Genomic DNA, 72089 nt, shown 5'->3' on the forward strand with positions numbered 1-72089 from the left:
GCAGCCCTGTATGATCTCCTAACCAGGCACTCTGCCATGATGCAAAAATTTCGCGTTTGGTCAGTTTTACAGCGTCTCTTCGAGATATGGGGTAGGTAATCAGATCACTTGAAAGCCGTCCTTCGTTAGCAAGTGAGTCCGCTATTGTGTTGCCAGTGATTCCTATAAGGCTCGGAATCCAGCAAAAAGTAATGTTGTTAATATGGGGTATAGTGTCTATTGTCTGTATGTGTGGGTCTTTTAAATGTCCTTGTTCTATTGCAGTCAGTACGCTGGCACTATCTGTGAATATAGCATTAGGTATTTCCGAGTTATAGTTTTCTTCTGCTGCTATTTGTATTCCAATCGCCTCAGCTGAAAATATAGATGTGTGGTCTGGGAGCTTGATAGCACATTTTCTGTTCGCGGAGTATATGCCACATTCTGCTAAGTTTGCACAGATAGAGCCGTCGTTGTATATTTTATGGTGCTTGGAAAATTTTTGGTTTATATGTTCTACAGTGGTTTGGTAAGTTTGTTGGCTGTTTAGTCTATTTAGTTTAAAAATAGTCAAATCTATATTGGGTGGATTTCTAAACCAAGGACGATCAGACGCGCGAGAAAGGCTGATGATGTCAGGTAGGGTACAATTGGTGACGTTTTTGTACAACCCCTTGGCCCTTTCTACAAGAGAAGCACACTCCATGTCTTTTTCTAAATTTCTTAGCACTGTTCCTACCAATCGGAGTGTTACTACGTGTATAAATGGAAGCATGCCGCTTTCGCAAATCAGTGATTTTAAAGGGCTTGTAACAAAAGCACCTGTCGCGCATCTTATCGCCGCATGGTATATGGGGGAGATTGTTTTGTCTAACCTGTACAGTTCTAAACTCAAGAGTTCTATTCCAAATAAGATTTTTGGAACAATCCAGCAGTTTACTAAACGTAACATTATAGTTCGGGATGCTCTTACTTTATAAGATCCTAGCATTCTAAGCACGTTTATATAAGATTTGGTAGATGATTTCATATTTTTAAAATGTGCGGTGAATGATAGTTTAGAGTCCAAGGTAATTCCTAAAATTTTTGCTGTTGTGACATTTGGGATAGCCGTTTTTTCTATGGTTATGAGCTTTAAATTTTTGGAATGTGCCAATACGAAGTATTTTGTATTTTTCTGGTGCTATTTGGAATCCTGTAGTTTTGCACCAATTACTGAGATTTTTCATGCAGATTTGCAGATTTTTCCTGGTTTGACTGGATGATGATGTTGACGAAATTAATATAATATCGTCAGCGTAAATTAATGGTGTTATGTTGTGTGGGAGGAAAGAGAACACAGATTCGATGCTTATTAGGAATAATGTAGGGGAAAGGATAGCACCTTGCGGGACTCCGTTAGCTAATGATCTAGTCTGGGATTGGATATTACCAATGCTCACAGCAAATGTACGGTTCTCTAAAAAATTCTGAATAAATATAGGGAGATTTCCTTTGAAACCCCAACGGTCAAGTTGTTGAATTATGCCATGTCGCCATGTTAAATCATAAGCTTTGGCGAGGTCGATAATAGCGAGATCTATGTATTTATTATTGTCCCTCATTGTTGTTAAAATGTTCTCTAGCTGAGCAAAATATGTTTCCGTACCGTGACCGCACCGGAATGCATGTTGGTTTTTGTGAAGGAGATTCCTTGTTTCTAATTCGAGACAAAGTCTTCTATTTACCATTCGTTCTAGGATTTTTGATATGCAGTTCAGTAATGAGATTGGTCGGTAACTATCTACTTTAAAGGGGGATTTGTGTGGTTTGAGAATGGGGATAATGTAGCTATTTTTCCAATGGTCCGGAATTTTTCCCGAATTCCATATAGTATTATATATTTTTAGAAGATATTGTAGTGCACTATGGGGGAGGTGTTGAAGTAGAGGATAACCCATCTTATCTGGGGCAGCTGATTTGCCTTTACATTTTTTTATATTGGAGTTCATTAATACTGAAGGGTATATTGTAATTTTTAATTGAAGATGTAATAAATAACGGTTAATTTTTTTCAGCATTTTTTTTGTGAGCTAGGAAAGACTTGGAATAGCTATTATCAGATGAAATCGATTGAAAGTGATCGGCGAAATTTTCTGCTATTAAGGGAGGGTCACTGATAGGATTTTGGGGATTAAGCAGGGTAGGGAAATTTGTGTGGGATTTTTTACCATTTAATATGTTTGTTCGTCGCCACATTTCCTTAGAGGATATGGACGGGTCGAATTCCTGTACAAACTTTTCCCAGCTTTCTTGTTTAGCTTTCGCTATTGCTGTTCTAGCAAGTTTGTTTGCTTCTTTGTATTTTTGTATTAAGTCAGAACGATTGAGGTCAGTATAATAAGTTTTTGGAGGTTTTCTAAGCTGTTTTAGGTATTTTCTTCTGACCTTTATAGCTTCAGCTATTTCTTTATTCCACCAAGGAACGTATTTTTTTGGAATAGTCCCGTTGGTTCGAGGTATACTTCGATAAGCAGCTTCAAGAATCAGTTCTTTGAGTCGCGACTCATTAACTGTTAGCATATTCCATGCGAAGCTATTTAGGATTCGTTGATATTCTGACCAGTGCGACTCTTCATACTTCCATCGAGGGCGGAAAGAGGGATGGTTAGAAATTGGGTTAAAGAGGCTATGGTTTATTATTAGAGGGAAATGATCACTTCCGAAAAGATCCTTCTCTGATGTGATGTTGAAATTTGCTCGTAAATAAGTGATTTTCTAATCAATCGCTATTTCAAAGTCCTCATTGGATCAGAACTATTTTTTTTTTTTTGCTCGATTAGAACGGCTTGGCCGTATCAAGACTTATTTTACCACGTAGCCGGATAGTCAGTCCTTGCTACGGGGGAACGGTCCGGATGGGATTTGAACCCGGTCCGGCCGTGTGGACTGGCGCCGTTTATCACATGCACCTCCAGACCGCCCCCACCGTGGCAACGTATACATGTCGATTAAGCTGGTCCGTTGAATGGAGAATGGTATCTCGTGGTCGTGGATACATTTTCATTGCCGGAGATTTTACAAACCAGCAGCACCACGTCTATAGCCACGATTGCATCATTACGTAATCTTTTTGCCCGGTTTGGTATGCCGATCACGCTTGTATCTGACAATGGTCCTCAATTTACTAGAGATGAGTTTGATTCCTCTTGCAGGCAGAATGGAATCACGCATGCTAGGACCGCTCCTGACCATCCTCAGTCGAACGGACAAGCTGAGAGGTTTGTGGATACGTTAAAGCGAACCATCCGGAAGATTACGGCAGATGGGTACTCGGTGAAGGAGGCGCTCGACCTGTTTTTACAAACCTACCGGTCAACCCCAAACGTACAGGTAGAGGGATCGAAGTCGCCGGCGGAAATCATGTTAGGCAGGCAGCCGAGAACGACGCTGCATTTGTTGCTGCCACCGCCTGTTATAGCTGAAGCCGCCTTAGAAAACCCAGATGGCAAATTTTGTCCAGGAGACGCGGTTTTCACAAAGCAGTACTCACTGAGTGGTTGGAAATGGATTTCGGGCAACGTAGTCAAACAAATAGGAAGAGTAATGTACCTTATCCGTAAGGCAGATGGAAGATCGTCTCGGCGACATATTCACCAGATACGTAAACGAATTGACCAAACACCACATGATCTTCTTAGAGCAGAGTTAAATCATTTACCGCTAGACGTTTGGAATTTGGTTCCAGCACAAGTAAGTACTGACACACCTGACACGCCAGTGTTACCCGTACCATCGAGAGCTCTGACACTCGTGCAGCAAGAAAACCCCCTTCCGAGAGAGGGATCCAGTGGTTCTACGCGAAACCAGAATCCGATACACGAGCCGCGACGTTCTTCTAGGAACAGAAGACTACCGAGTCGGAGATGTTGTGATGGCAGTAATCGATTCCCCTGTGATATGACCTGGTCACTCACACCGTTATGTAAGAGAGTGCGTACGATGGCGTTCATCTGCGAGTTCACAGGGGTCACAGCCGGCGAGTTCTAATCACCGATCAAGAGCTGAATGAGACATTGAGGAAGTACTTCGCTTAAGAGGAAAGTGCCGTAACCTCGTACAATCAGTTTCTACCGGAACCTTAACACCTAGTTAGAGCTAGTGCAATCCTCGAAAGTACGACAACCGAAATGAACGGTCGTTATAGAACAGGCTTGTTGTGGAAGAGTGATGAGGTTAGTTTTCCGAACAGCAAACCGATGGCGCGACTGCGCGCTTTGGACAGGATGTTAGAGAAGGATCCGGATCTAAAAGAAAAAGTACACGATCAGATGCGAACGTACATTATGTTAAGGTATGCGTGCAAAGCAAATCAGTCGGAGCTAGACTCTGTGCACCATGAACGAGTCTGGTACTTACCGTTAAACGTCGTCGGTCATCCGCGAAAAACGGAATAAGAAGCATTTAGTTTGGGACGCAACACACAAAGTGGATGGAATATGGCTACTGATAGGACCAAATTTGCTGGTGCAGCTACCTACGATATTGTGTAATTTTCGTCAGAGGAAGGTGGCCTTCGGGGGAGACATAGAGAAGATGTTTCATCAAATTAGCATCAGAAAAAAGAACACCCATGCACAAAGATTCCTCATTAGATTCGAAAAGGACAGTCCACCCGAAGTTTACATAATGGACTCGGCTACTTTCGGAGCCTCCTGGCCGAGGAGGAAAAGCATCCACGCATGCTTGGGATAATCTGGAACCCGGTGACCGACGTGCCCAAATTCTCTGCGAGCTGGCATGAAGAGCTGAAACCATACGTCATTGGAACAACTTACTGCGCACATACGGCCATTCTGTAAAGTAGGAGTAGACTACTTTGGCCCGATAGACGACGTAAATGCAAGACGAAACGAGAAACGTTACGTAGCAGTTTTTACCTGTATGGTGACGAATGGTGTGTAGCGTCAAGGAGCTCTAGATGTTGGGAGGAAACTAAACGACGAGATTTTACTAACTGCACTAGCTAAAACAGAACACCTCATCAACTCCCGCCCCCTTACCTACATGCCTCAGACATCATCGAACGTCGAAGCGAGCACACCCAACCACTTCCTCCTAGGTAGCTCCTGCAGTAAGAAAGATCTTCTACGACATAGCCCCGACCTTGCCGAAACGCTTAGAAGCAGCTATAAAAGAGCCACCGCCCTGACCGAAACCATGTGGGATCGGTGGTTAAAAGAATAGCTCCCGGCAGTCAACATCAGATCTAAGTGGCGCGGAGATGCAGCGAATTTGAATGTTGGCGATTTGGTGTTGTGCTATTGTGCGAACGGCGCAGGGAAAGCAACTAAAAAGACCAGTAGTTAAGTTAGCCGTGCTGAAGGTAGAGCTGTGATAGTTGTAATTGCAAACGATAGGTACCACCGCGAAAACGTGTATAGATACTGTAAATCTTAACCTGCACAGGATTTACGGGCTGGAGTGCTGACACGTTCGCCATGCGGACCTGTTGACAGTCTAATGTTTGGTCTGTGTTTGATCGTTTTGATCGAGGTGAGTATCATGATCCGGGAGAAGTGCGACTACCATACGCTAGGTGGCGCTCATCATATCTGGCCTGTTCACGGTCGAGCACGTCGCGTAGACATGGCCTGGTCGCCAATCCGTTTCCAGGAAACTCGGTCCAGTGCTGCAGTCCTCCATCCACGGCTGCATCCGATCTCCGACAGGTTTGACTCCACCTGATCCAGCCAACGAGCTCGCTGTGCTCCTCTCCGCCTCGTGCCGAACGGATCGTTGACGAGCACCTTCCTGGTGGGGCATGAGTCCGGCATCCTCATCACGTGCCCCAGCCATCGTATCCTTCCGGCTTTGACCACCGTCAGGATATCTGCACCGCCAAACAGCTCAGCTAGCTCGTGGTTCATTCTCCTTCTCCACACGCCCTGCTCGCACACACCGCCAAAGATAGTCCTTAGCACCCGCCGTTCGAAAATAGCGAGTGCATTGGCATCCTCCGTTAGCAGAGTCCAGGACTCGTACCCGTAGAGGACTACCGGACGTATCAGTGTGCGATATATCGTGCATTTCGTGTGTTGCTGGAGCCTTCTGGATCGCAGGAGTTTGTGGAGCCCGTAGTAGGCACGATTTCCCTGAACAATGCGCCTTCGGATTTCGCTGCTCATGTTGTTGTCCGAAGTTACGATCGTACCAAGGTAGCAGAACTCCTCTACCACCTTGAGATCTCTGTGAGTATCTCAACTGATACTCTGCTCCCGAGTCGGGCTCTATCACGGTCAGAGCCTCCGGCAAGCAGGTACTTTGTCTTCGTCGCATTGATCCTCAATCCAATTCTGTTGGCCTCGCGTTTCAGTCGGGTGTACGCGTCGCACACCGCCGCAGATGTCCGTCCGGTGATGTCGATGTCATCCGCGAAGACGAGAAATTGGAGAGAACGGACGAAAATCGTGCCCCGGATGTCGAAGCCCGCGATTCGCATGACACCTTCCAGAGCGATGTTAAACAGCAAACAGGAGAGTCCGACCCCGGTGAGATTCGAATGATTCCGACAGCATGTTCGAAACTCTCATCATGCACTGCACCCCATCCATCGTGGCCTTCAACAGCCGTACCAGCTTCCCAGGGAATCCGTACTGCTGCATGGTGTTCCATAGTTCGGTCCGATCTATGGTATCGTAGGCCGCCTTAAAGTCAATGAACAGGTGGTGCGTAGGGATCTGATGCTCTCGGCACTTCTGGAGCATCTGCCGTAGAGTAAAGATTTGGTCGGTGGTCAATTTGTCTCCAACAAATCCAGCTTGGTAGCTTCCGACGAAATCTGTGGCAAGGGGCGCAAGTCTGCAGAAGAGTATTCGGGACAGGATCTTGTAGGCAGCATTCAGGGCTGTGATGGCTCGGAAGTTAGCACAGTCCAGTCTGTCGCCCTTTTTGTACACTGGGTGTATGACACCCAGCTTCCACTCGTCCGGTAGTTCTTCCTGGTCCCAAATTCTTACGATCAGCCGATGCATAAGCGCGGCAAGCCTCTCCGGGCCCATCTTGAACAACTCTGCCACCAGCCCATCGCTGCCAGCTGACTTGTTACGTTTCAGCTGTTTGATGGCACTGATGACTTCGTCCAAGGATGGCGGGGGCACTTCGTCATCCTGCTGGCTGTCGGAATACTGCTCTCCTCTGCTTCCTGCAGACGTCTCTCCTGCATCTGCTCCGTTCAGGTGCCTGTCGAAGTAGCACTTCCACCTGTCGATCACCTCTCGCTCGTCCGACAGGATATCTCCCTCCTCGTTGCGGCACATAGCGGTTATGGGAGTAAAACCGCCTCGTGCCGCATTCAGCATCCTGTAGAACTTACGAGTTTCCCCCGACTGGGATAGCTGATGCATCAGTTGCTCATCCGACTCTTCGAAGCTGCGCTTCTTGTCCTGGAAGAGTCGGGTCTGCTGCCTTCTCAGTCGTCTGTAGTCTTCCACATTCTGCCTGGTCTCGCGCTGGAGCATGCGAGTACGCGCTGCGTTCTTCTCGGATAGTGCTCGCCTGCACTCATCATCAAACCATTCCTTCCTCCGGTTACGTGTTACGCGGCCAATAGTTCGATCGGCCGTGCTGCTGATGGCTTGTTCCATCATACGCCAATGGTCATTGAGGGTCATCGCCTCGAAGGTTGTGTCCTCCGGCAACGCTTCCCCAAGCGTGGTCGCGAAGTCCCTCGCCACATCAGCTTGCCGCAACCGATCTATGTTGAGCCTCGGGGTGGGCTGATAGCGCAGCTTATTGACTGCGCACAGTTTCTGGCGCAACTTAACCATAACTAGGAAATGATCTGAGTCGACGTTTGCTCCCCTGTACGTACGTACGTCGATAATGTCCGAGAAGTGCCTTCCATCGATGAGAACGTGGTCAATCTGGGAATATGTCTGTTGTGGTGATCTCCAGGTGTAGCTGAAGCGTGGTGCGTGCTGGAAGAAGGTGCTGCGAATGGTCATGTGCTTGTAGGAGGCGAAGTTTATTAGGCGGAGCCCATTGTCGTTTGTCAGCTGGTGGGCGCTGAAACTACCTATCATGGGTTTGTATGCCTCCTCCCGTCCGACCTGAGCGTTAAAGTCTCCGATGACGATCTTGACGTCGTGTTGTGGGCAACGGTCGTACTCCCTCTCCAGCTGCGTATAAAATAGCTCCTTATCGTCATCGGTGCTTCCAAGGTGCGGACTATGCACGTTAATAATGCTCAGGTTGAAGAACCTTCCACGAACCCTCAACCTGCACATCCGTTCGTTGATCGGCCACCAACCGATTACCCTCTTTCGCATCGCACCTATGACCAGGAACGCTGTACCGAGTTCATGCTTTTCACCACCGCTCTGGTAGATCATGCAATCACTGCGGTAGGGGCGCTCCATAACTCCTTTCCAGCACACCTCCTGAAGTGGTACTATACCGAAGCCGCGGGCCCTCACCTCGTCCGAAAGAATGCGGGTACTTCCGGGTGCTGTGAGGGATCTGCAGGTCCATGTCCCGAGTTTCCAATCGTTGTCCTTGTTTCGGTGCGTGGGTCTGTATCTGTTAGTCCGATTCGAAATGTCTTGGTTGTCTTTCGTTGCGTTGGTATTGGGGGTGGCTTGCAAGGCCTCTCCCCCAACCCCCTGTCTCGTCGGAGGGCCTACGCATCCTAGCTGTTTAAAGTCCCGTAGGGTGCCAGGACAGAAGGGACATCCAGCCGCCCCTAACATGGAGAACAAACGCTGGCTGCCCCCCTCCGCTCAATTTAGCCATATACCCCATCTTCCCAAGGGGTTGGGTTTCCCCGTATACCCAAGCTCAGATATTTGGAGAGATATGTTACCATTCTGTACAACGGTGACGTATTGAGTCACAGTAGGGTATGGAGTGCCTATATTATCCTTCTAGAGGCTTCGGATCCATACCCATATCAGTGCGGTATTGCTACATACACTGACAACAGAATGCTAGGTGGCGCTAATCATGTGTAAAAACGCTTAAGATCAAAGTCAAGGATAGAAAAGGATACAGAGCGAGAGAAATATACCTACACGCTGGTCATCGAGCGCGTATGTTGTAACGCAACGTAGTAACCAAGTGAACACGAGGACAGGGAGACAATTGTTTAACTCACGCGAAAGTTCGGTGCTAGGAATCTGCTAAATAAAAAAAATTGTTACAAATTAACATCCACTATGTGTTATTTTATTTGTCAACAAAGTGAGTGCGCCAGTTACAAGCTGCGTACAACAAAGTGAATATGAATATTTTACCACGCTTCATGGCAGACGAGACGGCTAAAGTCTGAAACACGACCCCCCCCCCACTCACGGTCACTCATCTGCGTGTCAATTTTTCGTACAGGGTGGTTCGGAGACTATGCAATGTGGCCTGAATTTGATTTTTTTTACAATTACTATTAAATTGTAAGGAGGTTTTCGCATAGTGAAAAGTGATTTATTCATCGAGGAACCAAGTTCCATACGCTGTTTGTGAAACCGTAAAATTTTCGGCTAAAGTCTGAAACACGACCCCCCCCACTCACGGCACTCATTTTTGACGTACAGGATGGTTCCGTGGTTTTGCACCGTGGTACGCATCCGTAATGGTGATGGTTGCGTACTTTGTTTATTATTGTCGTTCAAAATGCATGTAACGGACAAGCGATCGGGTCCGCAGGTTCAGTTTAGCAAATGCTAATAAACGATATTTCACGTTGCGCATGTGCCGCTTTCTTTTGTGTTCGTTTATTCTCGACTACTAGATATAGAATGAATCAGCGGGAATGTGCTACGGACTGCAAAAAGTGAATTATTTTTTATAATTACAAATGCATTTAAGGGATGCATTACTTTTCGCGTTAGTGAAAAGTAATTTTAAAAATTCGTTGTGCCATTGTTCCCTTGCAGCGCAGGTCGTGTTCAACATATTTTCAATCATTTTATGCGTATCTTTGATTACCATGCTATCCGGTAAGTTAATTTACATTCTATATTCTATTATTCTATATATACTATCAAGTCTGAGGAGGAGTGCTTATAATTTTTATTATTTATATTTTTTTCACTCGAATATGCGAACTACAATGAATTGTTTTCAGTTTATCTATTTGCTCATCTTTATTATTACTCACATCATTTATGGGTGGACCGAAATCGTTAGGTCACGCATTTAAATATCATCCGGTGCCACGCCAAGGTTCGACAGTGCATCTGGTTCAGTCGATTCGGATTCCACCTGGCTCGGTGCCTTGTTTTTTAAAAGATATTTTCTTTTCATGTACGTAAATGATGACACTTATTTCCTACTCACTGCATTCTTCTCTCTTTGGTGTTGATAATTACTTTCTGTTCACAAACGCCCCGTAACTGTTCTGTCTGTCCTTCATTTAGCACAATGCAAACTTCAATGCGTTGAAGGCTAAGTAAATGATAAACTTATATCGAATACAAGTATCATTCCGAATAATAAAACCGCGTGTTTCTGTTACCATGATCAAAGATTTCGCACTAAATAGTCTTTTCTCTTGTTGGCTTAACGACCCTCCAGATAATGCCGGCCATTTTTGGCTTGCTAGTAGATTCATTAATACCACGTAGCCGGATAGTCAGTCTTTGCTACGATCCTGATGGGATTTGATACGCTGTTGGCACCATCCTTTTTTTGTTACTTCATTAGGATGCAACTGAATGCATACTGCAGTCAGCATGCAACGCAAGCAACAGGAAGAGAGTAGTTTACTTATATGACGCTGCAACCGTATCGTATTCGAACCCTGCTGAAGAAGTTTCGTTTTTTTAGATGTATGTTTACGTTTCTCATCGAACTAGTACAGATCTGATTAATATTATAACTAATTAAATGATACATCAAATCCTACGGCGCTACGGATGAAGGATGATCAATATCGACAAGCATGCTGAACAGTTTCAGTGCTAAAGGATCGAACACGTCATGACCGCGACATCGAAGGGGGGATGTGGATCAAATAGAGCAAAGATCGAATGATATGCACTAACTTCTCAGTGATGTGCTCATGGGGATCAAACGCTACGATGCTGTATCTTTCTGCTATCATTGCCATTTGCTCATTGTACATTTGTTGGTCAAACAAAATACGAATTCGTGGCCAGTTAAAACAATTATGGCATAGTATCGAAACCATCAGTGCGCATCGATTTTGTGCTCGCGATAATGGCATTTAATTGTTGGCTACACCTAAACCAGTGAACAAACACAGTTTCGAATAATTTTCCGCGATTCTTGCATACTGCTGTTACGCTCTTCTTGAATGTTTCATCTTTAAAGCCACTTTGGTTAATAAGTGCAACGGTGCATTTTGCTGATTTAACGACAATTTGATCACCGGTTTGTTTCGATTTGAAAAAGTGACAATTGTCTGTGAATGAAATACAATGAGCGAAAGCGAGAGGTTCGTGAGGTCTATTAGGCTATCTCTTTTGTTTAAGGTTGCATCCATCATAAATAACACCACATTACGCAACCTAATTTTTCAAAACCAAAACAAGTTGATGTGCAAACAAACACGAAGAATTGCATTTTATTATTAGTCTTTTAACCCATCCCAGAAACAGTTTAACAAAAAGGAGAATTATTCGCAAAGCCAACTGACGTCCTTCCAGAAAACGGATGGCGAATCTGATAACAGCTCCTTCGCTTTCGTGCATTTATAGAATGCCATCGAGATCCAGCATATGTAACGATGCAACATTTGCTCCGTTCACTTCGTGGTGGATACTTCCGGGCCTGCAGCATAATCCACCAATCCGTGATCCTGCTTGATCCTCTAGGAAGTGATATTTTGATTCGGCCATCAGCTGTATAAACGCCACGAGCGTTTTCCACCAGTGATAACCAGTGAAACAGTGAAAGTTCAGTGCAGTATAATTGGCTCACGTTTTGCCTCAATCCGTTATCCTGCTTGATCCGTGTATCAGTTCCTCGAGGAAGTGATATATCGCCTCGATCGTTTCCGGCTATGCAGCGCCACCGTCCTCATAAGTAGAACAACGGTAAGAGTTCTTTTTTTTTTTTTTTTTTTTTTTTTTTTTTGTTAACGGGGAGGGAACCTTCAAAAGGTACCCACCTCGAAGGGCGGCTTGCGGCTACAAACCAATCCCTCCGAGATGGGTTATGTGGGATTCATCGTGACGCTGGGCCCGAGAAGCGGACCCGGCAGCCGATGGGACCCTAACTAAACCACTCCTCGACCTGATCCGAACCCTGCCGATGCGCTTGATGTGCGTAGTACTCCATGCAGGAACGTTTGTGCGATGCACCCATCCTGTTGACGCGCTGCTGCTTTCCAATGCTGCTACTGCGTCATCCGTCCTAGTTGTCTCAGCTGCTGCTGCTGCTTCGTGCCTTCCTTCCGCTGCTGCTGCTTAATTCCGCCCGTCCGTAGCCGCTACTTCCGGTGGAGTCTAGCTCCTGCTGCTGCTCTGGTTACTCGTTGCTGCTGCTGCTGCTTCCGTTGTCGTCATCCTTTGGTGCGGTTACGGCGGTAGCTGTTGCTGTCCCGTTTGTTCCGTGTTCCGCCGGCGTTGTTGTCGTCTCCGTCTGGCCGTAGGTGGACTTTCCTCATTCCATCTCACTTGGAGGTTTCTGAAGATGGTCCTTGCGGCGGTCCGGACTGCTTCCCATGTGTTGCTGTTGGCACACATTTCCGCTGCAAGATTTTCTATCGTCAAGCGGGTGTGGCTCTGCTGCTGCATCTCGTGTTGGGTTCGAGCAAACCGTGGACAGTGGAACATTACGTGGTCGACATCTTCCACTTGGTGTTCACACACCGGGCAGTTTGGCGAGCCGTCGAGGATGCCTTTTTCGACGAAGTAGCTCCGGAGAAACCCATGCCCTGTAAAGAGTTGAGAGAGATAGAAATCAATTTCTCCGTGCTTACGATTTACCCAGGACATAATGTCCGGGATAATTCTCCTCGTCTTCATCCCCGGCGATCTCGGCTGCCCCGCTCCGGCTGTCCATTGTTGTTGCCAGCGTCCCATGGTCTCTTCCCTTTGCCGCTTTCGTATGTCTGGTCCTGGACTTCCCCTCGCTACCTTTTCGTCGTGGCAGCGGATGTCTTCCTCTAGGAGAAGGACTAACGGGATAGTGCTTGCGACCACGCAAGCGGCATCGTAGGAGACCGTTTGGAAGGCACTGGCCACTCGAAGAACTCCTGTGCGGTGCGTCCTCTGAACCGTGGTCCGGTGAACGTCCTTCTGAAGAAGCGTCCGTCCCCACGATGGTGCCGCGTAACGGACATTTTTATTCCCAACGTTAACCAAGGGTCTCCTTCTGCTGCTTTTTGGGCCACACTTATTCGGCATCAGAGCGGTCAAGACATTCGTGATACGTGATGCCTTGCTGCAAACCTTCTCCAAATGCCGACCGTGGTGCTGTTTGCGGCAGAGCTCGACCCCCAGGTACTTGAGCGATTCAGTGGATACGATCGTGTGTCCCCCCGCACGTAGTTGACCTACCTGCGGGTTGTGATGAGTGCAGAAGATCATGTAGCCGGTCTTTTGATGGGCCAGCTTCAATCCCACTCCATCCATCCAACGCTCGATCGTCTCCAGATTCCTCGTAGCAAGGTTGCTGATTTCCTGCGGGTCCCTCCCTATAAGGGTGAACGCCACATCATCAGCAAACCCTATAATGTCCGCACGCTTTCCGAACAGCTCCAAACGAAGAAGGTCATCGTACATAACATTCCACAGTGTTGGCCCTAGGACCGAACCCTGCGGGACACCTGCCGATACTGATAACGAGACCATTCCTTCATCCGTTTCGTAGTGGAGCGTGCGATTCGTGAAGTAGTTCCGCAGCAACGCCTGGAGGTACGGTGGCGTGTTCCTTCGCTGCAGAGCTGCTCCGATCGCTGTCCAGTTGGCCGTGTTGAAGGCGTTCTTCACGTCGATTGTCACCATCGCACACAGTCGATCGCCCCTGCGCTTCTTGTCGAGCGCAACCCTTCCGTTGGCAATCACCCTGTTGATGGCATCCATGGTTGAGCGTCCTTTCCTGAATCCGTATTGGGCATCAGCGAGACCGCCCGTTGCATCCAGATGCTCCGTAAGTCTGCGCTGTATGAGTCGCTCCAATACTTTTCCCAGAACACTCAGCAGGCAGATTGGCCGGTACGACGATGATTCTCCGGGTGGTTTCCCGGCCTTCGAGAACAGCACTAGCCGTTGCCTCTTCCATTCGACGGGGAAGTGGCCGGAATCGATGTAATGCTGGAACGTTCTCATGAAGACGCGTGGAAACGCCGTCATCGCCGCAATCAAGGCCACGTTCGGAATGTTGTCGTCTCCTGGGGCACGCTGGGGATTGAGCGATTTTGCAATGCTCACCAGCTCGTCCTCGGTAACGGCATCCCGTGCCGTGTCCTCGTCCGTCAATCCTGTTGCCGTGGGCCATTCCATGGGCGGTTGCACCGGAAAAAGTTCGCCGACGATGTGCTGCAGCTTGGCTGGATCCCGTTCCATCGGTACTCGGGCTCCTTGCCACATCTGCCTCCGGATTTTGTAGCCTGGCCCGAATCCGTGGGGCCCCAGCTGTTCCGGAAGTTGATCGCCCTGCTCCTTCTTGCTCCGCTTGACCGCTTGCTCCAGTGCTGCTCTCGCTGCTGTGTACGCCGGACGGCGATCCTGTCGCTGCTCTTCCGTTCGGGCTCGCCTGAGTCTTCTCCGCATCCCGATGTAAGTGCGACGTAACTGGGAAATCTCGTTATTCCACCAGTACACCGATCGTCGTCCTCCCCGTGCTGCTGGCAATCTCGGCATCGTCGCGTCGCAGGCAGTTGACATTGCCTGCGTCAACTCGTCCGCCAAGAGGGTGCGGTTGTAGATGTCCAGTGACCCCAAAATTTCAACGAACAAGTCCTTGTTGAAATACCGGGTTGCCCATCTGCTCTCCGAAGCCTGCTGTGCACTGTGTCCCTGGTTACGCTGCGTCGTCGTCCTCCCGACCGCAAACTTGATGGTATTGTGGTCACTTGGATTTTCGTCGCAGACTCGCCAGTTATTTTCCCCCAGAAGAGACGAGCTGCAGAAGGAAACGTCGATAATGGAACTACGGCCACTGTTGTTGCTCCAGGTTGGCCGGTTGCCCCGGTTCAACAAGACTAGCTCAAGTGATGCCATAGCATCCATCACCACTGCTCCCCTATGAACTCGTTCTCCATCGTTGTGTCTGCGTTCCATCCCCCACGCTCCTGACCAGGCGTTGACGTCCCCGCCGATCACGGTGTCCCGATTCCGCGGAATCACCGACGCAATTTCGGTCCATTTGCGTCGATAATCCTCCACTGACAAATCGGACCCCACAGGAGGTAGATACACGGAGCAGAAAACGATACCACGCATTTCGACCACGACGAAGTAATCCCACCGATTCTCGATTATGCGTTGGATAGGGTATCTTCCTGTCGATACTGCTGCAACTCTGCCCGTCGGATCCGCGACCCAGTTACCGTTGTTCTCCGGAATCCGATATGGATCGGCGATCAACACTATGTCGCAGCCTTCGTTCCGAGCAGTCTGCATCAGCATGTCCTGGGCCAGCTGGCTGTGATTAAGGTTCTGTTGAAGGACATTAATCATGACGAGGCCGGTTTTTTACCCCTTCTCCTACTTGGCGGCAGTTGCGCTGTCCGAACGAGTGCCCGATTGCTTCCGGGCCCTTGCAGACGAGGCATTTCCGTTCCTTGGTGCACGGTCCTGAGTGCTTAGTCTCCGCACATCGATGACACTTGCTTGACCGATCCTTCCCACGGCAGTGAGTGGCAATGTGGCCAAACTCGTAGCACCGATAGCATTGGCGCTTCACCTCAACCTTCTTGAACCGGCAGCACTGGCTGAATCCGACAACATGCTGTTTTAGTAGCACGTCGTCCGTTACTGCCACCTCTGGGCATCCGAAAAATGCGACCAGCGTTCCGTAATTGGATTTAACGGTACTGATCTGGTCCGCGTAGATCGTAACTCCCAGGGCTGTGCTTAGGTCCGTTGCAATTTCCTCGTTGGTGCAGCTTGGTGGAATGTTCGTGCAGGTGAGGCGAGTTGTGGGGGTCCGTGGTCGGGCTTTCGCTTTGCCCTCCAGTGCTTCGGACACTTTCCGCCACATCTCAAGCGTCTCGTCGTGGCTCTTGCAGGACAGTTCCAGAAGAATATTCCCCTGGAAATTCATCCTTACACGCTCCACTTTCTGCCGATCATCCCCCAGCTTTTCCTTGAGGATGCGCATCATCTCGTCCTGTGTTGTGTTGTTCGTTGTTTCCAACTCCAACGCATCTGGGACGCGATGCGCGCGCTGCTTCGGTTGTTTTGGTTGTTGCTGATGCTCCGGTTGCTGCCGCTGCTGATGCTGGTTCGCGTCAAGCGCCACTGTTTCCTGCTTCCGCTGCTTCCTCCGTGCCCGTCGCTTGGCCTGTTTGCTCAGAACTTTTGTCCATTCGGGTGCCGGTTCTTGAGACTTGTCCTGGTCCTGTCTGTTGCCCGTAGTCTTGCTCTTGTTTTGTCTGCGTTTGCGTTTCTTTGTCTTTTTGGCTGTCTGTGTGTCTGTGTGTTTATCTGTTATGTTGCTTGTCTCATCGTTTGAGAGGGTCAAGGGTGTGTCCGTGGTCGTGGGGATGTCTGTTTCAGAGTTTTGTGTGGTTTCGGTCTTTTTGTTTGTTTGTGTTTTGGTGTTTGTGTCTTTTGGTGTTTTTGCCATTTTGTTTGTGTGGGTCGAGGGGTTGTTTGTTTGGGTGTCCTGTGTGTTTGTTGGTTTGTCTGTTTGTGTGGTGTCTTTGCTGTTTGGGTTGTCTGATATTTGGTTTATCTGTGTTTGTGCTTGTGTTTGTTCCTGTGTCCACTGTTTTACAGCGTTCAACTTAAGCAGAAGCTTGTTGTTGGCCTCCAAGATCAATTCCGTCGTGTGCATCAGCTCTTCCACCTCCTCTTTGGTCGGACCGGGAGACAGCTGATTTCTGGGAGACTGGGGTGCAGGCTGGGCCTCCACGAGTGAAGACCTGGCCACTTCACCTACATTACCCGTGGACTGCCGCTCAACCGGTGTCACAATGAGTTCCGGTAGTTCGTCCACTGCACGTGGCGGTGATTCGGGAACGTCCGTCATTGTTGTTTTGTCTTGATTTCCCGTCTTTTTTTTGTCGTCTGTATCGGCAATCAAATTCAAGGTAGTCCTGAATTTGAGTGCCCAGTCTTTTGGCATAGTGGGGAGTCCTTTTGTCTTCTGTCCGTCCCGTATGTCACGGATTAAGCCAGTCAGTATCGCCATTGCCCGCTCTAAATCATTCGCGGGACTGTTGCCAACGGGGTACCGTTCCAGGAAGTCCTCCAAGCTGCGCCCAGCCGTAGATGTAACCAGTGGTCCAGCACTCCCCTCGATGACCGGCTGCAACGTCGACCGCTTTGCCAGGCCCAGTCCAACCTTCGAAGTGCTTTTCAAAGGTGCGGAAGCTTCCGCTGATGGAAGGGTTGGCACGGCCGGCGAGGAGCCTAGTGTCATCCGGCGAGTGAGTAGGGCCTCTTGTCTGGTTGACATCAACGGGGTCGCCGTGCTTAGGGAGGCCCGTCCTCTGGAGGTCACCCGGGCCGGTCCCGAGAGTCGCTTGGGCGATGCGGTCAGTTGCGACCTGGAGGTACTGCGCGTCATTGGGGCCATAGTGGAAGCAGATGAAGTTTTTTACCTGGAAATATAAGAGCAGAGGGAAAGTGTAGTATTGCCTTTTTTGGAGGATATGGATAAAAGTGAAAGGTTTTTCCCTGGAAGAGAAGAGAGGAAGGAGAGTGTAGTATTGTTTAATTGGGTAGGAGGGGTTCTATCTGAAATTATAAGAACAGAGGGAAAGTGTAGTGTTGCTTTTTTTTTTTGGGGGAGGAGGGTTGAATTAAGAGGTTTTTCCTGAAATAAAAGAGAAGAAGGAGAGTGTAGTATTGTTAATAATGGGGGGGGGGGTAGGTTAAGCAATTTTCTGGAAATATAAGAAGAGAGGGAGAGTGTAGTATTGTTTGATAGAGGGGAGGAATTTAAGGATTTTTTATGAATAAGAAAAGAATTAGCACTGATAAGAGATAGAGAAGAGGAAAAGTGTAGTATTGTTAACAAGTGGAAGGGGATTTGGTAAATTAGTTATGAGGGGATGAGGATTTTGGCTGAAAATATAAGAGAGGAGGAGAGTGTAGTATTGCCTTGTGGGTTTAACGGATATATGGGATGGGTGTGAGAATTTTGACTGTAAGAAAATAGGAGAATTAGAGCTGCAATTGTAGTAAAAGAAGGAGAGTGTAGTCTTGTTTATAATGTGGGGGGGGGGGGAGATTATAAATTAATAGTATTATTTAATTTGTGCTAAACGTGAGAGAGAAAAAATGTTGTGGATATGCAGAAGAAAATATATATAAATAGTAGTATTTTCGGATTTGGTAGGTTTAGGTCGTAAATCGAAACTGGTTTAATATTCGGAAATTTTAATTCTAGAGTGTACAGTAGGGTATTTTGAAGGGGATTTGGATTTGTCTACGGAAACCTAATATATTGTTATTTATTTATTAGAATACTTTGAGTGAAGATTGATTATTTCCAGGGAGAAAATTATTCAGGGATTAGTTTTTATGTTGATGTGATGGTAAAAGAATTAATAAGTTAAGGCTTAATTTAGGAGATATTGTGTCGGAACGGAACTCCTAGTTTGAGATTTAAATGAATGAATTAGTAAGTGAACTAATTGTTGGGTGAGTGGTGAGTTGGTTATTTGGGTGTAAGAGAGAGAAGTGACGGATGGGAGCTACGGATGGGAGAATAAGCAAGGGATGCTAGTTGATGGGGTTTTTTCCGTTACGGGTAGGAGGTAGCAAGTGTGTACGTGGGAATAAACTACCGAGCGGGAAGAAAACTACCTTGCGCATGGAAAGGGGGTTTAGTGCGTACAGTTGATACGGTAAGAGTTCGGTGCGGCATATTTGGCTCGGTCATATACATCGGGTAGCTGTTCACGGTCAGGTGATGCATTACACCACTTACTTACAGGTAATATGATGTGCGATAGTAGAAAGAACAGAATTGTAATGGATCATATACCCTAATCACTACATTATGATTTTCAGTTCAGCAGTTTCCACCTGGCTGCATCGATGAAAAACTCCGGCCAGGAAATGAGAAGGGAGCAGACAATGAGACAACATCCCTGCTAGAGACAGAAGTAGCGGAAAAATCTTATCAACATCGTGTAAGTTCGAATAACGTATGTTGCAGCAGTGAGATAGAACAGTTAGATGAACGGTACGTTGTTTCTCTTACAGGCACATCCTGGATCACAGGATGCTTTTCCGTGCAAACACACGATCACTGGATACTATTCCCTACACTCTGCAGACACGTATGCAGGATCAGCATTCTGGTTATTGGCAACATCATCAACGAAAATCCGAATTAGTGTTAGGGTACGGCAATTGTGCGACAATATCCGAACCGCGGACGATTTCGCGATTAGATTAACTTTAGACGTAAGGTTTTAAAGGTTTACTTAAGAGAAAACCAAGCGTAGGGCGTGCCGTGCAAACATTGGCTCTTGAATTTTTCGAAACTCTTCAGACATGGTCGCAAGTTTCTTTCGGAAGAACACCTCGGAGAAAACCAAGTAGAGTGAAGCGAGCCAATATCCGTTTTTAAAATCTATCATTATCCCAAACCAAAAACCAACGACGAAATCGATTCTTAAGTGGTGCGTGTGTAAAAGATGATTGTGCGGAAGAATCTTTATTACAAAATATCTTCCTGATTGTACGCCCTTAATTACAGGATAACACCATACTAAAATGAAACCTGCAATGAATTCTTAGACCGATGGTGGTATGGGATCGAGCACGATACAAAACGCCTAGACAGGATGGTGGTTTGCTCTGGGACACGCTAGCAATTCTAACCACTCTATAACTCGATGTGCACACGTTGAGACTACAAGTTAAACCTTTTAGTGGGATTAAAATGTCCCAGTTTATGTATGCTTTTTGCTGCGCAGATCTAAGCCGATAGTGCGGTTGAACAAAAATAGGATAAAGAAGTTGTAGGCGGAATCCTGTGTCCCAGGATTAGCAACCTGACTATGCTGACTATGCTCTGCGAAATTTGGCGTTTTCCGTACTATGGATTTTTAAACTGTACCCGAACCGTTTTTATGTTGTAATAATTAGCGCAGGACAACCAGAATAGAACAAGCGGTGTGAAACGAATGCTGAAGGATACGGTTTTTTAAGGCTCCACATTAGTAGTTCATTGAATTCGCAGTGCTCGTTCTGTAAGCTTACCGTAACAATGATGTATTATAACATGTTGCATCTTATGTACTAGTTTTATTACAATAAATTAGTAAGTGTGCGGAGATGCTTGTGTTGGATTTGTTTAAGTTTAAGATGTATATCATATTAGTCCTTAACTAACAACTTGCAGGAAATTTTACTCCTGGTCCCTTGCTCCCTTGGCTGTACGAAAATATTTCTTCATTCGCGTTGCTTATCGCTGCAGATTTTGTGTGTTAAGGCTTCACGCGGCGTCGCGTTTCCTGATTGTTCATTTCCGTTAAGCTGCGCGATAATCAATGTTACACTTACGCATGTTCTAGGATCGCTCTTGTAAGCTGTTTGATGGAGGTTGTCGTGTATAAAAATATCATCTAATAATATTATCATATAATAATATCATCAAAAAAGTGGATCATCGCAAAAACAACCATCAACGAACAAAAAATTCAAGAGTGATGATGGCATAATTTTATCTTATGTGAGATAGTGCTTATATCGATTATCATGCAGCTTTACATCAATGATGATTCGTCTTAGGAAAAGAAACACAAACACACATTTCCGTGGAGTAAATGTTGTTTTATTTGTTCGTAACTAGGCTTACTTTTAAGTTTTCATATTGTCCAGTGCGTCGAGGCATTCATGCTGCATCGATGCACTAAACATTGACGTCCATTGATCTTACGGCATTTCGGTTATTATTTTACTTTTAATGAGAAAATTCTGTGGTAGTTTTAAGGATCATTGCAATTGTTTTATGCAAACAACTAGAAGCTAAGTTTATAGTTAAGTCAGTGTATAGACCGTTTCTGTAGACATAGAAAGTGTATATTAATTAATATGTTATTGCATAAAATAATAAATAATCAGACATTTAAAAACAATCCTTTGGATTAATTGAACCGTCTGACGGTCTATGATGGGTCGTTCAACGATTTTTCAAGCGCAGTAAAGGTTGGATTATTTAGGTATATACCGATACACGTTGAGAACAGTGATCCTTGATTCGGTGTCTTTTGCTATCATCTTTGCTATCACCGACCCTTGCTATCAACTAGTAAATCGAACGTTGTTGCTCTTATCCACTTACAATATAACTACACCTGTTGCGCACACGAAAGTAGCTTTCGGAGCAGCAGCTAGAGACTCGCGTGTACCGTCGCCGACTCTAGCACAATATGAACGCACCAACTGGTTGTTGGAAAATATCGATTTAATTTATCTAAATAATTGAATTTATACCCTAAAAATGCTGACCGTCGTCGGTCACCTAGCAATGTTACTTTAGACCTAAGTTGTCGTTAGTGACAACACCTTCAAGAGCAGTAATATCGAAAAGGATCAAAAAGTCTCATGTTATTTTCGCCAGTTAGTCAATATTATTAATTCTTTTCCCTTTCTCCATTTATGTTTCTTCTTTTCGTTCCGTTTTTTTATTGTAAACTTCCCTCCCTAATCTATATTCCGTTTCTATTCATTAAGTATTTGTTTGTTAGCTTAGGATTAAATTAATTTAATTGTTACGCATATTAACAAACGCATAAAGACACAGTGTTGCATGTACCATTGGACCGGTTATAATGCACGGCCTCTTCTTTGGTAAGTACACTTAAACGACCGCACACTTGACCGAAAAAACTGCGCCAAAGCACTAGGAGTGTTCTTTGATGAAAACATAAGCTTTCACGACCAGCTTCACCACATAGCCGCTAAGGATAATCCGTTAATCACACGCGACATAAACGATCCGATCTACGCAAATATGTTGCACTATTCCTTCGTTCTGCCCCGTGGCGGATTTACACTTTTCGGGACCCTAAGTGGGAAAATAAATGTAGCCTCTACCGCCGCTTAGTCCGCGTACCGTTAAATCCGCCACTGGTTCTAATCTTTCTGGAGTCGATACAAGAAAGCTTTACTATTTTTGCAGCGTGTTCCTGAAGCGTACAGGTTGCGTATGATGGACGCTGCGACGGCAGCTTGCCTATCGCATCGACCCGTTGGTTCTACTCTATGGATTCAACAATTACGTCATACCAATTTTCCGCTTCCGTTCCGCGTTCTGAAATTATATTCGGAAAGCATTAGTACTATACTCAAAATGGAATGTTATGCTGTTAGATGCTGTTAAACTCTGTTAAAAATCCTGCTTAATTTTAGTTGTTAGTTCGTTAGTGCGTTACTGAGCTAGCAAGTTGATTTTTTTTTATTTTTTTTTTTGTTTTTTACAAGGAGGGGAAACCTTCAAAAGGCACGTGTGACACGTAGTGGGGGATTCACAACTAGAAGAGTTGTGCGACCGCCCTAAAACCTAACTCCTTGAGCCATTTAGCAGAAGCGGGGCTGGCGTCAACCCACTAGCGTACGATCCGTTCCTAAAGAGAAAAGAATCAAATATTAGTTTTACAATGAATATATTCTCGAACATAACACTTTCACTTACCGGATGGTGCTAGCTCTCCTGCCGATCGTTCGGAGGCTGCCGGTGATCCGTGGCGGTGTTGCTGCTCAACATGTTTCGCGAGCGAGCACGTCGATCAGGGCCGCGAAGACGTCCGTCTTGTGCTCTTTGCGGAACATGTGCTCCGCAAAGTAGCCCTCCAACGAACCATGGATATTGGTGCCCTTTTGGCGGAGAAAATGCTGCAGCCACCGCCACACATTCTCGATCCGTTGCGTGTGTACATCACCCTGCAACGGGTCGACGAAATTGCGTGAGTGGTTAACTGTCGCATGCTCGTACCCAAGGGCACCAAGCCCATTGTAGCCCGCCCAGCAGTCCGGTAAGATGCGGGTACCGGAGACCACGTGTCGCTGGATTAGCTCGTGGAGTACTTCACGAGTCCTGGTCTGCACACGCTCCAGGAAAATGTCTCCAGTTTCCCGGCAAATGCCACCAACCAACCAGTCCTTGTGAGACTCCCGCACTCGCCCAACGTGGTACTTCCGGCGAGCGACTTTCGTCTCGTCGACCTCGACGGTCATCCCTGCTCCGCCGATTTGCCTCGACGTACTGTCGAACACAAAATCGAAAAGGAAACTGCGGAGCAGTTTATACCAGTCGAGGACAGCGCATCGACTCAAGCCGGTCTCCGTCATCGCACGGCTAACTGGCGATTTGGCGGCCCATTCATACATCAGCCGCGTCAGCTGCTTCAAACTTCCTTTCGAGTCGTAGAAGATGGAGCCCTTCCGGATACTGCAAGCAGTTGCACATGCCTTCCGGCGGCACAACCACTTGTAGCGGTCGCCACCGGTCATCTTCTTCGGCTTCATGGGACCGCCACATTTCGGGCATGACTGATCACGTTTCAGTAGCCCCTTGCGCTGCAGCCACTCGATACTGCGCCACGGATCCTCAAAAAGCAGCGTCAAATCACTTCCGTTTTTTATGTCCATAACGGAAATTGAAGGGCAAAGTAACAAAAAATCCGAAAATGAAACACAGTGCTACACCAACGGTGTGTTTTTGGATAATGCAGTTTTTATCTGGACTAAGGCTACCCATCCTCGTCCCCCCCTTTTTTTCTCTGTCCCTCTCTCTCTCTCTTCCTTGTGACATGCTTTTTCGCGCCTTTTGCAAATAACCCTGACCCATATTATCGTACAAGTCATATGGATTTAGTGACCATGCTTGTATTTGAATCATGCATTTCTATTAGCACACTTGTACCTAGATGTGCAGCAGCAAACGTTCACATGAGAACGACCTAGCTAAATATTTAAAAAACGTTGAACTTTAATTAAATGGTCGTTATTTTCTTGGAAATAAACCAAAGTGTTCAACACCCGTAATTTTTGCTATCGTACTCGCTCTTTCTTCCCTGTAGCGAAACAGCACTACTGCACTGAACAGTTAAATGTCTCTTTAAAAATGGTTGCACATTTTCCAGCGAATCCTTCCTTTTGGAAAGTCGCTAGCTTTGTCAGAAAAGATGTTTTGTTACTCGGAGTTGGTGCGACCGAACCGATTTCATCGTGTTGGCATCGACCGACGTCAGTTACGTACGTTTTTACGTTCTTAATCTGGCGTCAAATCATGTGGTCAGCGCAATTTGCTGTAGTCTAAAGCCATAGTGAACGTGTGAAAGTAAGAAAACTTGCAAATAGTGCGTGTACGCTGCGTTTAAGCTTGCAATGAGTTGCATTTGTGTTGCTTTGCCACTTGCTGCGGTTGCAAGCGCATTTCCTGATTGGCAACGGTGTGTGCTAGCATATTTTCAAGCAAAAAAGATTTACCCGGTCCACTATCTAAAAAAAGAACTGTTGGTCAACGCCGTCGCAAATGGAGCTGGTGTAAGGTGGCAAGAGTAATATCGAGATCCGTGATCCGTCTAGTAGCAAAGTTCCAACATCTGCATGTTGCAGGATACCTTTCAACCGATCACTGTTTCGGGCACGCTACGCGTGCAACGGATCCGATGATTTGTTCCCGGTTCCTATCACGGTTTCTGCTGATGCGCAGTAGATCCGATAGTAGATCGGAACATCGTGGTACAGCAACGCTCTGGCAAAGTTGTCGTGTGCCACCAGCTGGAAGAACCGTGCGAACATGATATGATTACCGCGGATTAACAAACACGCAACGGATTCATGTGCGCAGAAAAAAGAACGTTCTGCTGATTTTGCAAGATGGATGGGAAGTGTAATGGAACTGCTGCTGGATGTCACCGTCGCCTACCGCCAGGGCATGATTCTCGACGTTGCCGTTACAATTGTACTTGTGCGTGAACCATGGATTGTAGGGCACTACGCACCGGTTGTGCAGGTTGATCACACTTGGCCCATCGCTACGGCGACGTTACTGTGGATAGCCATTATGCGTGCTGCGTGTCTGATCGGAGAATGGCTCCGGGAATCCCTTCGTGCATCTACCATCCTTCATGCAGGTGCGGCAGGATTGGCTGACCCACATGGTCCATGTTTCATGCATGGTAACCGTATGGTACAGTTGCTCACACGTTACCGGATCGGATAGGGAAGCTTGGCCGACACAAAGTGATCATAGCTCTCGTGAGAATAATCAGTAGGTGAGCATGGGCAAGACCACGTTTCAGAAACTTGATCACTCGTGATCAATGTGAATCCGCGCTACCTCGATGCCGAATGCTCTCATGGTAAGGTGATGCAGGACAGCTTCAACCGAAAAACACACCCGGTAATATTGTGTCGATTCGGGGTCCCCTGATAGTAGGCTTCATGTTATTTCAGGTCGCTTCGGATTACACGTGACAGCGATCAAAAGGTCCGGTTTGCCCAACACTCGAACGATGGCTATTGTGTCTTGATACTGCGACCGCATGTATCGATTGTCCGAGGGTAACATGCGTGTCCGTACGCGAGAGGTTCGATGATGAGTCAATGGTACGACGGGCAGTAGGAAAAGATGTTTCTTACAGCACTGGGGCTTCCATACGCAAATTGGCCAAATTGTTCGGTTGAAGATGCGCAATGGTTCCATCAGCGCCAGCAAGATCCATGAAACCCGCGTACGCCTCGGTGTGAATTGCTGCCTGGTGTCGCAAATATTTTACACGCTGTATGTCCATTTTGCTTTGCCTGGTCCATGTGCCCGGTGATCTAAATTTGTCTTTTTCTGGCTAACAACCGGTGCAATGTGCGCAACGTGTTTTTTGGTTGGCAAATAAAGCACCAAGTTTTAAAAAAATCGCCGTTCCATTCCGCGTCAATTTCCGTAACAATTAAGTATGAATAAGATTAAATGGCCATCCGACGGTTTAAGCATATCCTGACTCGGAAAAAGACGCATTATCACCACAGTGTTCACAATGATTACGAAAAATGGTCGCGATCGATCCCTACGTTTTGCTTTTGTGGATTTCTTTCCAACCGGTGAAATTTGCAGACAATTTAAGGTACAATTTGTTAATGTAAAAGGGCACCAATATCCATGGTTCGTTGGAGGGCTACTTTGCGGAGCACATGTTCCGCAAAGAGCACAAGACGGACGTCTTCGCGGCCCTGATCGACGTGCTCGCTCGCGAAACATGTTGAGCAGCAACACCGCCACGGATCACCGGCAGCCTCCGAACGATCGGCAGGAGAGCTAGCACCATCCGGTAAGTGAAAGTGTTATGTTCGAGAATATATTCATTGTAAAACTAATATTTGATTCTTTTCTCTTTAGGAACGGATCGTACGCTAGTGGGTTGACGCCAGCCCCGCTTCTGCTAAATGGCTCAAGGAGTTAGGTTTTAGGGCGGTCGCACAACTCTTCTAGTTGTGAATCCCCCACTACGTGTCACACGTGCCTTTTGAAGGTTTCCCCTCCTTGTAAAAAACAAAAAAAAATAAAAAAAAAATCAACTTGCTAGCTCAGTAACGCACTAACGAACTAACAACTAAAATTAAGCAGGATTTTTAACAGAGTTTAACAGCATCTAACAGCATAACATTCCATTTTGAGTATAGTACTAATGCTTTCCGAATATAATTTCAGAACGCGGAACGGAAGCGGAAAATTGGTATGACGTAATTGTTGAATCCATAGAGTAGAACCAACGGGTCGATGCGATAGGCAAGCTGCCGTCGCAGCGTCCATCATACGCAACCTGTACGCTTCAGGAACACGCTGCAAAAATAGTAAAGCTTTCTTGTATCGACTCCAGAAAGATTAGAACCAGTGGCGGATTTAACGGTACGCGGACTAAGCGGCGGTAGAGGCTACATTTATTTTCCCACTTAGGGTCCCGAAAAGTGTAAATCCGCCACGGGGCAGAACGAAGGAATAGTGCAACATATTTGCGTAGATCGGATCGTTTATGTCGCGTGTGATTAACGGATTATCCTTAGCGGCTATGTGGTGAAGCTGGTCGTGAAAGCTTATGTTTTCATCAAAGAACACTCCTAGTGCTTTGGCGCAGTTTTTTCGGTCAAGTGTGCGGTCGTTTAAGTGTACTTACCAAAGAAGAGGCCGTGCATTATAACCGGTCCAATGGTACATGCAACACTGTGTCTTTATGCGTTTGTTAATATGCGTAACAATTAAATTAATTTAATCCTAAGCTAACAAACAAATACTTAATGAATAGAAACGGAATATAGATTAGGGAGGGAAGTTTACAATAAAAAAACGGAACGAAAAGAAGAAACATAAATGGAGAAAGGGAAAAGAATTAATAATATTGACTAACTGGCGAAAATAACATGAGACTTTTTGATCCTTTTCGATATTACTGCTCTTGAAGGTGTTGTCACTAACGACAACTTAGGTCTAAAGTAACATTGCTAGGTGACCGACGACGGTCAGCATTTTTAGGGTATAAATTCAATTATTTAGATAAATTAAATCGATATTTTCCAACAACCAGTTGGTGCGTTCATATTGTGCTAGAGTCGGCGACGGTACACGCGAGTCTCTAGCTGCTGCTCCGAAAGCTACTTTCGTGTGCGCAACAGGTGTAGTTATATTGTAAGTGGATAAGAGCAACAACGTTCGATTTACTAGTTGATAGCAAGGGTCGGTGATAGCAAAGATGATAGCAAAAGACACCGAATCAAGGATCACTGTTCTCAACGTGTATCGGTATATACCTAAATAATCCAACCTTTACTGCGCTTGAAAAATCGTTGAACGACCCATCATAGACCGTCAGACGGTTCAATTAATCCAAAGGATTGTTTTTAAATGTCTGATTATTTATTATTTTATGCAATAACATATTAATTAATATACACTTTCTATGTCTACAGAAACGGTCTATACACTGACTTAACTATAAACTTAGCTTCTAGTTGTTTGCATAAAACAATTGCAATGATCCTTAAAACTACCACAGAATTTTCTCATTAAAAGTAAAATAATAACCGAAATGCCGTAAGATCAATGGACGTCAATGTTTAGTGCATCGATGCAGCATGAATGCCTCGACGCACTGGACAATATGAAAACTTAAAAGTAAGCCTAGTTACGAACAAATAAAACAACATTTACTCCACGGAAATGTGTGTTTGTGTTTCTTTTCCTAAGACGAATCATCATTGATGTAAAGCTGCATGATAATCGATATAAGCACTATCTCACATAAGATAAAATTATGCCATCATCACTCTTGAATTTTTTGTTCGTTGATGGTTGTTTTTGCGATGATCCACTTTTTTGATGATATTATTATATGATAATATTATTAGATGATATTTTTATACACGACAACCTCCATCAAACAGCTTACAAGAGCGATCCTAGAACATGCGTAAGTGTAACATTGATTATCGCGCAGCTTAACGGAAATGAACAATCAGGAAACGCGACGCCGCGTGAAGCCTTAACACACAAAATCTGCAGCGATAAGCAACGCGAATGAAGAAATATTTTCGTACAGCCAAGGGAGCAAGGGACCAGGAGTAAAATTTCCTGCAAGTTGTTAGTTAAGGACTAATATGATATACATCTTAAACTTAAACAAATCCAACACAAGCATCTCCGCACACTTACTAATTTATTGTAATAAAACTAGTACATAAGATGCAACATGTTATAATACATCATTGTTACGGTAAGCTTACAGAACGAGCACTGCGAATTCAATGAACTACTAATGTGGAGCCTTAAAAAAACCGTATCCTTCAGCATTCGTTTCACACCGCTTGTTCTATTCTGGTTGTCCTGCGCTAATTATTACAACATAAAAACGGTTCGGGTACAGTTTAAAAATCCATAGTACGGAAAACGCCAAATTTCGCAGAGCATAGTCAGCATAGTCAGGTTGCTAATCCTGGGACACAGGATTCCGCCTACAACTTCTTTATCCTATTTTTGTTCAACCGCACTATCGGCTTAGATCTGCGCAGCAAAAAGCATACATAAACTGGGACATTTTAATCCCACTAAAAGGTTTAACTTGTAGTCTCAACGTGTGCACATCGAGTTATAGAGTGGTTAGAATTGCTAGCGTGTCCCAGAGCAAACCACCATCCTGTCTAGGCGTTTTGTATCGTGCTCGATCCCATACCACCATCGGTCTAAGAATTCATTGCAGGTTTCATTTTAGTATGGTGTTATCCTGTAATTAAGGGCGTACAATCAGGAAGATATTTTGTAATAAAGATTCTTCCGCACAATCATCTTTTACACACGCACCACTTAAGAATCGATTTCGTCGTTGGTTTTTGGTTTGGGATAATGATAGATTTTAAAAACGGATATTGGCTCGCTTCACTCTACTTGGTTTTCTCCGAGGTGTTCTTCCGAAAGAAACTTGCGACCATGTCTGAAGAGTTTCGAAAAATTCAAGAGCCAATGTTTGCACGGCACGCCCTACGCTTGGTTTTCTCTTAAGTAAACCTTTAAAACCTTACGTCTAAAGTTAATCTAATCGCGAAATCGTCCGCGGTTCGGATATTGTCGCACAATTGCCGTACCCTAACACTAATTCGGATTTTCGTTGATGATGTTGCCAATAACCAGAATGCTGATCCTGCATACGTGTCTGCAGAGTGTAGGGAATAGTATCCAGTGATCGTGTGTTTGCACGGAAAAGCATCCTGTGATCCAGGATGTGCCTGTAAGAGAAACAACGTACCGTTCATCTAACTGTTCTATCTCACTGCTGCAACATACGTTATTCGAACTTACACGATGTTGATAAGATTTTTCCGCTACTTCTGTCTCTAGCAGGGATGTTGTCTCATTGTCTGCTCCCTTCTCATTTCCTGGCCGGAGTTTTTCATCGATGCAGCCAGGTGGAAACTGCTGAACTGAAAATCATAATGTAGTGATTAGGGTATATGATCCATTACAATTCTGTTCTTTCTACTATCGCACATCATATTACCTGTAAGTAAGTGGTGTAATGCATCACCTGACCGTGAACAGCTACCCGATGTATATGACCGAGCCAAATATGCCGCACCGAACTCTTACCGTTGTTCTACTTATGAGGACGGTGGCGCTGCATAGCCGGAAACGATCGAGGCGATATATCACTTCCTCGAGGAACTGATACACGGATCAAGCAGGATAACGGATTGAGGCAAAACGTGAGCCAATTATACTGCACTGAACTTTCACTGTTTCACTGGTTATCACTGGTGGAAAACGCTCGTGGCGTTTATACAGCTGATGGCCGAATCAAAATATCACTTCCTAGAGGATCAAGCAGGATCACGGATTGGTGGATTATGCTGCAGGCCCGGAAGTATCCACCACGAAGTGAACGGAGCAAATGTTGCATCGTTACATATGCTGGATCTCGATGGCATTCTATAAATGCACGAAAGCGAAGGAGCTGTTATCAGATTCGCCATCCGTTTTCTGGAAGGACGTCAGTTGGCTTTGCGAATAATTCTCCTTTTTGTTAAACTGTTTCTGGGATGGGTTAAAAGACTAATAATAAAATGCAATTCTTCGTGTTTGTTTGCACATCAACTTGTTTTGGTTTTGAAAAATTAGGTTGCGTAATGTGGTGTTATTTATGATGGATGCAACCTTAAACAAAAGAGATAGCCTAATAGACCTCACGAACCTCTCGCTTTCGCTCATTGTATTTCATTCACAGACAATTGTCACTTTTTCAAATCGAAACAAACCGGTGATCAAATTGTCGTTAAATCAGCAAAATGCACCGTTGCACTTATTAACCAAAGTGGCTTTAAAGATGAAACATTCAAGAAGAGCGTAACAGCAGTATGCAAGAATCGCGGAAAATTATTCGAAACTGTGTTTGTTCACTGGTTTAGGTGTAGCCAACAATTAAATGCCATTATCGCGAGCACAAAATCGATGCGCACTGATGGTTTCGATACTATGCCATAATTGTTTTAACTGGCCACGAATTCGTATTTTGTTTGACCAACAAATGTACAATGAGCAAATGGCAATGATAGCAGAAAGATACAGCATCGTAGCGTTTGATCCCCATGAGCACATCACTGAGAAGTTAGTGCATATCATTCGATCTTTGCTCTATTTGATGTCCTTCGATGTCGCGGTCATGACGTGTTCGATCCTTTAGCACTGAAACTGTTCAGCATGCTTGTCGATATTGATCATCCTTCATCCGTAGCGCCGTAGGATTTGATGTATCATTTAATTAGTTATAATATTAATCAGATCTGTACTAGTTCGATGAGAAACGTAAACATACATCTAAAAAAACGAAACTTCTTCAGCAGGGTTCGAATACGATACGGTTGCAGCGTCATATAAGTAAACTACTCTCTTCCTGTTGCTTGCGTTGCATGCTGACTGCAGTATGCATTCAGTTGCATCCTAATGAAGTAACAAAAAAAGGATGGTGCCAACAGCGTATCAAATCCCATCAGGATCGTAGCAAAGACTGACTATCCGGCTACGTGGTATTAATGAATCTACTAGCAAGCCAAAAATGGCCGGCATTATCTGGAGGGTCGTTAAGCCAACAAGAGAAAAGACTATTTAGTGCGAAATCTTTGATCATGGTAACAGAAACACGCGGTTTTATTATTCGGAATGATACTTGTATTCGATATAAGTTTATCATTTACTTAGCCTTCAACGCATTGAAGTTTGCATTGTGCTAAATGAAGGACAGACAGAACAGTTACGGGGCGTTTGTGAACAGAAAGTAATTATCAACACCAAAGAGAGAAGAATGCAGTGAGTAGGAAATAAGTGTCATCATTTACGTACATGAAAAGAAAATATCTTTTAAAAAACAAGGCACCGAGCCAGGTGGAATCCGAATCGACTGAACCAGATGCACTGTCGAACCTTGGCGTGGCACCGGATGATATTTAAATGCGTGACCTAACGATTTCGGTCCACCCATAAATGATGTGAGTAATAATAAAGATGAGCAAATAGATAAACTGAAAACAATTCATTGTAGTTCGCATATTCGAGTGAAAAAAATATAAATAATAAAAATTATAAGCACTCCTCCTCAGACTTGATAGTATATATAGAATAATAGAATATAGAATGTAAATTAACTTACCGGATAGCATGGTAATCAAAGATACGCATAAAATGATTGAAAATATGTTGAACACGACCTGCGCTGCAAGGGAACAATGGCACAACGAATTTTTAAAATTACTTTTCACTAACGCGAAAAGTAATGCATCCCTTAAATGCATTTGTAATTATAAAAAATAATTCACTTTTTGCAGTCCGTAGCACATTCCCGCTGATTCATTCTATATCTAGTAGTCGAGAATAAACGAACACAAAAGAAAGCGGCACATGCGCAACGTGAAATATCGTTTATTAGCATTTGCTAAACTGAACCTGCGGACCCGATCGCTTGTCCGTTACATGCATTTTGAACGACAATAATAAACAAAGTACGCAACCATCACCATTACGGATGCGTACCACGGTGCAAAACCACGGAACCATCCTGTACGTCAAAAATGAGTGCCGTGAGTGGGGGGGGTCGTGTTTCAGACTTTAGCCGAAAATTTTACGGTTTCACAAACAGCGTATGGAACTTGGTTCCTCGATGAATAAATCACTTTTCACTATGCGAAAACCTCCTTACAATTTAATAGTAATTGTAAAAAAAAATCAAATTCAGGCCACATTGCATAGCCTCCGAACCACCCTGTACGAAAAATTGACACGCAGATGAGTGACCGTGAGTGGGGGGGGGTCGTGTTTCAGACTTTAGCCTTGCAGATCGCGCAGCCTTTTTATTCGAGTTTAGTTGTCACTCACGGTACTCATGAACTGTGGTTTAAGCCCATGACGTCATGTGGTCACGCTCCATGACATCACCACAGGATATAAAAGTGTGCTCAAGGTGGGTTTCACTCTCTCTTTATATTCTCGTGAAGTCCGGGGAAGTGCGTACATACGAGATTTATAAGTTATAAGTGAAATAAAACTAAGTGCGACAAAAGTAACATGGCGATCCTGCCAGGAGCGTGATCGTGACTGTGAATAGCACCTTAGTGAGTGCAATGGACAAGTAAAACCAAAACCTGCAGTAACAACGAGCGAATGAAATACACCATACCATCGTATCGAACATTTTTGCCACGCTAAGCGGAACGCCGCGAGGTCAAGCATTAATTGCACGAATACCTACAAAGCGTGTGACCCGAAACCAAGCATAAAAGACACCAGAATAAATGATTGATATCATTAAGCTGATAGGTAAAAAATACAAAAATCAGCAGCACCTCAGAAATGAGCGTGAAATACAAATCATGGCTGGAGTCACGGTTGCGTCGCATGCGATTTAATCGGACGTGCTGTCAAAATTTTGTATGGGATTTGACGGACAACGCCGGAAGTACGATTTCGTCGTACGATGGAATCAAAATTTTTTGATTCCGTCGGATCGTCGCATGCGACGGGATCTGTCAATCTCAATCTCGAGGTATAAACTTGAATTGGCGCTTTTTTGTTCACGAAATGATAACAACGTATGTAAACAACCATAACACGTTTGAAAGTCATGGCGAACCAACGCGTTGATGAAGAAAAGCTAATTGTGCTGGTAGAGCAAAAACGGTTTTTTCTGGGATCTTCAAGCCGTCAGGGTCGGGGTTTAAGCATTTCCGATGGAAATATTTTGAAAACATGAGTTTTCTTAAGGATACGCTTATATCTCGACCCCGAATGGGAAATTTAGAAGTAGTGGAAGGTATGAATTCATATGTTTAAAATTTACCCTTTCTGGTAACTAACAATATCCTTTTATGTTTTTCTACATAGATAACGCTACGGAAATTGAGTTCCTTGACGATTACGATGGCAATGAAATCATGCCATCGCAAGCCACCATATCCAAGGAGCCTCCAACAAAAAAGGCGCCAAGATGGGCCTTCCTTGGAGGACCTGATTGAAATTGAAAAACAGCGAAACGAAATATTTAAAGAAAAAAAAAAAGAAAAAAGCAGCAATTTTCATGTGATGGTCAGTTTGGTTCCTCTTCTGGATTCTTTGCCAGAAGAGGACCAAATGGATGCTCGCGAGGAAATCCTCGTTTATGCCCCTTGGCTCATAAGGGAAAAAAATAAATTTAAAAATAATAGCACTTAAGTTAGTAAATAGTTAGTTTTAGTTTAGTTAAGTTTAAGTATTATGAATTTAATTAGTATTAATTTTCCATGAATTTTATTTTTTTCATGAATTTTGTGATATTGGATTAATTAAATATGAATTGTTGAACTAAAATTGAACCAGTAACGATTTTCTTTTTTTTAACAATCATTGTAAAGATAATTGCAAATTCAAATTTAACATACCTGAGAGTAATCATCAAACGTTCTTCTGGACATATATATGGTCGGTGTCTGGGCAACTTCGAGATTACTGGTTCTATCTTTCTTAATATGAAGTAAAACGTTTGTTACGGCACAGCCGTTATCTTGTCTTTATTTCTTTGGTTGAAACTCTGAACAATTTTTACAATTTTAATATAGTTCGTGGTCCTACTACGCAAGAAAGAGAGCGTTGTCCCTTCCGGCTCGCTTTATATATCCCTTTTTCTGGTCTATCAGGTTGGCAGCGCGTGGCAGTCCTGTTTTTGTCCTGCCACCACGCAATTTAAGCACGGTTCCAACAACGTTTCTTTCGACATCCTCATATATTCGATACATTTGGTATCATGCTGTAACAGCTTCGGAAATAAAACGTAGTATTGTATTTTCCCTTTCGGTATTTCCAGATGTCGTTGATTGGCTTTCGCTTTTTCTTCAATAGCATGTAGCGCAAATAAATGCTTGAGCCTAACATAAGCTCTATTTCAGAATCCGAGTCCATCAACAAGTACTACAAGTAAAGGAAAACAATAGTGTATATAGTGTAACATACTTTACATCGTTGTTCGCTTAAAAATCGCAACAACTGGCACAGCAAGTTAACCACTCAATCGGGATCACTTACAATACCGGTGATTGTGCTGATCGTGTATGAGAAGGGTATGCTGGTAGTTGATAGTGTCCATGGTGTACAATTATATGAGCGGTAACCGGGACAAAAATCATGTTGCAAAGATAAACAGTTATCATAATGGTTCGAAACTGGATACTGAATCCAGCCACGACCCGTACGTTATGAGGATGAATCGCATGAAATGTTGTGAGCGGCTGTGTGTACTGTGTACGTTGTTTGCACATGTTTTAGCAGCTACATTGAAATAGAAAACATAAACCCACCGTGTTTTAACTAAAGACTTCACAAATAACGTAAACCAGTAGATTTATTTTAGCGATCTACCCTATTAAGAGATTTGTATATCAATGAGCTTTATTTTGCAATAGATGTGCTTGTTTTGTTTTGTTTTTCTTCATCTGAACGCATGAACAGTGACTGCACTTGCGATTCGCATTGCGACGAAATCGCATGCAACGCAACCGTGACTCCAGCCTAAATCGCATGCACCGCAACCGTGACTCCAGCCTAATTGCAAACGAAACCAAAAAACAAAAATTGTGATTATGTAACCTAAAAGCTAAAAAGGATAAATTTTTTTTAATTCGTTTTGGTGCTATCTAAAACAAAATCGTGCCAAAGTTTTAATGCAAAAAATTATTTTTTTTCTTTAATAATATAACCCTTTACATTGCTTGTGTTCGATAGTAAGTTGTGAAACTCATGATCTCTTTGAGAAAGTGTAACATAATCCTTCGACCGTAATGGGTCTAATTACTCTTTGATTTTTCATATACATTTCTTTCTGTTTAGGCAATGGTCTAATGTTGTTGCGGGCAACAATGTTGTTGGCAAAATGTATGGATTTTGACAGCTCCGGCAACATTTGTTGCCGACGATTTCAATTCAATTTGATTTTGCCAGCAGCACCCAATGCGCATATTGGTTGCATTTTGGTCGGACAGCAGTCGAACCAGATGTAAACAGTGTACTGCGTGTAAACAGCGTGTAAAACAGCGTGTAAACAGCACACTGATTTGGAGTGTGTGGGTGTGTGGTGCGGCCGAGAGCGCTTGTAACCAAAGTTTAGATTAAACTGTGTTTTGCAGTTGATGCAGTTGTTTTGTTTGCGCTATAAATTCGTGACTAAATTACTTGTTTTCTGCAAAAATTCAATATTCATCAAAAATCTGTGCGTTTTATCGAACCCGCGATAGCAGACGCGAAATGTGTTAGCAAAAGCAGCGAGAGGAGCATGGAGAAACAAGTGTAAAAACATGCAAACAAGTGGTAATAATGATACAATCAAGTTAATATAAAAAAACATAGGTATCACTTTATTTAATTATTATTTTTTCAGCTTCATCCAACGAAATCTATCGTCCAGACTTTACGCAAACGAAGGCAACGATGCTGCGGGAACTGTAGCCGGTAACACCCCAATACGCATGAAAAGACGCCCCGACGTCGAACGGCATGCTGAAAATTCGATTGTACGACCAGCAGTGCGGTCGTCAATAAATGGGGTCATAGGCTGAGAGCGCCATCTCGCGAGTCGGTTAAGGACTGCTGTCAGACGTCGAAAAATTGGTCGTACAACCGGTTCGACGTCGGGGCGCCTTTTTATGCGCACTGGGCATCGCCAGCAACATTTGAGACGTGTGAAACGTTAGAGTTTGAATTTGAATTTTTCGTTATTCCGTGAACGTTACGTTACTTGCTTGCAAAATGTAAAAATCGGACTTTAAAAAATTGTAGAGGAAGCTGAGGACGTATGAATTAATTATAATTTTAATAACATAATAAAATTAAATGATGATTTGTTTGTTTCATTATATTTTTGATGACATCTGCTTGATATTTGTTTTGGATCGTATCAGTACTTGTGTTAAAACTGTAGAGTACTGCTCGACAGCAGCAAACAATCAGCTCGATACCAGAAAATAGGAATCTGCCCGATAGCAGCACGAATTGTAAGCTCCCGACACGTGGGCGTAAACCCAACGCATAAGGAACTCGTCCTTATGCTCCTCAGACGAACATGACGAATAAACGCCCTCTTGCATTCTGTACTTCAACCGAGTAAGTCATCCGCACGAAAACCTAATCCGAATATCGCGTTCTTCCGTTCGACTGATCATCCCAAACTCGTGACCCCGACGTGATCTGACATATAAAATCGAAAAACCATGTTAAGTTTATCGTTCCGCGAAGTGACCGTAAGCTCGTTCAGTAATCGCGCCCGCGACAGTGCAAAATGAATCCCGAAACGGCCGTCCCCAAACAACCCATGCGGCCCCCAGCGCACCGACTGTGAGCATCAAAGCGGAAAAAGAGGAGAGACATGTAATATATAAGATCAGCTTTCCTGATTTTGGCGTGGATGATGTCGACACTTGGTTTCTGTGCCTCGAAGCAGCATTTCACGTGAATGACGTAAAATCCGACAAGCAGAAGTTCAACACTGTCATCGTGGCGCTGGCCATCGCGAAATGCAACAAAAGTGAGAGCACGAATCGTCATCAGCGGCTAACCAACCTTTTATCTGGAGTTTCCTTGGGCAACCAGAAGCCCAGCAAGCTTCTGTCGGAAATGAGAAGGTTAGGTGGAGAAGGATGGTTGCGCGCACTTCCAAATACAGTGCGCTCAATCATTACTTCAATCATTACCACTGCAACGCTCGACGAACAGGCGAGCGTAGCCGATAAAATCATGGAAGCGCCACGCACCGAAATCTCAGCGGTTCAACGAGAAGCCCCACGGACGCATGATGCATCACGCATATCATCGGACCACATCTCTTCACTGGAGGATCGGATCGAGAAACTTTCTCGGTGCTTAGACGAAGTGCTATCGGTGGATCGACGCTCATCGCAGTACGCAGCACGCTCCCGTTATACAGCAAGGTCAAGGGACAGGAGGAGCAAACGACCTTTCAGCTCTTCACGTGGCAGCCGAAATCCGTCAGCATCCCGACGATGGATATATGGGTATCACTACAGGAGCGAAAGCGGAGAAATGCGAGAAGGAGAGAGAAGGCGACAATCGCGTCCAGTGCATTTTTTTTCGCGGAAGGCATACCAGTACATTCAAAGAACAAACCGTAAGTAGTTCACACCGCAAACGCGTAACATTTTCATTCGTGAACGATAACCACACCCCGAAAAAAAACGATTATATGCGATCCGTTTATTAAAAAGAGACAGGAACATCCTAACCCCACTTCCGGTAACACTCCGAACCACACACGCGGTAACACTCCGAACCCTATTTCCGGTAACACTCCGAACCACTCTAACACGACCCATGATACCACACAAGCGCCAATACATATTCGAAGAGTGCACATAGTCGACAATAGTTCATTTAATCGCCATTTGATAGATTCAGGCGCTGATCGATCGCGCGCAGTAGGTGGGATGGCTGATATTTCAAACACATGTAAACGAACACTATTCGCCGCGAACAACACTAAAATAGCCACGTACGGTACCAAGCGTCTCACCGTTGATCTTGGGTTAGCACGAAAGTTCACTTGGGATTTCATTGTAGCTGATGTAGGCAGTCCTATTATCGGCGCAGACTTTCTCGGTCATTTCGATCTGCTGGTGGATGTGAAAAGGAAAAGATTGGTTGACAATAAAACTAACAGTGAAATATGCGATATAAATACGACTGAGCGACCCACCATTAGGGCTTTCTCAAGTGAAGATCCATACGCGGCAATATTGCAAGAAAACAGCGACATAACGAAGCTAAATCCGTTGAAAAAAACCTTGCCACAAGGTCGAACATCAAATTCTCACAACTGGCCCACGAATATTCAACTGTCGGCGCAGGTTGCCATTAGATAAGATGAAGGAAGCGAAAGCCGAATTTCAATTCCTCGTAAACCAGGGTATTTGCCGACCGTCAAAAAGCAACTGGGCAAGCCCACTCCATATGGTAAAAAAACGAATGGCTCTTGGCGACCGTGTGGAGACTACTGAAGTCTCAACGCCGTTACAGTACCCGATCGCTATCCTGTCCCGAACATCCAGGATGTGAGTAACATACTTAACGGCGCTCATGTTTTCACGTGTATCGATCTCCAGAGAGCTTACCACCAGATACCTGTAGCGAGAGACGATATACCAAAAACGGCTATAACGACCCCGTTCGGCCTTTATGAATTTATATTCATGACGTTTGGCCTAAGAAATGCAGGACAAACGCTACAGCGGCATTTACACGCAATTTTTGGCGATCTTGACTTTGTTTTTCCTTACATTGATGATATTTGTATTGCCTCCCCAAACGCCGAAAAACATAAAGAGCATGTTAGAACGGTATTCAAACGGCTACGCGACAACGGTTTAGCGATCAATACGGAAAAATGCCAGATCGGTCAATCTAGCGTTGATTTTTTGGGACACACAATTACACCCGAAGGCATTAGCCTTAAAAAAGATAAGGTGCAGGCAATTATCGATTTCCCACAGCCTACGATGGCCAAACAGTTAAAACGATTTCTCGGTGCCATCAATTTCTACCGTCGGTTTATACCTCATGCCGCTCACAAACAGAAGATGCTACAAAGCATGATTAAAGGTAATAAAAGAAATGATACAACAAAGCTAACCTGGAGCGAAGAAACCGAAGCTGCATACGCAAAATGCAAGGACGATCTAGCAAATGCTGCAACTCTCGCACACCCTTCATCGCACGCTAAGCTAGCACTTAATGTTGACGCATCAAACCACGCGATCGGCGGTGTGCTCCAACAGATTGGCAAACATGGTCCTGAGCCCTTAGCATTTTTTTCCAAATGCCTATCCCCGTGCTTACAGAAAGCCAGCACGTACGATAGAGAATTGTTTGCCATGTATGAATCAATTCGCTATTTTAAGGACCTTTTAGAAGGACGTGAATTTTGCGTATACACCGATCACAAGCCACTGATAACCGTTTTTCAGCAACGCCCAGAAAGGGCCAATCCCACACAACAACGCCGACTCTGTTTCATTAGCGAATTCACTACGGACATTCGACATATTTCTGGCGAACAAAACACCATCGCAGATATGTTGAGCAGAGTCGACGCGATTAACACAGAAGCGATTGATTACGATCACATGGCTAAGCTTCAACGCACCGATACCGAAACACTATTATACCTAAAACATGCACCATCAAACTCGTCATTATCACTAAAGGAACTAAATGTGCCCGGCACAAAACTAACACTTTTTTGCGACACATCCACTGCGAGAATTAGACCATTCGTTCCCCTGCTTCTAACGAAACGAATAATAGAAAAACTACACAACAAATCGCACCCGGGAATACGAGCAACCACGCACATGGTCTCCGAAAGATTCGTTTGGCCTTCCATACGCAAAGATTGCAAGCATTTTGTCATACACTGTTTAGCTTGTCAAAAAACCAAAATCTTTCGCCACAATCACACCCCAGTAAGCCACATAACCGTACCAGAATATAGGTTTTATCACGTGCACATTGACCTAATAGGCCCACTTCCACCATCTGAAGGGAACAATTATTGCCTCACAATGATAGACAAATTCACTCGTTAGCCAGAAGCGATACCACTTCCTAATATGACAGCCGAGACCGTAACCAAAGCGTTCGTTACGCACTGGATATCCAGATTCGAATAGACAGTTGGATAGACAGTTCGAATCTGAACTGTTTAAAAACATATTTAGAACATTAGGAATAGATCACTTACGAACAACACCGTATCACCCGCAAGCTAATGGCCAAATAGAAAGAGTACACCGACAACTAAAATCCGCAATAATGTGCCACAACCGTACGCGATGGACTGAAGCATTACCACTCGTATTACTAGGTTTGCGATCTACCGTAAAAAGAGCCATAGGTTCAACCGTAGCAGAGTTAACGTACGGAACAACACTTCGTTTGCCCGGTGAATTTTTCGATACTAGTAGAACGCAAACAGGTGCAACACAAGAATATGTTGATAATCTAAAACAAGCAATGAGCCATATCAAAGCAACACAAACTCAGCATCATAACAAAAGCATCCCGTTTATCCAAGCAGAATTAAAATCATGTACGCATGTGTGGCTACGCATCGATGCCGTGCGACCGACACTAACACCTCCTTACGACGGACCGTTTAGGATAATTAACAGGAAAGATAAGACTTTCGTTATTTGTGTTAGAGGTAGGAACGTAGAAGTATCGATCGATCGTGTGAAGGCTGCATACATAGACGCATTGGACCAAAGCATCGCGCAACAAGATCCTCTCCCAGAAAGTACTACGACAGTGACCGACAAAAAAACGTACACCACACGATTTGGTCGCGCGACCACAACACCGCAATGTTATTAATTTATTAAAGGGGGGAGTTATGTAGGGAACTGCTCGACAGCAGCAAACAATCAGCTCGATACTATGAAGTAGGAATCTACTCGATAGCAGCACGAATTGTAAGCTCCCGACACGTGGGCGTAAACACAACGCATAAGGAACTCGTCCTTATGCTCCTCAGACGAATACAGGGTTTATCATGCCAGTTAGCGATGCGTGAAGTATATTTCCTTGTGCATGAGTTGTATTTCTGTTTCGGTGAAGCATTTCACTTTCAATCAAATGTAGTTCCGTTCCTTTTAAATGATTTTCAACACGTCGCTGCTCGAATCGCTGTAGCTTTTTCACCGGGATTGATACTGGATCTGACACATGCCCCAGACCGAATGAGTTTATATTAGTATGTTGAAAAATCGATTGCAACATGTTTATCTTTTTTTCTTGGAATACATTGAAAGAAGTATTCGATCATTGGATGAAAACATTGACGACAAGAATCAAGCGGGAAAGGAAACAATACAATACAATGTATAGAAGGCGGCTTTTTCAAAGAAATGAAAACACGTTGCAACCGCATAATCTGTGAGCTGATTTGAGTTACCATACACAGTGATTAATTTTTGTGCTGCAACCGTACCAAGTGATGAATTTGTATGCTCCAACCGTAGATAAGTGACTATTTGGTAAAAGGTATGTGCGAGATGTATACATAATTCATGGAATATAGATATGTTCTTTAACTTTGTTTATCGGTTCCAGCTATGGCAGACAGCAACGTTGAAGAAATTGTTCCGGAGAATCTGAATTCGGTAGATGTAGGAGTTCCAGGAAATGCTGGTTTGTTTGATGATTTCAATTTATGGAAAACAAAATGATTTTATTTTGTTTTAAATCATTTTTAGTTACGGCGGGCAGGCTAAATGTTTCGGAAGATGTAGGAGTTCCGGAAGATGCATATGCGTGTTGCGATACGGTGGACAATATCTCAGAAGACATTGCATCGGATTTGTTGAATGTTTCGAGAGATGTAGGAGTTCCGGAAGATGCGGATGCGTGTTCCGATACAGATGTAGATGTTTTCGTCGAAGTAATTACGCCTAGTACATCGCAGTCTCATCGGAAACATAGAACCACCAGTGATGAGGATCGTGAGCGGGTTATCACTGCCTATGAAAATGGCTACACAGCTACAATGATAGCCGATATGCTTTCAATAAACCGTTCAACGGTTTACAGCATTTTGAAGAAATTTTGGAAGACCGGAGAAGTGGAAGCAAAGAAACGAGGAGGTATTAAACCCAAAAAACTCACAAGTGCGGCAATAAGTGACATACAAAAATGGATTGATGAAGACTGCTCCATTTCGCTAAAAAAACTCGGAGAAAAAATATTGGAAAGTCATGGCATCCAAGTGAGTGCAGCTACCATCGCTAGGGAGATAAAAAAATTTAATTATTCTTTTAAAAGAGTAAAACTTTTGCCTGAACGACGCAACAACCCAAATACGCTGGGTATACGCAAAGAATACGCATTGTCGTTCAACCGAATTTCTCAACGCCTTCCACAAGCGGCCGTAGTTTTTATCGACGAAGTAGGCTTCAATATAAGCATGCGGACGTCAATGGGCCGTTCTTTAGTTGGAACAGCAGCCACTAAAGTTGTTCCACAGATACGTACCAGAAATGTTTCGATTGTGTGTGCAATGAATCGTGGCGGTATTTTGCATTACATATCGAAAAAAAGGGCCATTAATCAGGGAGTGTTTGCTGAATTTGTCAAAGAACTTAATACTAATATGAATGGGCACAACGTTGGACATCAACCTATCCTGATCATGGACAACGTTGCCTTTCATAAATGCACCACGGTGCGAGAAACAATCGTTGCAGAAGGATTTGATGTAATGTATCTACCACCATATTCACCCTTTCTCAATCCGATTGAGAACTTATTTAGTAAATGGAAGAACATTGTTAGAAGGGCCAATCCACAAAATGAAACGGAGTTAATGACAGCTATTGAACAAGCTGCTAGTCTTATCACGGCGGAAGATTGTGACGGGTACTTTTGTAACATGTTCCACTACATAGAGAGGTGCATATTGGGAGAGGAGATTAATGATTAGGTAATCTATTATTATTATTATTAATGTAATCTATTAACATTTTGTTCTATTTAGTGTTCATGTTGAAAATTGGATGTTTTATTTTTTTGTTCCATAATATGTTTAATAAATTTCATGAATTGATATGTTAAATGCACCGTAAAGATTCAGTTTTGTCGGATCTGTAAGTTGTAAGTTTAAGATTTTATTGCGTTTTACAATGCAATTGATTGGAATTCAAACACTTATCGAAACATATCTAATGATTCTAAACAATACTTTCAGTAGATGCCGTATTACATAAATCATCAGAAGGAAGTCGCTTAATAAGTACTATCTGGTGAATAATTTGCATGATAATAAATTCAACGTAGATTGTTAAAGTCGAGTGTATGAGTATGGTTCTACATTTGAGTGGAAATGATGTGATTAGGTTGGAATGGCGACTCGTATCCTCTACATAGCTATCTATCTGCTATAGATTAATAACAGAGATTGAACGATGCATAGAATATGCATTTCATGACGGGGAAAACGTATCAATCACGCCGGCAAAACGAACGGACGCTTTTGAATATGTACTGTATCCGTGCTAAAAGGATCTTCTTTATGCCAGGAGCAACGAAGAAGATTGTGTGCATTTCGCCTAAGACTTGCGCCTTGACTCGCACTCGAATGAGGAAGATCTAGGACATCAAAGGTGTAAACTGATCGTTTCAATGAATACGAAATCACTTTAAAAATTGACGAATAAAAATGTTGTGAACAACAGCACCGTTTTGTGCTGCTTTGGTTATTTACCTTAACAAACATTCCGTTTAGAGCATGTGTCAAATCGAATTCGGACGCTGTGTAAACAAACCAGCTTTGATAATGGATTTATAAAATCTTTACATATTCCTAATGAATAGACGGTGGCACTAAATTTGCATTGCAAAAATTAATTTGATACTTGCTTTACGTTCCATAACATATTATGGACCGTTTTAGTGAGTTCTAAGCTCTAACAGGATTTTTAATCTTAGCCCTAGGATATGTTTTCGAAATGTTAAGGATTGATCTATTTATCTATTTTTATGTATTACCCAACACATAATCTGATATCGGGTTAAAATTGCATGACATAAAGAAGCTGAACCTCCACCTTTTCCAAAATAATATGACTTTGTTGATAAACTACTCGTAAAAACATTTAATATAATTTTAAAATTATGGTTCGAATGTTGGTCACATCCAGCATCAATCCCGGTGAAAAAGCTACAGCGATTCGAGCAGCGACGTGTTGAAAATCATTTAAAAGGAACGGAACTACATTTGATTGAAAGTGAAATGCTTCACCGAAACAGAAATACAACTCATGCACAAGGAAATATACTTCACGCATCGCTAACTGGCATGATAAACCCTGTAAACGCTCTCTTGCTTTCAGTACTTCAACTGAGTAAGTCATCTGCATAAAAAAGCTCATCCGAATATCGCGTTCTACCGTTCGACCGAACATCCCCAAAAAACTTTTGCGGTAGATCTAAACTATCCCTGCGGGCAAAATTTGTCAATTTCATTAAATTTTATCATCATAATGAAAAAAAATTCTTTTCGTGTAGGAGTAACAGAGGCGGCATGATAAACCCGAGAGGAATTGAGCTAGTTTAACCGCAGGAATTTTGCGCAGGTTTTTACACTTTTTTGTAGCAAGAGATGTCAATATTCAGCAAGTCATTACAAACCAACCACACCATTACATCGCAGACAAATTTAAATTACAATACAGGCAAATTTCAAAGGTAAGCAATTGTAATAATAACTTTTGTTTTATAAAGCTATGTAAGTAATTTTCATTATTGCAGCTAAAATGAACATTGAACTCCTAATAACTTTGGTGAGCGAGCAAAGGTGTCTTTGGTCGCATGATCGCTGATACAGACACAGCCAGTACAAGGATTGTGGAGGGAAATTGTAGGGCAAATGGGGGACGACCATAAGTATTATAATATACATAATTCGTTGTATTATGTTACTCTTAGATATTCCTCCAATCATTAGGATTCATTGAAAGAAGTATAAAAAGTTTTTTTTTATTATCATAATGAAAATGAATTACAAATCAATAGTTAGTGAATTAGATTAATTACTCCGACATTGAGAAATAATTTTTAAATTGGTCGCGTATTGCATACGCTCGGCGGGTTGAATTGTTATTTCTCCTAGCAGTACTGTTCTATAAAACGGTTCAATTGAACTTTCGCTGCCACGTCGCGTTCCCGCTAGAGGGCGCTTGCTCATAAAGCGATTCCGGCTGAGTGAGCTTCGGCTTAGTGAGGACATTCGGCTGAGCGGGATCAGTGCTGCGGGATAAAAGCCAACCGAAGCTGGCGTCAGGGTCTTTCCCCTAGCGACTCAGCAAGAACGCAAAGGTTTTTTTTTAATTCCAACGTTACCATTACCGCTACAAACGCTACTAACACCAACAATCAAAAACACACGTGTACATTTAATAATATAGTTTAGTTATATCGGTATGTTCTGGAGTAACCTGATGCTCGGTTTTAAGGCATCTCCATCACTTGTGTCTTCAACGCGTTCTGATCCAAAAAGTGCGTATCACGCTTCGACGCACACTTTTATCCTCGCTAACGCCGGTTGTCAACCCATCTCGCCGGTCGTCGCTCCAACGCTGTTTCGGGTTCCTTGGGGATCCTTTATGCGAGATTACCACCCTCTATGGAGAAACAGCGCAAGCTCTGAGATGTTTTGTATCCATCCCGGTCGGACTGTTTACATTCGTTAACATGTACCCTTGATCTCCTAGTAGTACGAAGGGTATATCCTAAGTACCGACGTAAACAGTTTAGCCGTTTAAAATTTTGCGTTTAGCGTACAAAACAAATAATTTTCCTGCTTGTAACTATGAAAGTAAAACAAAAGTGGCATGCGCTGCGTACCCAATATAATACGGAATTTGGTAAAATGAAGCAGCCTTCAGGATCCGGAGCTACAAATCTTCCAAGGTGGAAATATTTGAGCGCCTTGAGTTCCTGAGGGATTCGTTCGCATCAAGAGCGAATGTGTCGAACGTTTCATTTCAAATGGAGCTGACTGAAGGTAATTCATGTGATATGATCTGTACTGTAATGTTATTTTTGAATTATTAATAATACCCTGTTATTATTCATTCACCGAGTACCTGGATGATTCGGATATCCGTGAGTCGGCATCAGATGCATTGGATAGCGACACACCAGGCTCTAGTAACACCAATAGAAACAGCTCTCTGAACAGCCAAATTCGAAAGCTGTTAAGCGTAAAACGGGAGAAACTGGAAGAAATTCGGAACAGAAATAATTCCGAAATGTTTTTGTCTAGTTTCGCTCCTTTCATTGAGTCAATGCCCATGATGTGCAGCTGAAAAGTAGAAAGGAAATTTCTAAAGTTTTTGAGAATTATTCAGGAGAAAATGCAATCGAAGAACAAATATACTATATAAATAATAAACTTAAAAAACAAAAATGACTATTCTCGCATATCAACTCGTATACAAATACGATCCTGACACATTTTCCAAAAAACGTTTAACCTACTGCCATAGTTGGTAATAGTACAAACACGATTGCAACAAATGAAGACTATCTACCCACGCTAACATGATTTTTGCAACGAATCAAAGATATTCATCCCTTTGAATAATGCGTAATGTGAGTGCTAACAACAAACACGAAGTATCTATACTAATAGAAAGCAAAAACGGTTAGTAGTAAACGAAGGAGTAAAACAGCCTGCAATAGAACTATGCATTCCCTCCACTAATCTAATCTAAGTTAAATTAAAGTAAAATAAAAACTGTATAGAATATTTTAATCGATTAATAGAACAACCATAAATAAACTTATAATAAATAAATAAACAATTTATTCTTGAAAAAAAATAATTTTTTCTCTTGTTAATAGCATATATTCTTACCGTAATAGTACCATTAATCTCTCCTGCGATGAAATTCAATGGGTCCGTGATTCTCGTTTTTCAATTTTTGGGCGTATGTGATCAAGAATGTAGAAAAATGTGTTTTTGTCATGCTCATGTATCCGAAAAATTTTGCTTCTTTATGTTCTTTTTGTTTATGAAACTCTCCGGATGTTAGTCGATTGATAAACAACTCGTTTGTTTCAGATCTTGTGTTTAGCAAAAGCGATAACTCCAAGAGTTCTGGACTCATCAAATAATGGTTATGATTTAGTTTTCGGATTCACAGCACTTACAGGTTTTTCTATTGAGTTTAGGCTAGCCGCACACTTTTTCCTGCTCTGTGCAATTGCTCTTTAGTAAGCAGCATGTTTTTTTGGATACCAGCCTCGGATTTTTAAGATGAAGCCACTAACTTCTACAGGCTATTTTCTGCAAGCTTTTAGGCCGCAAGTTTATAACCCCCCGTTTGAAAGATCGAATTTTGTTATGGGCTGTTGTTTGTACCGGAAAATGTTTGTTTTTAATATTTGTTGATGTTAAGGTTTGTAAAATATATTTCATAAATTAAATACAATTTTATAAAACAATGATTGGGTGCTGTTTTTGAATAGCAACATGCACAACCTCCATGCTAAAAGCACGAAACGATTTTTTTCCAATATGCAGTATTGGATCCATGGGCATACACAGTTGTCGGTAGGATAGCCCAACCGACAAAAAACGCTTAAAACGCTTAGCAACCGACGTCGAAACGACGTCGTTTCGACGTCGAAGGGAAGTACTTTTTCGACGAATATTGTACGTTTATAGTGTCGAGTTCAAAACTTGATGAAATGAGAAAAAAATATACTCATCCCCACCCCACCCCTTGTGCTCACTCTCACGCTCCTCACTCTGCTTCCTCATTCTCCTTCACCTACGCCTGTTATGTTATTTTTAACTCTAACTAAAACTTTTTCTATATATTCCTATCTTGTGTTTCATATTGGATTTGATCTAAGGTCCCACATGTCGGTTCTAATGCATTTATTGATTTGAATACGCTGCTTCATAGAGAGGGGTGATGAAAATGAGCAGTTTGTATATTCCAAAGCAAGAGCACCGCACAACACAAGAAGAAGCACGCCTGCTGCAACATTATTGCAAAAAATGAGCGAACGTTGAAATCAACGCAGGAATTTGAAACAAATTTCGGGTTCGATGAATATAACCGAACCTGAATCTCAAAATGGCAAACATTGTACAACGATTGTGTTTTTATTTGCCAATGTTAGATATGTATTAAATAATAAATAATTGTATACACTTTTGTTACACGGTAAACAATGTAAAAATAAATTTATTTTTCCTTCCTCTTTCTTTTCAATACAACCGTATCTCTTGAATCAATAGAAAAAAACAAATACTGTTTCGTGTCGTACTGACGGTGTGTTTTAGTTCTTTTTCTGTGAACGCACACACCACCGTTTCTGATACGCAAGCACTTTCTACCATCGTTGATGAAAGTTATCCGTGACTTGTTTCGGGTTTGCGAATATATTTCGGAAAGGTATCCATTTTTGTCCACCGCATTGGTCATTCCTGGATGAATTCGTTTTTGATCCTGAAGAATATTACATCTTTTGAATGCAGTGCATCTCACTTTTGCCGATGCCGACGCATCGGAATGATTTCTGCACACTTTTGACTATTTAGCACTTATTTTCTCCATTATCTGAATCGCTACTGTTTCAGGAATTGTTGATAAAACGCAACTACACAAATGGCTAGAAAAAAAACTAAATAAATGTAATAGTTTCTGTACCATTTCTTTGGGAACCGAACAACCAACGTATTCTACCATCAAAACAATAGTTGCGTTAGCGCACCAAACAGCCTACATAGATTAAACGCTTGAAATGTTCATGTGTGTGTGAGCCGTAGAGCAAATGACATTTCAACTCGTCGTATATCGCTTGCTCTGTCGCTTGGGAGCTGTCAGGTAGAAGGAAAAAAATCGCCATTCGCGATCTTAAATTTTGTTCAAAACTATCTGCGTACAACGGTGTGATAATTCTCGGCTAAATAAAACATATTTGCTATTATATACATACAAACAACAACAGTGACAACAATAGTGATAACAATAGTGCTGTATAGTGAAAAGTCAGGTATGTAGTTGTTCATTCAAAATGTTGAGATTTTGCTCACCCACGCTTTTGTTTTAAGGCGTTACATCGTGATCACGCTTTATCATTTGGACATTTGGAACAAGTTGAAGCTACGTTTTTACGCTGTCTACGTCTACGTAAGTAGGTACTTTTATATTAACTTTTTAAAACAACCAGTAAGTAATTATGTATACCGAATTGTCTTGCAGCAACTATGGATACATCAGCGACTGCAACAACTATAGCAATTGTAACAGATACATACGACGAAAGACACCTGATCGTTGATCATTCCGTTGATTATCGCTATCAACATTTTATACTGATTAGATTTCATAGGTTGTCATACACGGATAATATCCGTATATTCATACTGCAACATATTATACAAAATAAAACAAATAACATATGTTATCATCTAGAGTTTAATGTAATGTTTACATGTACATGTTATATTTTTTTCATTTGGCTAACTTAAACTGACTAAGGAGTTCATAATATCACATAGGCAGCACAGTCTAATTCATGAAATTTAGGTAAATGTAGGTAATATTATATGTAAAGTATAGTATATTATTTTATCATTTAACAAACTTAAACTAACTAAGGAGTTCATCGTATCACGTTATTAACACAGTATAGTTCATGAAACAAACTAAAGATAAACAAGAAGGAACGCTTAATTCTAATGTTATAAAACCTTAATTCATTTAACAAACTTAAACTTATTAAGGAGTTCATCGTATCACATTATTAACACAGTATAGTTCATGAAACAAACTAAAGTTAAACAAGAACGAACGCTTAATTCTAATGTTAAAAAACCTTAATTCAGTTAACAAACTTAAACTAACTAAGGAGTTCATCGTATCACGTTATTAACACAGTATAGTTCATGAAACAAACTAAAGTTAAACAAGAAGGAACGCTTAATTCTAATGTTAAACATTTTTTGAAAATGTTAACTTAACCATCTATCACTTCGCCGCGCAAACACCGGCTTAAGTATAACCCCATATTGCGGAAATACCCTTCACAGTCTTGAGATGTCACGAAAGTTGAACTACCGGCTATGACTTCAATCAAAGCTTGTTCGTTTTGAGCATTCGATCGCTTCACTAATTTTTTCCACTTGCTGAACATATTTTCTATCGGGTTCAGGAAGGCAGGTAAATAAATAGTTCTGTCTTCTTCGTTGCCGATTGCCTCTTTTACCTCTGCACATTTATGGAATGCCACGTTATCCATAATCATGTATGAACGAGTAATTCCGTGCTTCCTTAATAAGTCTTTCAACTGTAAAATAAACTGTTTAAATAGTTCACGATTTATAGCCGTGTTGTGCGACTGGTAAAGAATTATGCCTTATTCATAGCGCATATAATCGAAATGTTTTTCGATCGCAACTGCGGTACAACGACGGTTGGAGTTGTTCCCTTCTGCGATCGTCCTTGCGATGTCCGCATGCTAAGGTTAAAACCAACTTCGTCCAGGAATATGATGCCCGTGTCGGTAATCTCGAGTGAAATTTCGTAAAACATTGCAGCATACGATCTTCGTTCTTCGATAGTGTTCTCCGTGTTACGACGTTCGGGTATGTTGTGCTCGATTCTCTTTGTCGGAAATTAAGATAGGCAATATGCGATCGCGTAGCGCGAGTGGACAGTGGATTAGCTAGGACAACAGAGAGATAGAAAAAGAACGGTAGCTCCCTCTATCGGAAATTGTTGGTTGTTGTCCTAGGTTTAAAGGATTAACTTAAACAGTTTAATGGTCGTCTCGCTGTGCATCGCTAACGAACCACGTCTATGGTCAATCTGAATTCAACGTTAAATATACTAAAATTAAGTTCAACTTCCAAACGAATTGAGTTAGTAGTATTTACTCATTCAACTCTATACACAGTTCAAGAACTGTAGTGTTTGCCATTCCCTCCCTTCCTACCAGGTTTAATCTGTTGGCATGTCCATCGACCACTTCTTGACTCCTTTCCCCACATACACTCCCGGAGTAGGCCGTACCCTACACTCTTAAAGGAATAATAAAATCCCTTTATTTCTCTTGCGATCGTTGTCGTACTGACTCGCACGCTGTATCGTTCGTGGACCTTCTCAGCCAACACCTTCAATGTTAAAGTGCAATCTTCGTCTATCCACGAACGAATGCTTTGAGCTGCCTCGTTTGATAGCAGTTTAGGACGGTTTCCTCCACGTTTTGCAGCTGAAACTTCCCGTGTTCTTTGGTATTTTTTGATGATGCTGTATACCTACCCTCGTTTTCTTCTTCTTCTTCTTCTTGGCTTAACGACCTTACAGGTCACGCCGGCCATTTCTGGCTTACTAGACTTATTTTTACCACGTAGCCGGATAGTCAGTCCTTGTTACGGGGGGACGGTCCGGATGGGATTTGAACCCGGTCCGGCCGTGTGGACTGGCGCCGTTTATCACATGCACCACCGGACCGCCCCACCCTCGTTTTATATTCAGCATTTCAGAAATATCCATTCCAGATGCGCCATTCTCGTAGGCAGCTACGACACGCTTTCTATCCTCGTCTGAGGTAGTTGTGTTGCGGCGTCGAGGTACAGTCGCTGATGTATCTATAGTTGCTGCAAGACAATTCGGTATACATAATTACTTCCTGGTTGTTTTAAAAAGTTAATATAAAAGTACTTACTTACGTAGACGTACACAGCGTAAAATCGTAGCTTCAACTTGTTCCAAATGTCCAAATGATAAAGCGTGATCACGATGTAACGCCTTAAAACAAAAGCGTGGGTGAGCAAAATCTCAACTACATACCTGACTTTTCACTATACAGCACTATTGTTATCACTATTGTTGTCACTGATGTTGTTTGTATATAATAGCAAATATGTTTTATATATACGAGAATTATCACACCGATGTACGCAGATAGCTTTGAACAAAATTTAAGATCGCGAATGGCGATTTTTTCCATCTACCTGACAGCTATCCTACAGACAACTGTGTATGCCCATGGATCCAATACTGCATATTGGAAAAAAATCGTTTCGTGCTTTCAGCATGGAGGTTGTGCATGTTGCAATTCAAAAACAACACCCAATCATCTATACATATAAAATTCTCTTGTCGCGGTGTTAGTGTGCAAACTCCTCTTAAACGGCTGAACCGATTTGTATGAAATTTTCGTTGAACGTTCGTTAAGTATGAGAATAGGTTTACCGCTTCTTTTCGTTTCGCTAGGTAGCCTCTGGCCAATATTATGAGTTCTTTTTTGTTTTTCCTACGGGAGTTATCAAGTAGGCATAGCCTTTTTTTCAACACGAATAATGTTGAACACTACTGAAACAAAAAAATTCTAACAAATAAATCAATCAAAATAGGTACACATGGCGATTTATTTGTGCAATTTTATTCATTAAAGCGTAAAGTGAGTGATAAATAAGTAAAAAGCAAGAGTGTGAATAATTTAAAAAAATGCTATTTAATGATTTGCGGCTCGATGCTACATGTGGAATGTAGCCTTACATGGAAGGACTTGGCATTAAATCCCAATCGTCAAGGAAAGTCAGAAATACCTCCTGAAGTAGCAGAAAGGAGGAAAAAGAGCCACAAAAATGAAGAAAAATTGCTTTGATTGGGAATATAATTTGGATTAAGAATGGCAATAATTTATGAATTTGCAAATAATCAACGATATACTCTATTTTTTTTTTTAAATGTTTATTAAAAAAGAAAAGAAAGAGAAATTAACTTATGTACTAGCTTACAATAGAAATAGGTGGAACAAAAAAGAACAGGAAAAAAAACAAAAACACAGGTTACAATGAACATTTAAGGACTTCCTCATCTATCACAGCATTATTGTTTCCAATATTGTGGATGATGTAGTTTGCAAACAAACTTAGGATTTGGATCCGCTTACTTTTACTAATATTCGTTAGTACAGGGAAGCGGAGGGACAGGAATGTAGGAGTAAGGGCGGGATCGACGTGTTGGATTGCTTGCAGCAGAGTATTCCAGGCCGATGACACTCTGGAACACAACGTGAATTTGTGTTCCAGTGTATCCACCTGGGAACACTCTGTGCAAGCTGATGAACCTCGGTTCATCCTCGCCATGAGCTCTCCATGGGCTATCTTGTTGTGGACCAACAGGTACAGAACGGATCTCTGTGCCGATGAAAGCCGCCGAGAGCTGATGTTGGCCCAAACTATTCGCCAGCTTAGTTTTGGAAATTCCTGCTCTATTCTGCAGTCAGGAAGCCTCTCAATATAATCGCCACTCTAATAATACCACACGAATCAAGATTGAACACTCAAAATGTTTGCTTTAATTACAAAAGGCATGCTTAAGGGCAAAGCAAGGTTTGCCGGGTAAGCTAGTTGTTTTATACAGGGTTTTTCTATTGAGTTTAGGCTAGCCGCACACTTTTTCCTGCTCTGTGCAATTGCTTTTTAGTAAGCAGCATGTTTTTTAGGATACCCGCGTCGGATTTTTAAGTGCAAGTAATTGATTTCGACATGTCAGCTTCTGGCAGCTTTGAAGCCGCAGTGTATAACCTCGAAGTTGAAAGATTGAATTTTATTAATGCTGTTTACACGAAAAAATGTTTGTTTTTAATAATTATCGATATTGTTTGTAAAATATATTTCATAAATTAAATACAATTTAATTGAACAAAGATTGGATGCTGTCTTTGAAGTGCAATATTCATAACCTCGCATGTAACATTTGCTGGTAACAAAAATGCTGTGTTGTGAAAAGTCAGATACATAGTTGTGCATACAAAATGTGAGGACTTTGCTGTACGTAAAGAGTTACATATAATGATGAGTCGAGGCTCGATGTGGTGTTTATTGCTTGATGATTCGCACAAAAAGAGAACGATTCTACCGGCTACCGATCGCACGATGCTGTTTCTTTGACACACACGTGCGCACATGCAGTTATGAGTGTCGTATCGCCTGTATATAACGCCTAGTCCTCTGCTCTGGTCCAGTACCGATATGCCTTCTCCTTGGCATATAATTCCTCCGGGGGTAAGAGTCGAGACGCCCTCGTCTGACGGATGCAGTTGTTCGTGAGGCTCATCATTTTTTTTTTTTACGTATCATTTTTTCATAAACGTTATAATAAGTAATCTTAATATAATCTAGCCCTATCTAATCCCTAATCTTTACTGCTTCGCTTAAGGAAGAAGGAAGATAAATTTGTCGGTATACTTTCAAGACTTTACAAAATTAAAGTGTGGAAATATGACTAATTCTTATTTCTGTAGTTTACAAACGGAATACATAACATTACAAACAGATACAATATGTGCTTAACTTTCAAGTAATTTCAAAGAGATCATTCAATTCTTACAGTTTTGAGTCGCTTTATCTTACTCTTATGCCTTTTTACTCCTCTGATATTTTCGAACGTTTTTTCTTTAACATTTTTAGCTTTAGTTTTGATCGCTCTTGGTTGAGTTTTTGTCCTGATGGTTGGAACTACGAATACGTCTGCAGACTCCGTAATAGATGGTGGAGAATTTTTCTTGATATTTCGGTTCAGTTGTCGTTTAACCGCGTTATCTAAATTGTGTTTTGCGTCACAAAAAAGGCGATTTGCTGTTTCCAAAATCTGTGCTGGGTTATCCTGATTTGTTTGGTTGAACGTTAGTTCATTTGGTGTGAACTTAGTGGCAGAATGAATTGTATCATTATATAACGCTACTGCTATTCTTATCATGGATTTTACATCATAGCCTTCATATTTGCTTTTGTTTGAATTATAAATCTCGGTGATTGTGCTATGTGTTCTTTCGATCTGTCCATTTGATTCCGAGCATGACGCGTATTTCAATGCCACTCTTAATGAACCCAAGTAGTTTTTCAGTTGAGTCGATCTAAAGGTTGTTTCATGATCCGTTATAATCTCTTTTGGTAGGCCGTATTGCGCAAAATATTGAGTAAGTTTTCTTTGTATTTGAATGATATTCTTATTCTTGATATGTAGCATTTGAAGATGTTTAGAAAAGGCGTCTATTAAAGACGGGAAACTTGTATTGTTAATGATATAGATGTCCATGTGTATCCTTTCTAAAGGCTTGTTGGTTATTGGTCGTGGAGATATCATTATGTTATAAGGTTTACGATCAAACTTATGAATGTTGCATATTTCGCAGTTATTGGTGAATAGTTTTATCTGCCTTTGCATATTTGGAAAGAAGTATGCTCGTCTAAGTTTACATTCAACTTCTGAAATGCCGCGATGCGCTCTGTTATGTTCCGTAGTAATGAGAATATCTTGCTTTTGTGTATCCGGTACATCTTCTACTATCGTTTGTGTTAATATGAAATGACCTTTGATAGAAATATTATTTTTGAACGTATCTTGTACTAGCTGAATCATATTTTCTGGGGCATGAATTGCAGTTTGCTTCCCATTATGGATACTTTGCAAATGACGCCTAATATCTTCCATTTCGAAATTTTGTTTAGTTACAATTATCCTATGGAAATTCGGAAATGGGGTTTCTTTTACAATCGATGGATCCGTATCTGATATTTTGAATATCAACTGATTTCGGTAATAATTAATGGGCCTCTTCGTCATATGCATGAAATGATCACTTGAATCTTCAGCTGAATGAATGGTCTCACATGAATTACTTGTTTCAGAATTTGTAATTTCCACGGATTGCATTTTAACGTTACAGTGACTTTGAGCTAATGTTTCATTCGTATTGATTTCTTGGGGTATTCTACTAAGGGCATCGGCCACAACATTTGTCTTGCCTTGTTTGTACTTTACTTCGTAGTTATAATCCTCTAACTCCAAACGCCAGTTGAGTATTTTTGAGTTTTTGAACGATGTTTTTATAAAAACTAAGGGCTTGTGATCAGTTACGAGAGTAAACTTGCCTCCATACAGATATGGTTTGTATTTTCTAATTGCCCAAATTATGGCAAGCGCCTCCTTCTCGGTGGTTGAATAATTGCATTCTGTTTTGTTTAACGTTCTGCTAGCAAATGCTATTGGCCTTTCTTTGTTCTCTTGCACTTGCGACAAAACTGCGCCAAGTGCGAAATTACTAGCATCCGTTGTTAATATGAAAGGTAAATCGAAATTGGGATAAGCTAATACTTGATCTGAGGTAATGATATTTTTAAGTTCATTAAAGGCTTTGAGAAAGTTTTCGTTTTCATAGTTTACTATTGCATCTTTTTTTAGGCAGTTAGACAAAGGTTTAGTAATTTTTGCATAGTCGCGAATAAATTTTCGATAATAACCTGTTAACCCTAAAAACTGTTTAAGCTGTGTTTGAGTTGTAGGCAACTTCCAGTTAGAAATTTTATCTATGATTTCGGGGTTGGGTTTAACACCTTCTGAGGTTATTATGTGTCCTAGAAAATATGATTCTTTCTTCAGAAACTCACATTTATCTAATTGTATCTTCAGATTGAATTTTGCTAGTCTTTTGAGAACGGTATCTAAATTTTGTAAGTGAGAAGTTAAACTACTGCCAATAACAATAATGTCGTCTAAATAGACAAAGCAAATAGAGCCAACAAGTCCAGTTAGTATGTGGTTCATCATTCGCTGGAAAGTTGCGGGCGAATTTTTCAAGCCAAATGGCATCCTAGTAAACTCAAAGTGCCCATGTCCGGTAGAAAAGGCTGTTTTTTCCTGATAAGCAGGATCCATTTGAATTTGATGGAAGCCGGACTTTAAATCTAATGTTGTGAAATAAGATGACTTTCCCAAGTTATCGAGAATCTCGTCAATTTGCGGTATAGGATACCGATCGCTAATTGTTTTTTCGTTTAATTTATGATAGTCTATAACGACCCTTATTTTGTTTTGCCTGAGGCGTCTTTCTTTTTTGGCACCACCCAAATGGGTGATGAATAAGGACTGCTAGAGTGAACAATTATTTAATTATCAAGCATTTCTTGAATGTGTTTGTCTACTTCTGGTTTGAAATGGTGCGGGAAACGGTAAGATTTCGTATAAGTTGGTTCATTATCTTTAGTGATTATTTTGTGTTTTATAACACTTGTAGAAGATAGTTTTTCTCCTTCTTTTAACAACACTGAAGAGTTTTGAAGAATTGTATTTACTAAACTTTCTTTTTCTAACGGTGAAAGATGTTCTGTCCGAATTAAAGATTCTATAATTCTGTTATCTATCTGTTTACAATTCCGTATGGGAATAGGAGTAATGGTTTCAAAGTTGTTCACATTTAAATCATAAGTTCTTAAATCTGTTGGTTGATTTTCATCCAAACTTAGAACGCTAACAGTTGATTTGCCTTTTTCAGCTTTATATAAACCTGGCTTAATTAAACAATTTTTGTACAGAATTTGAAAGGATAGTACTAACCAATCTCCGTTTTTTAAAGTATTGATTGTAATGAAATTATTGTACAGTTTTTTCGATGGGAAATACTTGGAAAAAGGAATAGTAACTTCGTTAATGATAATAGCTTCCTTTGCATAGTTGATTACAGATTTGTTTTCTGCTAAATATTTTGAACCCAGAATTCCATCAAAGAAGTTGTGAAAGTCCACTAAATAGAACGTTTGTTTTGGCAATCCAAAACCAAGGAGATTAATCGTTCCCTTCCTATCAATGGGATGTTCACCCGTTATGTTTTTTACACGTGTGTTATTTATCGGCACGGTTAAATGTTCTGGAATAATTCCATTTCTCAAAATATTTTTATTGGATCCAGTGTCTATTAACAATTTCAAATTTCTTTTGGTTTTCGTATTAACACAATTTAAATATGGAAGAAAGTCTACGAAACATTGGTTCTTGTAGCGACTTCCCAAAAATTTGTCAAGATTTCATCATCTTCGCAACTTGAAGCTTCAGCTTCAAGCAATGGTATTTCGTTATTATTCAAAAAGTTCTTATTGGTTGTAAACCGACTTTTAGTTGATGTATCAACTTCCATTTTTTCTGTTGGAGCTTTGTACTGAGTTTTCCTAGGAAAATTGGTTTGAACATTTGGTTGAGTTGTCCCCTGTGTATTTGTAAAAATATTTTTACCAATCGCATTTGCTGCATAACTGTTCATTGTTCTGTTAGGTATAGCAGTTTTCTGATTTTTCACTTCGATTAATCGTGAAGAAATTTTTTCATTTGCGGTAAATTTGCACAGGAATGCATAGGCGCTTTCAATGTTTTCAGGCTTAGCTGCTTGCGCGTAACCAAAATATGGATGCTTTAGTCCGGCAATAAATGCGGCTAGCACATCTTCTTCAATGAATATGCAAATAGCTGACCAACTATCACTATAAATTTTATTCTGCTTTGCGATCGTTTTAATGTTAAGCATTATTTCTTTTGTTTTTTTGTAATACGAATGGATACTCATATCATCACTTTGTTTATTTGACCAAAGCTGGGCTTTATATGTGGCTAGTTCTTGGCGATCGCCAAAAGCTTCTATCAAAACTTTTTTCACATCATTGAAATCTGAAGGATTTCCTGCTAGACATAACGCGTCTTTAGCATTACCAGAAATTTTATTTAATATCGACTGAACGTAAATATTATAAACTTGGCTGCTCACTAAATTTTTGAAAATACTAAGCGTGTTTTCTACCACTATTATCCAGGACTGTAGCTGCTTACGATTTCCATCATACGAAGGGATCGATTTGATTGGATCAGGGATCCGAAAAACATCACCAACAACAGGAGTAGACAGAACAGGCATTGTAAAAGAGTTTTGAGAACACGTGTTTTCAGGGTTCATCAACCTGTGCAGTGAATTTTCATACGATTCCTGTTTAGCGGCTATCTGTTGAATATTCTCATTTAAAATGTTTATCTGCGACATTAAATGAGTCAAAATATTATTCGCTTGTGTTTGCGTTTGCGATTCGTCGAGAGACATCGTTCCTAGCGTAATATCAAAATTTACTATCGGAATATGTGCTAAACTATCGGAATCAGTAGAGTCGACACTGTCACTGTATTCACTATCACTGACGGGATCACGCCTGGTGGATAATATCTTATGCAGGTCACTCATACAAACGCACACGCTACGAAAGAAAAAAATTACACAGCCCGTCTATCTAGTAGTGCGGTTTTGTGCCTAGATTTTGCGTCTATCTAATAGTGCGCTCAATCTGTAGCGTACACGGAGTACTTAGCTCTTTTTATTATTTGAGGTTAACTCAAAATGTGCTCAGGTGGAACAAAAGGCAAAAATCGTCTATTTCGTATAGCGATTTAGCTTGCAAAATTTTGCGTCTATCTAGTAGTGCGCTAAAATTAAATTCCAATACGAAACACCTCGTTATTGTTTTGTTCTGGAGTCAACGGTCACACACAAAAGACTCCGTTGTAAGCACGTGTTTACAGGACGGCGGCACCGCAAATCACCCGAACTTTAACGGTCGAACGGAGATGAAATCACGTTTAAATTAACACAAACGAATTTCGGGTGCACTTATTCAAAGATTCACTTTCACTAGTTAAAATCTTCTTTCGCACTGTTTTTACCTGTAAATTTTCAAATTGTACTCACAACTACCGGCTGCGCCAATGATGAGTCGAGGCTCGATGAGGTGTTTATTGCTTGATGATTCGCACAAAAAGAGGACGATTCTACCGGCTACCGATCGCACGATGCTGTTTCTTTGACACACACGTGCGCACATGCAGTTATGAGTGTCGTATCGCCTGTATATAACGCCTAGTCCTCTGCTCTGGTCCAGTACCGATATGCCTTCTCCTTGGCATATAACTATATATTTTAATGATTTAATGAAATCAAAGAATAATGCTAATCGCCAACCAAGTAAGACGTTGATTGAATTTAATTTACGAAATATATTTTACAAACAACAATATCGATGATTATTAATTTCCTCGTGTAAACAACACTTCATTATAAAATTCAATCTTTCAACGTGGGAGTTATAAACTTGCGTCCTTAAAGCTGCCAGAAAGAAACATGTCGAAATCTATTGCGTATACTTAAAAATCCGTCGCGGGTATCCTAAAAAACATGCTGCTTACTAAAAATCAATTGCACAGAGCAGGAAAAAGTCTGCAGCTAGTCTAAACTGAATAGAAAAACCCTCTAACATCCATGATATCCCAGAGGTACCAGTTATGACAGTTGCAATATACTGTGGACCAACAAAACCAGCAAGTGTTGGACACTTTCTTCGTCCTTTCGTGGACGAATTAAACTTCTTAATGACGAATGGAGCAATGATTAAAAATAGGATGATCAACATACAGTTACTTGTCATTATATCCGATTCTCCAGCACGTGTGCATATCAAAGGTAATATAAATAAATTATACCATTACGTCTAATTATAACGCTCGACACGGCTGTTTGAGGCATCCAACTGTCGGAAAAAGTATACGTAAATAAAAGAGCTGCGTTTCTGGATCGAATTGCTCCAAGTCGTACTGACGAGGGATTTAGAATGCGCAGATACGGCCTCCATCACAAATTTGAAACTCCTCTAGTATATTTGGATAACTTCGATCTAGTTAAACAAATAATAGTTGGAGATGCGCTTCACATAGTCGATTTAGGAAATACGAAGCGACTACTAAATGCCTGGATAAACGGAACACTTGGATTGGCACACAAGTCATCAACTCAAAAGATTAACATGTCTGCAATGTTGTTAAATATAAAATTGCCATCCGAGATACACCGAAAATTTCGTTCAGTTAATGAACTGAAGTACTGCAAAGGATCTGAGCTATCCTCTTTCTTATTTTACGCCTCAGTAGCTGTACTCAAAGAAAACGTAGATGAAGTTTACTGTAAACATTTTATGTTATACTTTTGTAGTATTACACTACTATCTTCAGTGGTGTACAAAGATTATTGGCTACTTGCACATTCTCTCCTACAACTTTTCATTCAGCAATACAAAACTATACAGGATGTTCAATAAGTTCGAATACAATTTTTCATCGTTGTGTAGCTTTGGACCATGAGCACTCAGTGTAATGATATTGGTGTCAGTTTTAGCTCCATGTATCCACTAACCGTTTCACATAACATCAACTTGCTATCATTTGTTGTTTGGCTACTATCCTCGAATAAAGAATACTGCGATATCGTAGTAATTTTTTTTCCACAGATGAGCGACGTAGTGACATATTCCAGCGGTTGAAACCGCATAGGGTGAAGCGCAATTTAATTCATACCATCATCCGTCGGTACAGAGAGACGGTCGCGTCCTAAGACCATGTGAAATCCGGGCGGCCGCGTACGACAAGGAAAGCTGTACAAGAAACACAATGTTCATGAAGTAACGGAGGCTACATCTAAAAAGAGGCTGGACATAGCCAAACTGATACCTTCGCGGCACGCAGGTCAGGAGTTCGTGTTTTCTGATGTGAAATTCTTGGCTGGTAACAGTCGCACAAGGTCCTAAATGATCGATTGTGGGTGCCAACGTTGTCCAACATCTCCACATCCCTAATAAGCATCCCGCGATTCCAATACGACGCGTCAGTGATGATTTTGAGGGGTATATCCAGGTGAAATCGATAAAAAGGTGAAAATCAACCCAGCGTATTGTAAGATCGAAGTTCTGGAGAAGGTTGTGGCCCTGGCAATTCGGGAACTCTACGAGAAAGGATCATTACGTCTGTAAACTGGACGGTACACCGGCCCAAACGACGAATATCGTCCAAACGTGGTGTCGAGAGATTTTGACAGATTTTCTCGATAAGTTTTTGTGGCCTCCCAGCTTCCCAGATATTAACTTTTTTGTCTTTTTTGTTTGGTAACACATGCTGGCCAAGCAGATCGAACATTAAGTGAACACTATGGACCAATTTCAGAAGCTCATTGCCCAAGATCTGGGACGATATACCGATGAACTAGGAGCGTGCCAAGTGCGACTTTTTCGAGAAACGTCTTAAGCTCGTCATAAAAAACAAAAGGGGGAGTGCTCCCGACTAATATTCCCTAAACGTGCTCAATAAACATAGCTTCCATAGAAATTGATTTGAAGAAGTCTATCTTCTTTTTTTTTATTTTTTAAACATATTTTGAAAGTATATTGGAACTTATTGTACACCCTATATATGGCCTAGAGTAAATATCTAGTAATGTACATAATATAGTACATATTGACGAAGAAGTAGAGCAATTCGGTCATCTTAATACATTTTCTTCCTATCCATTTGAGAATAAATTGCAGCATATAAAACGCTTGCTGCGAAGTGGTTCGAAAAGTTTGGAACAAGCTATTAATAGAATTTCTGAAAAGGAAACTTATCACAATCAAACAGATAAAATTGATCAAAATAATGTATATCCAATAATCAATCAGAGCGTTAATTTAGTTACACTTCATGTACGCAAAGGATTTTGTTTAAATAATGATCATCGCAATTCGTGGTTTTTAATAAAATCTGGGAACATTTCTAAATGTGAAAATGCAGTTATACAAAAAAATACCGTGGACGTTTCTGCAAAAAAAAACCCCATTCAATTGATGCTTTCGACTATCCTTTCAACTCGAAGGTTGTCAACATACATCATGCTGATATAAACAATTTAGAAGAAACGGATACAATGGTAGGGACCCAGGATATAAAATGTAAATTAGTAGTATAACCCCTTTCTGAATAATAATTTATTTCAGGAAAAAAAGAAACATTTCAATTTCAATTTATTAATATATTATGTCTGCCGTAAAGCTACACATAGAATACTTAAAATATTTTAAGTTAAACCATAATATATACCTAAAAAATAAACTAAAACTAAAACTCAGACAAAGGAAGTTCATGAAAATAATAGAAGCTCATTGAGTATGATGAGGAGGCTAAAAGGGAAATCTAAGACGGTAACGAAAGGATGATAAAGGGAAGTGGAAATCAAATAAGTGGGAAGAAGAGTTAAACGAACGCAGAGCAAGCAACAATGGGTCAGAACGACCTGCTGCAATGCGACGTCAGGGGATAATTAAGGGAGGACGAATACGGAGAGAACGGTTAGGAACATAGAAATTTGCGAACTGCAAACCTGGTGAAGGATCTCAGCACCCGTTCAATGCGCTCAATATTAATCCGAGCAGTCGGGGCCCATACTACAGAGCAATACTCCAGCAACGACCTAACCTGCGAGCAGTACAGTGCCTTCAGACACAACGGATCCGAAAAATCACGAGCAATACGCTTTATGATGCCGAGCGTTCTCCAAGCCCTGCACACCACGCAGGGGCGGATCAAGCGGTACGCAAAGTAAGCGGCTGCGGGTGGCCTCGAGCTGATAGGGGGCCTCGAAGCAGCGATTGTACCTAACATTTTCTTGGAGAGGCCCCGAAAGACGACAGAACACACGTTACGGAGCCCGAACAGAAGTCCGTTTTCCAATGATGATATGACGAATCAAGGCCCCAGAAATATCAATGGGTTGTTTTTCCTTCAAAACCATATGCGAGTGCGTTTTGGCTAACGCTCCTGGTGAATCTGGTGCGGCTGGTTGGCTCGCATGGCCACAACTAATTCTTCGCTTTCCAACATACAGCGCTCTATCAGAGACTTCACCATAGTCTTTTGCTCGGGGTGAATCGCTTGAGGAATTCACCCACCCAGCGAGAAAAAGTGTTTTCCATGGAGTTAGCATTGACCATGGTAGCCTCAGCTAGCCGCTTGAGAGTCTCGCTCATTTCGCTTGCCTCGTTTTCATACCTTCTGCGACGCTTATGTGTCGTTTGCGAGGGATTTTGAGGGGTATGGAAATTGATAGGAGTAAAGGAAGTGGGTTGGTTGGATAGTGTAGAAGATAAAGAAGAAGAAAAAGGTTGAGTGTTTTGGTTTGAAGAACCGAAGCCCAAATTGTTAAATTGTCCACGTTCTGACTGAAGCGTTAAAGCGTGAGAAAGTAGGTCAACCCGCAAGGCTACGCACAAAAACGGTAATAGCGTCGATCATATCCAATACATAATAAATACAAATACATTAAATTCTTTTTCAACTTACCTTTGCATAACACCATCCGTGTTTTCTCAGCAGGCTCACTTATTTTACAACAGTGCTTACTGTTAGCATGGGGCTGGGAACCCTAAAGCTGCGGGGCCACGACAGTCGAGACTTTCCCTCAAACTTCTTCAGTCACTCAAATCCCTCAAAAAGCGTCTCAAAACCAAGGTATTTTAATATAGGAGGTAGAGTTATCCAGAGCAAACCCAAGTAGAAATATCGAGCAGTTTTTTGGCTTTTTTCAATGGACTTTGCGGATCGGCAGCTTATCCGGAGGTCGGATGGCACGCACACAAGAGAAATCATGGCGACACGAACACATTTACACCTACTTGTCAGCCGGCCTTACCGTAGGCGAAAAAAAGAGGTTATGTGTGATCCTATCCTTCTTGCTTGCTTCTAATTCCTTACAACAGCGCGACTGTTGTAGATATCCGATCTATTTTTAGATTTGCCGTCTGCGAATGAGATAGGAAGAGAACATATATTTTTTAATTAGAGAAAATTTCTTTACTCACCGAGGTTTCAGGCATGGTCCATGGTTGTAACGGGATCGCTGCTATTCACATGATCTTTTTTATCGATCTGCGGCTGGCGTCAAAACAAATGTGTTTGGTGCTTTCTAGACGGTGGAACGCCGAAATCGTTTTTTATTGTTTATGTTCGTGATAGCTTTTCTTTTGTTTGGGTATTACAATGATAAACCGATTATGTAAATTAGATTTGATTTTGTAATTTATTGATCTTACGAATCTGTATACAGTTTCTTATCGCTTTAAACAATGCCTTCGGTACAATACGTAACGTATCTTATTTTTTAAAGCTTTACATTTTTTGTAGGAAAGGACAACTCCTTACTATGCCCTATACGTAATCACCATTATTTTAACTAAAATATACGCGCATGTTTTTTTCAACCTGGCGAAGTTTCGGCATGCCTTATCTAGTTCTTAAACTCTGTTATTCTACATATATGTGGCGTAATGAACCGATACTGTTCTAGCATATAGTATAGTTATATTCTTTTTACAATAATCTGACTAATACGTTGAGGGCAGTTTACAAAACACTATCCTTTATAGCGAAACTTTAGTTACCTACATCATATCTGTTCACTTCTACATGACTATCCTGCGAAAGGTAATCTACGCGTTCACTATTTTTGTTTAAATTGACGACACATACGCTTGCGTAGAGAGCTAGTTAAGCTGTTTGACTAAACAATTATGCTAATTCTTTAATATTAACGCTAATGTGCAACCGTTAGAAGAAGTTAGGCTCATGTCCTCCCAGGACGTTGCTCATCAGCTATCCGTTCGGCACGATGCGTATAGGAGCATAGCCAGCTCATTGATCGAGCCAAATGCAAACTAATCAGTCGGATGTCGCAATAGTGAGTGGGTTTCCTACAAACTATTTCGGGTGGACCTAAAACGAGCCAAGAAGAAAAGACATTACGATAAAGTAGGCAAATGATTATCTTGCACTGTTATAATACTTACCGAAAACAATATCCAAGAACACTTTACAAGCCTTCAACAGACATCCTACAACAGTTATCAACTGTTTATCAACTCGTAGCGGCACATTGAATGGTGGTTTTATACTCCTAAGCAAAGAAAACAAATAGCATTAATAATAGAGTTAAAAACAACATATATTTCAATTACAGTTAAACTATTAGTTTTAAGAGACAATCCCAAATCTTTAGCATATTTGAACTATGAGTCTCAGTATATTTACCCTCTTCTTCCGTCCCGGCTTGATTCCAATTGTCGTTCGTCTACGAACACTCCGTTTCGTAAATCTATTCCCCTAGAACACTCCTGTACTTCCGCTTTAACGTCCGGCTATCCCATTTGCTGAAACATAGAAAAATTATATGTTCAATTAAACGCTCGTTGTCGTGTGGTTTATTATATGAATATAATAAAACACAGCACACAAAGAAAAAAATGCAACTTACTTAGTCCTTCTGAACTGGTGGTAACTTATCTGCTTCTGATTCCTTTCAAAACTGTCCCAAAATAACTTCAGCATGTTAGAATAACACTCTACTTTTCTCTAAACATATTTTATTACACATTATTAAACACTTTTTCACCAAAATGGGAGCCACAAAACACTCAAAACACGCAGGAAATATGAATATACGTTCAGCGTATATTCGTTAGGACATACGATTTGTTTTTGTTTTGAAAATGCCGCCATAGGATGGCTGACGTTCACCAACACCATCATAGACTTTTATCGTCGTCCTGCTCTTACTTACGGCAAAGTTTCTTCCATCTCACGATTCGAGCAAATTTTTACCCTTCTCACCCCCTCGGGCCTATATTTCGCTTGACAATTTCTACTTGGGAATAGACATTTCTCAACATGACAGAAGTGTTCCGTGGTCATTGAGGGTGGGAGTGAAGGAGATTGGTGGTGGTGGAAGTGACGATTTGGCGAAGGCACAGTGTGTTTCATGCCAATTGAAAGTTTTAATCCAATGTTTAAAATCAATGAGCGAGTTTTGTTGTAAAATACGCTTAATTTTATATTACAATCGACTAATCAATGCAAGTTTCTTTTATTTCGAAACCGCAAAACTGTTTTTGTATCCAAAAATTACTTTTTTGCAGTTTTTTAAAATCAAATAACAATTTTGAATTGTCATGGAAAACACTGTATCGTGTTTCCTGCGTGTTTACTTTCAGGCTTCTTGTACTTTCGGATTGCTCGGTTGTTTTAAGTTGGCTTTGCATAGAAATCATTTGAAAGTATGTTTTTTCGGCGGTATATCTTCGATAATGTGTGCGAGAAGGTTTTGTGATTGTGAACACAAGCTAGTTGAACTTGAAGCGAATTGAATTCATTACTTTCAGCGCCAGCTTGTTTATTTAGGTAGAGGCAACCCATATGATTTTGTAAACAAAATCTGACAGATGTCCACCAAAATGGCGCCCTATCAGATTGATAAAAATTCACCTCCTAAATTAATACACTTTGCTCAAAACCAGTATTGCCGTGGCCGTTTGAGGTTTTCCTCAAATTCTGTCACACAAACAATCACTCATGCTGCCTCTCTTTTCGTCAGCGACAACAAACAGTGTTTGACAAATGCTACGTATTTCATGTAATTGTAATCTTTGTTCAAAGGTGTTTTTTGATCAATTCAATGGAAAATATGGTCAATAAAAAGTTGTTTTAAGGAAAAGAAGGTATTTAAACATTTAATCAATCAAAAGAACGAGATTCAAGGATAGTCTTTCGCATAAAAAGTTTAGTTTTTAAATTAAAACGTATACATAAATTGTGTCACACACTGTGCAACAAATGAACAATTTACCGTCGCAAAAAACAAAAAAATAAAAACACAAATACGGTGTTCAATTATAATTAATATTAATTTTAGTTCTTCAGTAGATATTTGCATTAACAATGGCACAAGAAAAGTGTGCTTTCATTGAAAAAAAACCGCAAACAAAAATATGTTTTGTTTACATTCTGAACAGCTGAGGCATCGGAACTGTCAAAACGATTCCTCAAAAAAAGTCTCAAAAAGTTTTTGAGGTTTTTGTTGATCGGCCAGGTTTTCCTCAAAACGCAAATCCCTCAAAATCACTCATAAGTTCCTGAGGTTTTGAGTTCTGAGGGAATCCTCAACTGTCGTGGCCCCGCAGCTTAAAAATTTAAGGTTCACAATAATTCGCTCTATTATCATCTACATTTACAACATTAAAAAGCATAAGGTACTCACAAATCCTGCAGGTTGGTGAACATCGCACTAAACGCAATGCGATTAAATCTATGTTCTGCCATGATATCATTTAAGTATTTATCCTGCAGGATTTTAGTATTTATCAGAAAGAGATGGTCGTGGATTGGAAGAACCGGGACGAAATGAAGATCGAACGTGGGAAGGATCGGGACGAGAGAAGAAGAGGATCGAACTGGTTGCACATAGGAATGTTCGGGAATGTCAACCGAATAAGGATCTGCAGTGTAGGACGAATCGTTTCATGATCCGAAAAAGGAACGGAAGTGGTTGGTGGGGTTATAGGTATGGGGGGAGCATTGGATTGGGTATTCGAATAATCGGAAGAAACGGTTAAGTACTGAGCGAGGCCCTCATCTTCCTCATCCAACTGAAAAGAAGAAAGAAAGGATTACTTGATGGAAACGATTACGGATGATAAAACTAGCTATTATTTATTTAACAAAACTTTGTAAAATATGTTCATGCATTCTAATCTATTGAAGTTCTTTCATCTTCAGCTACCTTCCCCTGAAGCGCAATGGTTGGAAGTTTCAAAAAAGTTTGAGGATCGTTGGAACTTTCCCCATGTGATTGAAGCGATGGATGGAAAGCATGTCGGCGTCTCCAGTCCCGGGCACAGTGGATTCGAGTATTTCAATAACAAAAATTTCTTCAGTATCGTTCTGCTGGTTGTGGTGGATGCGGAATATAACTTTATTTTTGCGGATGTGGTTGGCAAAGGTGGTATTTCCGACGGGGGAATATTTAGGAACAGCAGACTACATCATATGCTGGAGAATAAGATGTTACGTATTCCCGAGCCACAGCCGTTACGAATTCCATATACATTGCTTATGCCTTATTTTATTTTGGGAGATAAGACATTCACATTCCGAGAGTATTTAATTCGCCCTTTTTGGCGGTATTGATTCACCCGGTAGTTACCAACGCATTTTCAACTATACGCATTCGCGAGCTCGCATGCCCGTAGAGCAATGTTCCGCAACCTTTTTAGTACCGTGGACCACTTTTTGTTGGACATAAGTATATCGCGGCCCACATGTGCCGTCTATGAACGGACTCGTAATGTATGTTTACCCCATGTTAAGGCGATTTTTTAAATAAAACATTAGCAAAAATTGTAATTGTCCACAATCTGCCACATCGAGAAGCGTACAATGATTTCCTCACGTAAAAACGCTAGAAATGGTGAACAAAAAGTGTTAAAATAATCGGTCCATCGACCGAAAATTTCTTCCACGGACCACTTCTACTTAAGCCGGGGACCACAAGTGGTCCGCTGACCATAGGTTGGGGACCACTGCCGTAGAGAATGCGCTAAGTATATTAACGAATCGATTTCAAGTACTAAAGGGCCCTGTCGACGACAGGGTCACTCCGTTAGAAGCGCACGCCGCGTGCGAGACATAAGAGCTGCATCGGCAGTCTGGGTGCAGTGGTTGAACGAGTTTCGCGCCCCAAGCCGGTGCCGCGGTTTTCGCGGCGTCAACAATTTGGGTGCTACGATCAATCGCAGCCCAAAATGCTGGTGCATCGTTGATCGCACGCACCACGAACCTTTGCCACGGCTTTGCAACGTCGGCAATTTGGGTGCAGTGCAACGATAAAATAAACCAGTAACCAGCCAGGTGGTGCGCGTATGTTAAACATTATTGTTAAGTAAGCTAAAATTTAGTATTTAAGAACGTTAATTTTAACCAATAAAACCAGTATGTCTCAAAGTACCCCGGTGTGGAGGCTTCAGATATTAGTGCTCGAGTCGGCGTGAACTGCGCCTGTCTCGGGAAGGTTTATCCGAAAACTCGCATAAACTACAGGCCCAATACACCTTGCACAGGATGTTGCAAAACACATTGTGTTAACAAATGTGTATTTGCACAATTTTTTGAGAAGGTCGGCGTCCTGCAGTGTATATTCTCCGCCGTCTTCATTTGACAGGGTGGTAAATGGGAACTTGGTCCCAGGCGACTGGAGGAGAAATGATCAGCTGCTTAGTTTACAGTCTTCTTCCTCAAGGACAGCTGATCGTTTAATGTCCATTAGAACTCATATGGCGGAAGATTTCCAGAAAAAACTCCAGTAAAAGTAAATATTAGTAAAAAAAAGTAAATATGTTTTTCTACAGCTGCAACCAAACGAAGGATGACAATCATGTCCTAAAATAATAAAACAATCGTTCTAAACAAGGACTGTAAACGATATGGCCATTCCTTAACACGTTCAACGCCGCATCACCCGATTTCCATTACCAGGCCGCATCACTCCCACTATACAAAAAGGCAGGTAATCTTTGGCAATGGCCTACGCTAACTGTTAATATGGCTAGGAGGTAGCCATTTGCATCACCCGAAATCGGGTGAAGCGGCGCTGAACATGTTGAAACAGCGATCACTTTCGCAGAACCTTAATCACTCTAGCATTAAGCATGTTCACATTTACCACACCGTTGAATTGAATTCCCTTACCTGTCACACGTAAGAACGTTGAGGATTGTGTTCTTCCATAGCTAAAACAATGGAAGTAATGATAATTTTCCTCAAAAATATGTCATTGATTATAAAAAATACCGTATTTTAGCGTGTATAACGATTATAATGAATTTTGAACGTTACATTTCATAATAATTTTCCATTTTGTACTCACTGGTGTATCGAGTAGCTCGCTCACTAACTCAGCTAAAACCTTTTTACGCGCATACTCAATCTTCCTCGGCTTTACATATACAGGCGCGTTGTCCGTCAGTTGGATCCTCATAGTAATATTTTTCGCCTCACCGACTTCACTCATGCTTAACGCAAAACACGTCCTGTATCTTTTAATCAGTTTCAATAATTACTGATTTTGAGCAAATTCTCCTTCCGAATTAATCATCGCCCATGTTACCTTCTTAGATTCACTCTCTGTCACCGTAAACGTGTTCACTTCTACATCGTCACTCTAGCACCAGTATCTATTAACGCTTCTATATTTACGCCATCCACTGTGCGTACTATTAGCACAAGTACGGATTATGTGTGCGAATTATTCGTTTCCATTCTTCAAACTCGGGCAGCGAGAAGAAGGACAGCTCTTCGCCATTCTTCTTCGTTGCCTTTACGATGGGCGTAATGAATTCCTCGAGGAACGGTAAGCGCAACAGCTCTTGCCAGTTGGTGTGTATGAAGTTTATCAACAAACCCTTAATGTGAGAATCGTCCTGATCCTGTCTACAGTTTGTCAAATGAGTTGCTGAATGCGTGTTGTCACTTCTAGTGCTACTTAACGATTAATTTATTAATTCTCTTATGCCTACTTATTCTATACCCTTACAATTACAATTACCATTCTATTACTAATACACCTAATAATTACGCATTCGTTACACTTGTGTTTTCAAATACACTTTCATCGACATCATCCCCGCCATCACTATCATCATAAATTGCCTCATCATCAGTGCCATCAAGATTGTTACTGATTCCACACTTTTGAAAGGATTTGACGACAATCTCTTCGCTGACACCTCTCCATGCAGTAAGGACCCATTGGCATATCTCTGCAATGGTGGTTTATTTTATTCTTCCTGAAGGAGTCAGATTCGAATCAGCCCCTTGTATCCACTTACTCCATTCTTCTCTTATCAAACCCTTAATCGGTTTGTTGAGGCTGACGTCCAGTGATTGCAGCTGACT

This window comes from Anopheles funestus, chromosome X (assembly GCF_943734845.2).
Source record: "Anopheles funestus chromosome X, idAnoFuneDA-416_04, whole genome shotgun sequence".
In the NCBI taxonomy this organism is placed as follows: domain Eukaryota; kingdom Metazoa; phylum Arthropoda; class Insecta; order Diptera; family Culicidae; genus Anopheles; species Anopheles funestus.